Genomic DNA, 72,089 nt, shown 5'->3' on the forward strand with positions numbered 1-72,089 from the left:
GTTTCCAAACTGCAGTTACCAGGGTGACGGTGATTTCTAAAAGGACAGAGACTCATCAGCAGGGCGACACCAACAAGAAACAGATTTCAGTGCTGCCAGTACAGGAGCAGACACAGACAAGGACGGGCGATGTGGGGATCGATGGTGCTTAAGGTGTGGGGGCGACAAGGACAGGTGCAGGGGGGTGCTGCACCACGGCCCATTAGAGACGGAGACTCCCTGCTGAGAGCAGACAGCATGATAAACCGCTTCAGCTCTGATAATAGTGCGGCTGATCAATAGCCTGTCCGCTCACTGTCCCTAAGGACCCTAAGGCTCACTGTTCCGACGCGCCGGAGCAGCAGCCACGACGGCTGACCCCCAGGTTGTGTGTGTGTGTGTGTGTGTGTGTGTGTGTGTGTGTGTGTGTGTGTGTGTGTGTGTGTGTGTGTGTGTGTGTGGTTGGGGTGTAGAGGAACACTATCACTGAATCAGATGGAGCATCACTTTGCCCTTTTGACCTTTCTGCCTAACCTTATCTTCATAGTGTAATAGAATCAACCAAGCATATCCAATTAGTATCTGCATGTCCTTCACTTAAGCTCCTAATGGTTTATTCATAGTAGTACATAGGGGACATTTTTACATCCTCCCATGTCATTCTCACTGGGAGTACCTTCTTCCAGCTGCCTCTGTCCTGCACTCCTCTTCCCGGTGGAGAATTCATCCCAGTGACTGTACGGTTGGGTGATTGTTACTGTAACCTATAACAAGGAGAGCTGAAATGATAAATCCATCAATTAATCTGCAATTATTCTGATAATTCATTAATTGTGTCACGTTTTAGGCAGATGTACCAAACAGCCTCTCAAAAGTGAGGTTTTGCTGCGTTATTGTCTTTATGATAGAGAATGCAATATTTGGGGTTTTTGGACTGTTGGTTGGATAAAACAACAAATCTGAAGATGTTTTGTTTTAGTTTTTTTCTGACATATTTTGGACAAAAGAAGATTGTAGTTGCAGCCCTAATTAAAACCGATGCATAGGACAGAAAAACATAACATGTAGAGACACTTGTACTTTACTTAATTAAAATTTTGTATAACTTTACACAATTTTATATTGTGCTTTTTTGTCCACAGCATTTATGTGACAGCTATACATTTTACTTTGCATATTCTGCATAAAAATCACATGATCTGTTCATAAAATATGATGCATTGATAGAGTTTTACCAACCCAGCAAGATAGCTAAGATTAGCTCCACCTAATATGCTGAAAGTGGACTTTCCGCTCATAATACTTCTACTACCTGTACTGCAGTATGATTTTGAATGCAGGACTTTTGTGGTATTTTTTAAAGTAAAACACCTGAACACTTCTTTCACCAGTGATTGTCTTTGAACACTATATTTTCACTCATACTGTCTTGTTAAAGTGTGTCGGGTTGTAAACTGTTGAGCAGTAGTTGTTTGAGGGTCCTTGCGGTAACTGTGAGGGAATATGAGGGATTAGTTTAACAGTGCAACAATGAGGGATTACAGAAAAATATCAGACACTGGAGCAGTGGGTCCACTGACAACCTTTGACCTATCGTGGTTGAAATACAACCACTTTAATCACTGAAATGCTGATCTGAACCAAGATATTCGGGACATTATTCACTTTCAGAAATCAAAGGAGCTATTACTGGCCTTGAAGTAGAAAATCAAATTCCTCCATCTGTTACGCAGAAACACAATTGCATAACCAATTTTATTTTATATTCATTTTGTTTGTCTGAGAACAGAAACGTTAATTTTTCTAGTTTGTCAGGACTGCGTAATACATTAATTGTCACAATGAAAAGAACCTAAACTCATTAAAAAACAGTATTTGAAAGTAGAAAGAAGAGGAAGCAATAGTGTTTCAGCAAGTGGAAAAACATGAGCTGAGGCACACACACACACACACACACACACACACACACACACACACGCACGCACACACTGTAGTCTTGTCACTCACTGAGTCAAGACCACATGTGTGCTCTGAAGTCCTTCCCTCTTAACGTGCCTGCGTTATCTCACAGCTACAGTTGTGGCTTCAATGGCGGTGAGACATCCTGACTTGGAAAGTGAGACTCCATATCTTGAGCAACCCCGCAAGCCATAAACCACAGGCAGCAGCTTCTGCAGCCCAGCTTGCTGTGACTTCAAACACTAACAAGCTGGAATAACATTTTGCTTGGGGTGGCTTCCCTTGACGGCTCCCAGCTGCTGGCAAGATGATGGAAGGAAGACAAGATTTATTACAGGCCTTGTCGCATTTGGATAAAACCTAACCACATCGTATAGAAACTGTGGGATCACAGAATGTGTCATTACTGCTTTTTTTTCCCTCTGTAGATCAGCGCGAGATCCGGGGTGGAATCAATCCCTTGGCAAATCAATTTCCATGTCTGAGCTTGCGGCCTGCTGTCAGTAATTCTTGAAAGCTGTGTGTGGAATTAAATTGACATTTGAGGTTGATGGTGAATTACTTTAAAACCTGCTTGAATGTAAATGATACCGTAAAGCCAGAATGAAATGCTTTACCATCAGCATAAAAAACGTGAAAGAGCAAAACGCAATAGAGTTGGATCTTCACACTGTGAGACAAACTTCCATCCTACGTGGTTTCCGCTCTCATGGTTTGTTAAGATCTGTTTTACACAGTCGGATGTCGTGTTATTTCATAACAGGAAATGTGAGGTTATGACGAATCGAAGATCTGACCCCAAAACACCCTCTCTGAGGGACTACAGGAGTACACATGGGATGACGAAGTGCAGATATGTGGGTGTTAGGATTTAAAAAATGTATACATATTGGCCCGAGGACATCGGTGAATTATATCCGCTGAATCACCCTCTCAGGAATGAATGTTAAATCAACAAAAAGGATACTTACCTTAACTCAACAGGTCTGAACAAATTGTGCTGTCACAGTTCAGTGTTACTTCATACTTGTAAGACAAGGAAGTGAAGACACAAGTGAGCAGTTTCACACAGAAAAAACAAGAAGTGGGTTGAATATATGAGGAGCGTTTCAGTTACAAGAGGAGCTTGAGAGCTGTCATCACTGCTGTTGAAAGGTCAAGTAGTGTGCGTGTGTGTGCGTGTATGTGTGTGTGTGTGTGTGTGTGTGTGTGTGTGTGTGTGTGTGTGTACACTGTGTCTGCATATGGTACGACATCAGTTCTGCTCGGCTGCAAACACTCCGGCAGAGTAAATCTATCACAGATGCACCAACAGACAAGCGTCTCAGGGCTGGGAGATGATGTGACGCTCTAACCCTGCCTCCACATTGCCATATTGTTTTCTACACTTAATCTGTTTTCACCCCGACTTCAATGCATAATTCAATACAGCAGTGGATCAAATTACAATATAGGCCATAGCTGCACATGTCTAGTTTAAAAGGCACGCTGGCTTGTTTCGATTTTAATGAAATTATAATTAGGCGGTTTGTTTAAAACATATCAACAGGAGTTGATTGTTGCAGGATACGTGCTGTTTATCCTCCTGAGAAATAGAGATGAGAAGATGCTAGGACCACCCACCTCGACTTGAATATGAGGCAGGCAGACTGCGGCCGCAGAGCAATGAGCCCTCTCTTACCAGATAAATCTCTGCTTTCATGAACCACATGAGAAGGATTTACATCTGCAGAACATTTCAGACGACGTTTGGACTTAGTGCAACTTACAATTTAAACATCAGAGAGCTGTGAAGAGGTGGAAATTAGGGATTTGGGTCTGTGTGATGGAAAGTTGTGTGGTTACACAAAACAGGATGAGTGAAGGACGGTTATTCATCTGAGCTGGGCGGATTAAACAGGACACCTGTCTGCCTCTGCAGCTGTCTGTCTGTCTGTCTGTCTCACTGTAAAACTATCTTAACACCTCTGGAAGTCAAATTGTGAATGATTTCAGATAGAGCTTGTCTTTGTGATGAATAACACACACAGCTATACGCAGAGTGTGCTGGGGTGACTCATCGCCTGTATGTCACTGGGACAGGCTAAATGAAGTTCAGAAATAGAAGTTGTTGTCGTTGGTGTGTTTTTTGTCTTTCCACATTATTTAGATTCATAACTGCAAGTCAGGCTGCATTGCACTAAAAATAACAAAGCAGCAGCAGCAGCGCTCACGGTTCTGTGATTGTATTGATTTTGATAGCTGGCCCGAGTGTTTGTGTGGCTTGGGGTGTATTTTATCGAGAGCAGTAAAATAACAAAGGAGATGGGCTGGAAGTTCTCTATGTATACCAATCAGAATTTATAAATTGCTCCATTACCTTTATTTCCCTTGGTTACTCTGGGAACATTAGCAATTATTCTCTCATGGGCTTGGCTCATAAAACTAATAATCTGGTGATTTAGTGCCTCATGGCACGGTGCACCCAGTCTAGCCCACTCTAATCCATTCATCTTGCCACCTATTAGTTTTATTTTGGAGGGACAAATTGCTTTCCAAGAGAAAATGGGTCAATAGGTGTCCTCTATTAGAAATTGCTAACAATGTAACTGTTTTTTTTGTGTGCATGTGTGTTTGGTGGAGTGGCGCAGGCTGATTATCATTCTATTTGCATACTGGGAGGTTGCTTCAATTATCTTTCTTGGGCTGCATGACAAATTGCAAATAGCCAAGGTTATATATGCAATACTTAATTTATTCTGTATTTGCCTCTGCGCAAGTGTGTGTGAGTGTGTGTGTGTGTATGCGTGCTTGTATGTGAACATCTACGTGTGCTGCAAAATGAAGTCAACATTGTTCTATTTCTTTTTTTTTTCTTTCTTTCATGTGTTATCATGGAGATGGATGTCAGGGGCTGAGAGCCGAGAGGACTTCTGCTGCACGGTGGCTCAATCCCACTGTTCCATTAGCGGCTCCCCGGGGAGAGAAAGACCTGGAATCTGGGGAGACGGACCCAGATTAGCTCATAAATCACCGCCCTGGGGACCGAGGCAAAGCAGTGACATCATCACTCTGAGACCTTCTGTCCTGTGATCCGGCTGACGGTGCAGTCCAGCAACAGTCGCTTACAGCTGATATGAGTTGGCGGCAGACTGTGTTAGAACACATTCCTCCCAAAACTGCCAGGGTTGCTTAACATCTGTACCATTTTACTAAATTTGTCATGTCAGTGACTTAATCTGTTTATTTTGTCTACGAAACAGCAAAGTTGACGTTTATTTTGTAGAAATGAACCAGCCCTACTTTCAGGTATGCATTAAAAAACATGACATACTAGATATGCGTGAGTGTGATTGATAGTAACGCACAAGCATACATTCTCATGCTGTCACAGTACCAATCCTGCAGTGTTTCTGCTGCTGCTTGGTGGCTGCCGCTGGCTGTGAAGTAGCTGTTTGTGAGGCCCAGTGTGTAGTCGGGTCTGTAATAAGGCCTTTGGATCCCTCCCACATACACACACTCAGAGGTCTGTGGTCACACAGCTGGCCCCGGCTGGCCAACCACTCCAACCTCACCACTTCCCCTCTCTGGGTGGTATGACAGACGCAGGGAGCAAGAGAGAGAAGAGGGAAGGGGGGTGGCCTCCCATTGGTTGCTCTCCAGATGTGGCCTGTCTGTCTGGCTGGAATGTGCTGTACATACAGTAGGCGGATAGAGAGGCATTTAGACAAACAGGGAGGGTGTGTTTAGGTATCCTAAAATGAACCTCTCACAGTCACATGGCACCTTTGTGGCCCTTGGGCCGCAGGGTGCCTGTCCCACGTCAGCTGGTCAGTTCTCCCGCTGTCACGACACACACCTCCACACCGCTGCAATACAGACGTTTATCCAAAGTGAGGCATGCTGTCCACTAATATCACTATCACTGCACACAATGTGCAGCTGACAGCGAAAACAAATGCTATGGGGTGAACGTTTGGGACTAAATGGAAGTTGACAGTTTTAATTCTGGTTCCTTTGGGGACTCACTTTAACTGGCTGAGAGGAGATGTCTCCTGCAGTACACTCCGGTCCTGCTTTGTTAGTTCATGAAGGGTGGAGGGGATGTATTTGTCGCATGAGGGGAGTCATCACGGTCCCCCACCGGCCGGCCTCTGTCCCCAACAGGCTCTGCTGATGTAATCTGCCAGACTAAAACTTACATTTACACAGGATCCGCAGATGAGATAAGAGGCCCCAAGGCTGGCTTATCTGCTGCTATCAGTGGAGAGGAGCTGAGCCATCCTTCCTTCTCCCCCTGTGTCCTACAGCCCTGTTGCTCTGTCAGACTGCAGCAGATTTGTGTAATGACATCAGAGGGAGACTGAGGCCTGGCGACAGTGGCCCAAAGGCGCCCGAATCGTAAACCTAATTGGTGGCTGTCGCAAGTTAACTACATAGCAAATTTCCACATTCTCCCTGCGTTGCTTTAGTATTTGAGCGGCTGTGAGCTGGGAATAGTGATTTTAAACAGTTTGTAAGCAGCTTCTGTATAAGGGGGGGGGGGGGGGGGGGGGGGTTGTTGTTGTATCTTGTACAGAAGTATATACGCAGATTATTTAAGCATCTCAGGACGAGAATGTTGCTATACCTTTATTTCTTCATCGGTACGATCTATAGCCTTTGCTGAGCTTGTTGCATGGTTATCTTTGCCTTGTAGAGAGGTTTGGGAAACATGAGGAAAGGTAACGAGGACATAATGAGGGAAATGATGTGCACATTTATAAAGGATCTTTGGCTTCTTTGCCTGAGGAGCCATTATAATGATGTGTAGCCTGCCTTGGTTACACAGCCATAGTCATTGCATGCAACCACAGTACCTCTGCTGGAGGCACCCACTACGCCACCACATTCAAAAATACTGTGTTGGGTCCAGCCAATCGGCTGGATCTACAGCCCAGGGTTAAGCGGCTTCCCGACCTCAAAGCAAGGGGTCAGTGTGGAGGACAAACATCACACAAGAGCCACAATTGCAGCCCTCAAACATGAAAAGTCTCTTTTTATTTTTGACAGGCTTCCCACTTTTAATGGCCGGGTCTGCGTGCTGCATAAACAAACAGTGAGGCTTGGTCTGCGCAGGCAGCCAACAGCGGTGGCTTTGGTGGTGAGCTGGATAATAGGCTATGGAGCTGTGGTTAAGATGGCACACACTGAGCTCCACTCAGACTCTGTGACAGTCAATCGAGCTCTCTCCCACTTTCTAACAGCTCAGTGTTGACTGCAACATTTCCAGATGTCAGAGCTGTGGCTTCTACAGGAGCCAATCCACACCGTAGGCTCAGTTAGGTGTAAAATATTTCCTGCATCTGTTATTCAAAATAAACTCAGTTGACTTTATTTCATTAGGCACTTGTTGGATTGTTGTGTGTATATACATATGTTTAAATCCTATACCTCATATCACAGTTTTTTTTTCTTGCAGGAGTAGATATATTGTTTATCTTGAAAAAAGCAGCGTCTGTTTTTGAACAAGTCAGCTTTGAGGAGGATTTGTATCACAGTATACAAACTTTAAATGCATAGTCAGAAGTGCTCCGTATACAATAAAGTTATATCTAATCCCCCTCCTCACATATAGCTCCTCTGTGTGTTTATGTTTGTGTGCTGCTGCTGCTGCTGCTCTGATGAATCTGCTTGTGTTTTCTCCTCTTTCCAACACTGCTAATGACAGTAAGTGTAATTAGTGCCAGCAGATCCCCCCCCCCCCCCCCCCCCCCCCCCCACTAACTGTAACTTCATTAACCGCTGTCAACAGGCCAAGCAACGTTACACATAAACACAGCTCATTATGACTCTGCCCTATCTTTTGTCTCCGCCTTGCTCCAGAATCCCACACTATTTATCTCTCTCTCTGCATATACATATATAAATCTCACACCATAATGAGGGTCCTCCAGTTGGGATGGATGAGAAACTCTAAGGTCATTTTTCACTCCTTGCACAGTCTGTGAAGCAGCAAAAAGTGTGCAAAACCCAGGCTTTTGTTTTGGTTTCCCATTAAAAGGTGGAAACAGCTCACAGCTGTGATGTGGTTTGCGTTTCGTGTGGGAAAATCCCACATTTGGCGGTTTTTATCCAAACAGTACATGAGATGGTTCATATCAAATGAGTCTTAATCACGAGGCAGTACATTGGAGTCAATCAGGCTATTGAATACCTGGTGGAAACCATGTGAAATCCATCTCATATTGATTTACTCTCTGACCCATAAATCTAAAACATCACTTTTAACTTTACAGCTCACATCAAAATGCATTGATTGGCCCCTGCACAATCTTTGCAACAAGATTGATTTTCCCTAATAAGGATCTGTGAGGTTCAGTGTAGGTTTACGCATTCCTAACCGTGGTTCTGGCAATGTGTTAGTAACATTGTGCCAGTAAATCCAACCTTAGCCCACTGGGGAGGGATTTATAGACTGCAGAGGGTAAGCTTTCATGACTACATTTTTCTGGAGAGCTGTGTATATGACATGTAAATATGTTCATTTGTCTGGTCAATTATCCTCCATCCTTACTCTATTTGGCTGGCATTGTGCTGTTTGGCTGCGGATAGAGAGATAACCCCAAGCCTTGTTAGATTCCTGACAGGCGCGGCTTGTCAGTCTGCGGTTCTGAAACCTCCCTAATCAAAAAATCTCTTGGAGCGAGCCAGTGGATTCTGCAGGGGTGAGCGTCATCAAAGCCTTTCATGTTCCCTGGCTAAAGGGAGTGAGAGGGGGGAGGGGAGGAAGCTTTAGCAGGTACACTGTGCTCTTTGTTTACCCTTTCTCTTACCAATCTGGTGCACAGATGGCCAACAATTATTTCTCTGTGTGCACATTGCCGCTGGCGAGCCACCAGCTTTTCAGAGATTGGTGTAATCCTTTATTATTTATGATTGTCTGGGATTTTTGGATCAAGATTGAACACAATCTGTTGAATAACTGAGAGGAGCGGGAGGCAGCAGAGTGGAATGAAATGCAAACAAAGAGAGTGGAAATGTAGAAGTCAGGGCATCCATAATGAAGATGTGATGCTCACTGTTGGTCGAACTGCTCCTGAATCCAGCACACTTTAATCCCATTAACACTGACTAAATATACCATTTGTTTTAAGCTTGCCAGTGGTGGTGTTTATGTTAATAGCCTGGTCGCTCCAGGCGGTTTCAGAAGACTTTTGGAGGGCACTGGCTAATAATTAGATTTAATAAGGAAGTCAATTTCTATCCTCATTTAAAATATAAAATAAGAGGCTTAGCCTCTCATAGGACAGGCATTAATTTGTTGATTTGCTCTTGCTTTTTCTCTCAGGGCTTCTGTCTCCATAATTCTTTAACCCGTTTGTGTCCTCCTTTAGGGAACAAAAACACACTGATAGCAATATCCAGGGCACCACACACACACACACCTATACGATCAATCACTGATCATATGTGAATAATCTACTGATTCCCAAACTACTTACTGATATGAAGGCTACTGAATAGTGAACAGTGGGGAATGTAATTCAGTACATTTACATTATATCAAGGACAATACTTTCGTACAAATACTTTATACTTTGTACTCAACTACATTGATGTTTCACCCATGGCGATACTTTGCCAATTAAGATTTTACATACAAACCAAATGATCAGTTTATAAGATATAATGCTGTATAATGAGTATTTTTCAGTATGGTATAGAAACTTTTACGTAAGTACAGTCGAAGGAGTATTCAGACCTGTGGCCCTCTATACATATATATTTCTTTTTTTAAGTAATTGTACTGCACTCAACTTAAGGACAAGTATTAGTCAGAGAAATGTACTGTAAAGTATGAAAGTAACAGTGACAAAATGGCTCCTGGGACATATGTTTTTATATGACATTATATTGTCAATGCTGCTGCATCAATACATGAGCAACATTTGACTGTTCTAACTGGACACGGTGGAGTTGATTCTAACTTTATATACAGTTCGGTAGATCGGTCCAGTGGTTCCCAGCCAAGGTCACAACATAAATAAATTGTTTTTATATGTTAACTCTTAATCTGAAAAGTTACTTACTTCCGCTGTCAAAAACAATGTAGTGGAGTAGAAGTTTAATAACATATACTCAAGAAAGTAACTCCAAACTGTTTTGCCGGTGTACGTATTACTTTCCACTGCTGCTTATGTAAAGGATTTAAATACTCCCTCCTTTGCTGCTGGTGAATTGATGGTGTTGTGGTGTAGACGTGGAGGTGATATACACTTCAGTAGGTGCTACAGCTCTGACCTGTCCTGTACAGCAGAGCTCATCATCCTGGTCGACTGCTGGGCTCATGAGCCTGGGGTTCCAGCTGGAGGAGCTCTCTGATCTGCTGTCAGACGGCAGGCTCACTCTCCGCTGGCCTGATAACTTCCTCATCTCTCTGTTATTCTTCTCCACACAGTCAAGCTTCTTTTTCTCTCCCCATCCCCATCCCCTCGCTCTGTCTCTCCCTTTCAACTTGATAATGGAATGAAGCACCCCTCCAGAGCAAGCAGCCATGCTGGCTGCTGGTGGTGGAATCATTTTCGGCGAGCAGGTGTCAGTCGGCAGGTATACGGAGCACTTGTGGAGTCAATTTGGCAAGGAGGAGTGGAGCTATAATACTGTGTGCCGGGGAATATGAAATGCTCCTCAGTGAGGCAGAAGAGGTAGAATGCAGTATATGAGGAGAGAAGCCTTCTGTCTCATAAGGAGATTTCTGAGATATACTACACGGCTCACCTTGCCATTATTGAGCTAGTTAAAGAGCTCTGCTTACCTTTCATTACTGCGATGAATTCATCTCAGCATTGACCTCAACGCTGCTTCTTCACGTCTCTCCCCTTCAAGGTGTTTCTCTACCATACATTGCCTTTTGATGTACGGTAGAATAAAGTTCACCCTCACGAGACACTCAGCCAAACAATCGAGACTCTGACCTCGGTAGCAATTGCACTTTTCTTGCATGGGCTGTTACCTTGACAACATATTTTCCTTCGAGACATGTCATGTGAAGTCATTCCCATACCATGTGAATGTAATAACCATAACTGAATTTAGGCCTAAAGAATCTTTTTAATCACATTAGCCATTTAGCAAACTGGATTAGAGTAACACAATCTTTGTTGAGCAGCTCAAGGTCTTCTCGATCAACTGGTACCGCTTGATCCTCCGATCAGTTTATTGTTGAATCTTTTCATAGCATTTGTGTCCAGGGGGAGACCGCTGGCGTGGATTAAGTCGATGCACATACTAGCTGTGAGCCTGTAAATATAGCTGTAACATGCAGTTTGTGGTCAAAACAGAAATGACGCAGCTATGCATTTCCTAAGCTGAGGGTCTGTTGAACAAGCTCTCTCACTGCATCGACTCTGATTTCTCTGAGTTCTTGATTATGCAGTGTGAAGGGGTGTGAAACACAAAGTTTCTCTCACAGTCCTCTCTGAAAGAATGCTGGTGAATTTAAGTGGATAAGAATATAACTGCCGGCCCTCCAGCTCTGCTGTGTGTGGTGGACACGGAACAATGACAACACAGCAAGACAACAGCTCTGTGTACGAGCATGAGGCTGTACGAGGAGGGATCGGTGTTCATGTGTCAGCTGAGTGAGGGCTGCTGGTTCAGCACTCAGACGTGTTACAGGTTTAACACAGAGAGGCTTCTGAGGCTGTTTAAGTTAGGACTCAGTGTGCTATTTATATGACTAAACTGTAATTGAAAGATGAGGACGTCGTGGCAGCTACATGAATAGATTAACAAACACATGCAGCCAATAAAGGCTCAAGACAGATTTATTGTCATGTCCACTTTCTGGATGTTAACAATGTTCTGCACTTCACTTGTGAATGTTAGCACGCTAAAGCACTTACTGATGTATCTTTCCACAAACCAAATGATGTTTTCTTTGAACAAATTTAAATGTGAAAGATTTCACTCCAAAACTTCAAACTTGCATCATCAAGAGAGTTGGGAAATATTGACACGCATTAATCTGGGCAGATGAACTAAGAGAACATAGGATTTTTAGTAAAACATGTCAAGACCCCACGCTGTGAGTCTAATTTTAGTGTGTTTTGATCTTACTGGCAGAATGCAATTAGCCTTGAATTGTTATGGAAAGGAAAACCCTTCCAACTATAAAATATCAAGACTGTTTTATGCTATGGCAAGACATTGGTGCAAAGCTAATCCTCCAGTGAGAAGTCAAATTAAATGTTTCTGAAAGAAATTGGAAAAAGTGGATTATTTACATGAAACAGCCTATAAGTGATGGAGCTTTTTGTCTCCAGAAATGAAAACGAAAGAAAGATCAGTACTTGATCGTAAAGATAAATCACACAAATTTAGCAAATTCTACCATGCACAGTTGTGTTGTTATTAATGTCTGTATAGTGTTTACAAGTAAGGAATGCTTGATAGCAGAGAATATTCATTAAAGTGGCTTTATGTCCTCCTCAGGATTCCTGCCAAAGACCTCATCTTTTTGTTTTGAGACGCTCTTCATGTCTGCATTTTTCTCTTTTGATAAGGACTTTCATCATGTTATCATTGATTACTGTCTGATCAGTCATACTGATAATACAGTGCAGGCAATTCATCTTTCCACCACACACTGTAGGCCCTTTGTTGCATGGAATGTGTGTGTGTGTGTTTGTGAATTTCTGCCTCCTGCCTGTGAATGACGTGGCTGCAACAGCGTGTGTGTGTTTGTTTGCGAGTGTGCGGTATATGTCTCTGTGCATTTCCATGTAAACAGCATGCACCCCAAAATGTAAGTCACTGCAATACAAACCCAACCTTTGCAGGCCCTCATTTTCTGCTTCATGAACAGGAAAGTGAGCCTGCATGCGAGAGAGAAACGGCAAAGTGGTTTATTAACGGCAAGTCACATTAATGAGCCAGCACTGTGTAATCTGATGAATTCCACCATATCGTTGATCTTTGCCTTGTTCTGCGGCAGCAAAACCTTGATTTCAAACAGCACCTTGGTGGAGTAATACAAATATTTCCAAAGAAATGCAGAGTGTGACATGGCCATGCACCTTTGGACAATAAGCCCTGCAGTAATTGTTTTGTGGAAGAAGCAAAATATTTGCTCACTAGCTGTATCTGAGCTATGTGGAAAGCGAGTTGCTCCTCAGTTCAAAGTGGCAGGAGTGAGGACAATCCCCGCTCTGTCAGGAATTAGAGCCACCTCTGCAAATAGGCCAGTGTGTAATGCCTGAGGGTGGGAGCTTCACCGAGGCTGAGGTTTCCGTGTAAATAAACAGTGTGGGGGTCTCGGTGGGCTGAGGGCCCCCTCTCCCTGGGGTTTGGCCCGGCCTTTTGTTGCCTTTAATCCAAGCACTCTCTATTGAAAAGCATGAGGGGGTGCCTGGCTGAGATTAGCCCGCCAGCTCTTGTGTGTGCTTGAGTTTCTCACAGACTGCCTCCATACTCTTGGAAATAACACAGTTATCCCACATCCTCAAGGTGGCTGACAAGAATGACAAGTAAGACCACTGCTGGGCAATCTCAGACCTTAACATGACAAAATGACCTTAGCATTCCCAAAAGGCTACTGCTACACTCCGTGTGAGACGTGGATGGTTGTTTTGTAATTCAGTCACTTTTTTTTAGGCCTCATACGGACCATCATTAGATTAAATTTGCTTTATTAACACAACCATAATTAGGTTCTGTTTTGTATAAGATTACATGTAATAAATGTGTAAAGACTCCATATTTTGCTAATTTGACAGCTTTGAATGTGTGTTATATATTAAAAGACTGGAGATAACATAATTAGGCTTACTATTTTTATGCATATGGATTTTGTTTTCCCTCATTTCACAGGCTTGTTATCACAGCCGAGAAATAACACACAACTGATTTAAGTAGCTTCTTTAAAAACAAAAAGACAAGTGTCTTATTTGTGGTGTTTGATTGTGGAAGCACGACATCCGACCATGCATGCAGCATAACATTAATATCACACTTAATGTTTGATGTTAGAACAGGTTCGATTGGCCTTTTTGACAAAAGGTAAACAAGAACCTTTTGTGTGCTCGTTACATAGGCCCATATGTAAAGGAAAACTACAGGTTGTAATGTTACAACTGTTTGCATGCTTCCTTTCTTCCTTTGTTTAATGTAGGCTCTCATTACCACGTGGTGGTAACAGATTGTTTGAACTGGAGAGAAAAGCCATTCGAAGCTAATTAAGCAGCCATTCCAGGCTCTATTCACAGGCAGAGGACCGAGGAGCACAGGCATTTGTCAGCGCTTGACCCCGCGTGGTATTGATTGACAACGCTGCTCGGTGAATGACAGGCTCAACGCTTCTGGGCCAATGGGAAGCCGGCGAGTAAGTGCGCCGCGCCGCCATTGGACGAGAGGCCTTAAAGCCGCAGAGGAATCCCACGTGGGGGCAGAGTTGAACCTTCAAAACAAGGCGTCGAGGCTGCGCTCAGACATGGCTGATGTTCATATCAGACAAAGGCAATCACTTCTTCTCTTCCCCGCAGTGTGGCTGTTACACAAATGCTGATAGGTTGGCGCGCGGATGTTATTGTGCACGAATCACGAGATATTTAACACTAAAATGTCGAGTCGGCCCCGTGCCTTTAATTGTGTGGATCTCGTCGATCGATTGGTCATTATTGTGCCCTTCCCTGTGTGTGTGTGTGTGTTGGGGGGAGTTTAACCCACGCGTTTCTGATTTGGGCCGTCACTCTCGATGTTTCACAGTTACATCGCTTTGCATTTTATAACTATGTATTACAACCGAGCTCCCATGTCCCCCCTTTTCCTTGTATGGTGATAACAATTCAAGAACGGTTGTTGCATCGCACCTCCCTCCCCCGTCCCGCTGGTGGTGGTCTCACCCAAAAATTCATCAACTTTATTTGGACCGTAAAAATAAAAAATAAAAACACCCTCATGAATTGCGGATGTGGAATTTGTGTTGTCTCTGTCAAATTTGGATATCCTCGTCGGCACATCACTGCCTGCTGTTGTTGTCGTACACGGTGGGACGGACGGATGATGCCTTGTGGATCCGCGGGATGATGTCATGTACCGTTGCACCCCACGTGGGGCCCGTCGCTCTCCGATAGGCAGATGTGGTCTTATTCCTTCCGAGTAATCCGATTGGACAGATAGACGCTTTCACGGCAGTTCAGCCCTGCTGCCTGTGTGTGGCAACCGGGGTAAGCTTGGACAACTAGGGGGAAAAACGAGATTGTGGAGAGTACCATGTTACGCTTTTAAAGAATCTCCAACCTCTTCGAGTCGGAAGACTAGATTTTGGAAGCATATATTTTTCTTCTTCTTCATTTTGGGATTAACCAGCCACAAAAGGCGCGCATTCCTCGGAGGTTTCGCGGCGGAGAATAAAGTAGTTTAATCGAGCCAGACCGCACCAAATTTTCTCCCAACTGCTCCCCCAGTCTGGCTGGGTGCGCTCCGGAGAGAGAGGAGGATGCTTGTCGAGATCCGCGTCCACCACGCTTACATTAGGAGGGATTAAGCGCATGAATTATAGCCGACTCGGTGTTTTTTTCTTCAGGAAAAAAAGTCGGACTGACGGTTAAGGACGCACGCACGGGTATGTATTAAAGCAGAGCTGTTGATTTGTTTTTTTCGGGTTTCTTTTTGGGGCGTATTTACGCTCAACAGCGCACCGTTTCCATCGCTGTCCGCGGAGTCGAACAGTAGGTGGAAGCCGGCCTGGAGACGTCCTAGAGCGGGGGCTGGCTGTTTGACGAACATCAGTCAAGATTAGAGTCTCAAACAAACGATTTTTCATGCAAGCATTTCAATCTGACGGATAATTCGAGCGCGTTTTCTTTGGTCTGTGTTGTGTTTGTAACAGTTTTAAATTGTAAATCGATGTGTGTGTGTATATATATATATATATATATATATATATATATATATATATATATATATATTTTTTTTTTTTTTTTAATAGTAGGCTATATCGCTTGACCACTGACCGAATAAGGTCACCAAGAAGACAGAAGCGCAGGACTGTGGTGCTGCTTTGTGACACACGGCTCTGACTGCATGTAACTGGAACTAGTTTGGTGTTCTGACTACTTATTAGCGAACAACGTGCGCTGTATTGTGTTGTTGTTATTTTTCGTCTAAAGATTAAACCGCGTCATTTTTCAACACAGGGATTTTCACGACCTCCCCTGCCCCCCCCCCCCCGCCCCCACCCCCCCCCCCACCCCTGCCTGCTGAGACCGGTGTGGCTGTGAGCACATTTCAACCATTTTGCCAAAGGACCTGCACCCTGGAGAGATAAACAAAGGATACATTTCAAGATGTATCCACAAGGCCGACATCCGGTAAGAAGCGCTTCCTCTATGTACTACACAGCTTCCATATTTATCTGACAACACTTGATGTTGACATGTTTCCTGACTGTGCTGATTCCCTCTGAAATCTGCCGTGCAAAGCGTTTCCCACCCTTAATGCAGCTCATCAACTCTATATGCTTATATCACAATGCATTTATGCTACACCAGAACATGCACTTAGTGGTAAATGGATGCAGATGGTTTGCATGCCTGGAGATATTTACTCAGCCATACACTAACATATGATATGACTCTGCTGCAGAGGACAGGTGGTGGTTTGAATTCATTTTCAGATTGGATTTCATTTTCAGTGCGAAAGCCTATTCATGTTGTGTTATTAGCTTCTGGAGGTGTGAAGTAGATCACCTCTCTGGTGTGGTAATGTCTTGCTTACTGCAGAGGAGGTATTATCTTCAAAGTAGTCTAATGTGAGAACTAGTCTTCTCCCTTCAGCAGAACAGTGCAGAAAATGAAAAATACAACTTTCTTGTGTGACTGGACTGATGTGATTCTATATATATATATATATATTTTATTTTTTTTTACAACCTTTCTTTCAGGCTCCACATCAGCCCGGTCAGCCTGGCTTCAAATTCACCGTAGCCGAGTCTTGTGACAGGATTAAAGATGAATTTCAGTTCCTGCAAGCCCAGTATCACAGGTAATGATTACAGAGAGTATACCGCCAAAGTTTCAGTTCAGTAATTAAGGTTACGGCTAATATTTGGTTGTTGAATGAAAAAAGACAGCCGTTTTTTCTTTTTTAACCTCTGATGTCAAGTGGTTAAGTGCGAGTGAGTTACTGAAGTTATAGCGATGCCTGAAATTGACACCTTGTCTTCTATTTTAGTCTTAAGGTGGAGTATGACAAACTGGCCAATGAGAAGACAGAGATGCAGCGCCACTATGTCATGGTAAGATTATGTTACAATAGGGAGCAATTATGGCTCCAAATTGCAAGGCTTGTTGGAGATCTAGTTGGGGTGGAGCGAGACAGGCTATTGTGATCACCTGTGTGGTGGTTAGGGCGGGTTGAATGTCAGGTACAGGCCTGTGAAAGGCCCCGGGGGGGGGGTTTGCTGTAGCTGGTTGATACGGAGGCGCTCTTCCTGACAGGCAGGCGGCAGTGGGCTGAGGCTCCATTATTGTGCGCCCCTGATCTCCAAGGGTCGACTGCGGCGTTGCCCTCTGTGTGTGCTGATCTGATTATTCTCCTAGGAGACTCCACGCTCAGACATATGCATGGCCATAAATTAGGTGTGAGCTGATGGTGAGGGCCAGAGCAGTGTGTGGGAAACATGCACCGCGGCAAACAAAATGGAGGACGTGGAACCTGCTGCCGTTTCTTTTCGCTCCAAGTCGACCGTAGTTTCTGTGTGAACCTAAATTATTAGCTTTTATTTTAACCATCCTTTTTTAGGAAAACATGGGCGTGCTTATGAGGCAGGAATTTAGCTCAGACGTGACGCAATCAGGAGGCTCTTCTGCGGCGGTGCACTCTGTTGTCCCAGGTAAACACACCGGGGATGACTTAAACCAATACATGCAGGCTTAAGTTAGACATTCTTTTCACAGGAAAACAACATGTCAGCCTGACAGGGAGGAGGTTAGGTAAACATGTAGGGAAGTATCCCACAGCCAGCACTGGGTGTCGGGTTACTCTACGGCTGCGGGCCTCTGATCTCAGACAGAATGGCTCTCTTGTTTGAGAGTAATTTTCGAAGAAGCTAATGGACTGAATAATGCATTGGCCTCATCAAATAGACGCTGACTGGAAAGCCATTTCTGCCCCGGCTGCCACTTGTGGGCTCCACGGATTACATTTCAGCTAGACGGGCTGACCTGGCTTGAAATATCAAGAGTGTTGCGCAATCGCGTTACGCTAAGTAAATAGACATCCTGGAGATCTGAGGGTTTGCGATGGTGATCAATACATCTAACCCTATCTTCTCTGTGCCGGCACTATAAACAACAATATATTGATTTATTGACTTTTCGCTGTTCGCTGCTCAAAGAGCTCCTTTTTTTTGTCTGATCCTCGTTTATCAACTTTGCCAGCAGAAGCTACATTGTATTTAGGTTTCAATCATAATGGTTAAAACCTTCTGATGATGTAATTAGTGTTGTGATCAATTCAAATATTGATTTGTGGCTATATGCGGTATGTAAGTCGCATTGAAATGATTAAACAAAAGTTGCTTCGTTAAGAATTTTAAAGTAGTTTCATACATATATTAAATGTTGGCACGACTTGATTGTAAATGTGACTTTTCTTTTGACACCGTTAATCACAATGAAATCTTTGCTTTCGTTTCAGTATTATGAGATGTCCTACGGGCTGAACATAGAGATGCACAAACAGGTAGGTACCGTCATGCTCCTCGTCTTTTTCAGCTCAGTGGTTTTTCCACAATGTCGGGGGATGTCGGACCCAGGAGGAGCCACTCGTAGGCTGTGAGCTGAACTGAGCGTTGGTAATGGGCTGTAAACAGAAGGATGTATTGCACACAAACCAGGCAATACGATAGGAAACTTGTACCACCACTTGTACAATCGCTGTGGTCCTTTTTTTAAAAAGAAATGCCAGTGGTGTAAAGCCTGGATTTGTCTCAGCCTTTTGATAAGATTAAGGTAGACTTTGGCAGGCTCGGCCTTTGACTGAGTGATTTCAGAGAGAGGATAGCTGATGGCTCACTATTTCTTCTTAAGATGAACAGTAATTACGAGAGAGGGGCAAAAGTCCTTTAATCACGTATTGTGCCCATATCTTATCAAAAGATCCCATCACGTATTGCTCCCCGGATCAGTCACACTGATGCTTGCGGAGATAAAGATTGAATGAATGAGTAATCCGGAGATTCCCATGTATGCTGCTCTTAAACCAGTGAGGCTATCCCCTCTCCTGCGACAGCCTATAGCCTGGTTAATGACAGCGTTGGAGACATGGCGGATTGGTGTGCTAGGGTGATCCATCAGTGTCTGAGCCGTGTGTCACACTGCCACATGTCTGTCAGGGCTCGGGCCGCTCTGATGGCTTCTGTCAGGCACTTATCGCCGACCAGAGGGAAAGGAGGGGGGATGGGAGCCGGAGACGAGTTGGAGAATAGAGCCGGGGGAGGGGCAACAGCCCAGCTCTGTGTAAACAGGTTAATCGACTGATCCATTTTAGCGCCTGACTTTTATCAGGAACCTCTACAGAGCTGATGGAAGCGCTTGAATAATTCATCAGTAGGGCCCTAACCTGCTGAACGGCGTGTTTGTGAGCAAACAGTGTGGGCCCATGCAGCTCCCCCAGTTTACAGCTCAGCCAGGGGAGGACGAGACGATGGGGAGTGGTTTACAGGCAGGGTTGGGATGGATTATTGGATGCACATAGGCATTTTTTTTTTTTCTGCCAGGAGATTTATTCCATAGTGAGGAAATCCATTCCTCTAACTGTGCCTTTTTCATTACCGTGCAGGGACATAATTCAGATTTCAGAACACACACACACACACACACACACACACACACACACCGGCACAGCTCAGATGGACTGATGTGGCGGTGTTATCTGATCCCTCTCTATCAGCCATGACAGTATGTAGATGCAAAACGGCTAATTTCTGCTGCGTGTTGTCAGCCAGTAATTACCATCAGCTGGTGCTTGTTTCCAAGAGCTGCTTGGGGGTTTGGGTTTTAGGTGTTGGTGAGGCTCAATCAGATCTGGCTGTTACCTGTAATCGTAACACAGACACGAGACACATGGCTGCAGGAATCATTTGCTAAGTAGCAAACTATCTGCCATACCCTGGGCCAAAACAAACTTGGTCAGCCAGCGGACTGTCTGCAGTGTTCATACAAAAGAGGCGTGCAGTGAAAAGTGGTGGGGAAAACTGTGGCTCTCCAAGCCGTAAATGCTCCCATATCCCCAATCTGTCATGTGGGACTTGACTTGAATAATTCCAGGGTGTGAACTGTTGGGTGTCAAGTCTATTTCTATGAAACAGAAAGTTATAGTGTTTTAAGATAAGGCTCGATGGAGAAGGTTATGATTCTTAGATTACGTTTATTGGTTTAAGATCACAGCCGTCCTTTAGCCAAGACTTGGCTGACTGCTGCAGATGACAAGGTTAATCATAGTAATCTCATGCATCCATTCAGGCCGGCTGTTGGCCTTACTCGATTACTTAATCAATACAAATAACTTCAAATGCCGATTAGAAATCATTCTGGACTTGCTTCACATTAACAAAGGCTCTGAGGCTTTGTGTAACATCTCAGGAAACGTGTCATTTTCTGAGCTAACAGTCAAGTGCTAGTCTAATTCTCTTCCTGCTAGAAAAAATCAGGAGACGTGCTTTCATCTTGGAGGCCCTCCAAATCTGACTAGTCAAGTATTGTTTATAGATGGATCATGTGACCAGAGCCAACAATAGTTTTCCCTCTGTATTTGATACTCATCAGTGTCTCGAATCCATTTTCCCACTGCTGATAGCAACAGGCGAATACCTTTCTGCACACCATTGACAAGCCAGCCTGAGAGTGCACTTAAAGTGGTGCTACACAGGTCCGAGTACCTGTAATTGTGTAGCAGCAGCGCAAAGCTGGCCTCTCAAGGGCCAAGCTGTCATCTACTTAAAGTGACAACAGCCCTGTTTTTATCTGCCGGCAGAACAAAAAAAAAAAAAAAAAAAAAGAAAGTCCTCCCAGCACTGCACTGTATCTATTCTGGCAGCAGCGGTGAGCTGCGTTGATGCCTTTTCCATGTATTTGCATGTTGTGCTGTGAGAGTGTGGAGGCTGCCAGTTGTTTAGGGCACAGTGGATCAGCCACCTCCTGACCTCTCCCAGCCAGCTGTCACCATGACACTAAGCTACAGAGGAATGGACTGTGCGCTCAAGGCCTTTTCACAAATCCTGTCAAATGTTCGACTGCTATTGACATGGCTTATCTCAACAAACATGGATTATACAGGCTCTGTAGCTTTTCAACTATTTCTGAGCGCGTTCTTGAGCCTTTGCTAGAGCACTTACGACATTGCATTAATACTAATGCTGATAAAACCTTTATCTAACCCTCCCGTTGCTTTATTGGTTGTAGGTCATGTTTATTGAGTCAGAGGAGTTCAGTGTCTTTCTTGTCTGCAGACAGTAATCAAGATACAATCAGTGTTGTCTTATAGACTGTTGTACTTTCTGTAACACATGCTGCCATATATTTGTTTCACATTATTGCCTCTGATCCCAGGCTTTACTTTGTCTCATCTGATATTTCATCTTCAGCTTGTTTGTCCCGCTGGCTTGCCCGGCTAAGTGGCTATCCATGTTGCAGCTTGGGTCAGCAGGTCTCGTTCTGTTGGACATTACTCTCCAATCTCTCTGGCTCTGCTCAGAGGTAATACATCTGGCTGCCAAAACTGCCTGGCATTTCTGCCATGTGTAATAAATAAGCTGGCGGTCTGCAAAGTACATTGTGTGCGCTGCTCCAAATGAAAAATCTGAGAAAATCCCTGCGACGTGTTTGTGTTCCGCAGCGGCCTTGGGTTGAACTGCAGCTCATAAATTCCATAGATGATGTAGCTTTGGCACTGTTATTTTTCTGCTCCCAGCGCAGAGCTTGAACCTGAGAGTCTCATCTCCCATCCCTGGAAGAAGGAGGAGGAGGAGGAGGAGGAGGAGGCAGAACAAGCCGGCTGTGCAGTATTTTTTTTTTTTTACAGGGGAGGGGGTGTATCACACCCACTCTGAACACCTCCTCCCATTGCTCTTTTTATCCACCATTCATTTGCTACGTTCATGTGATCGACAGGCTGAAAATTCAATTTAATGACCTGCCTCCAAGCACATAATATGATTTTAAAGCCTGTTACGGTCAAGCAGAGGTGCCATTTGCATAATGATCCCAGCAAGATAGGGCTGCAGCCGTTGCCATGGCAGTTGGTAGACAAGCGGAAGAATGGAGGCAGGGCTCTGTGGATAGATGGGAGGTTGGGAGGTTGGGAGGTTGGTGGACTGGGCAGCTGATTGCAGTGAGAAATGGCCGAGGCTTCGGTCCTGGAAAGGCAGAGAGCTCTAGCTCACTGCACTCCTATTCTTCACAGGCTGGTAGTTGTCTTCTAAATGGTATCGATCATAGATTTGAGGCGCGTTACCCTCCAGGTCATTATGGTTTATAATCTTTACTCTAACTACAGTTATAACCCTTTTAATGTAAATTGCCTACAGTGTCACATGTAGGTAAACAATCTGGTTTGTGGGCCTCACTTCCTGGGGTGTGGTTGTGTGGTTCAACGCCGAGGTTAACTGCAGGACAGCAGAGTTGCAGATGAGGGCAGAGCCAGAGAGGATCCTCTCAACACAGCAGCACTCTGCCTGCTCATATCCGTTTAGCATGGAGTGCACTCTCAGCACAGCTGTGCTCCATCCCCTTGGGCTCTCCTAATGTTTTAAATATTTCAAATGTCAATATCACGCTGTTTAGAGGATGTTGAGTCAAGCAGTTCTGATTGCCGCAGTAATTGACTTAATCGGTGTAAACATTAAAGGCGGGGTTATGTGAAGTCACTGTCTGTTCCATACTTAACCGTCATTTTGCTCCTCTTTTGTTTTTCAGACGGAGATTGCCAAGCGGCTCAACGCAATTTTAGCGCAAATTATGCCTTTCCTGTCACAAGAGGTGAGTTTTGAATGTTGCGCTCCATCAGTTCACAGTTTAGTACTAAAGTAAAGTCGCTTATTGTTGCCTGGTTTCTAAAGATACTGCTTCAAAAAAGTAACTAAAATTCAGGTTAAGCAATTTTGAGTAATTGTGTGTGGCGTTTGCCCTCACTTTTAAAATTGCAGCAGCACTATGAAAATGAAGTGTGAAATTCACAGATAAGTGAGTGTGGGTGTGTGATAGATGTTGGCATGCCCCAATCATCTTTTGTAAATGTCTTCCCACAGCACCAGCAGCAGGTTGCTCAGGCAGTGGAGCGGGCTAAGCAGGTGACTATGACTGAGCTGAATGCTATCATCGGGGTACGTGGACTTCCCAATCTGCCTCTCACCGTGTGTACCCCCTTTTTATTCCTTTATTTGACCTGCACATATGATGATAACTAGCTATAAATATCAATGTCTTCTTCATGCACCAAGTAGACTGAACTGTGTGATACACCACCCGCGACAGTTACAGTGCTGAATCAAATGTGTTTAATATTTTCAAATTTAGTTTTATACTCTTCACCAACGTATTCAAACTATATACAACAAGCGTAGCTCTCAAGAGCTGGTCTGTTGCTCCAGCTTTGGTCTCGGCGGCATCTTCACTGCCTTATTGTGTGTTTTATAAATGCAAGCTTGAGAGCTCTTGAGATCCCCTTCGCAGCTTGTATTGCTTTAATTGGCTAAGGTTTTAACGAGGAGCCTCATCCCTCACTGCTGACCTGGATAGCTGTGGGAATTAAAGGGCTGAGGGTGAGCAGAACACAGCCAGCGCTGCGAGCTAGCTGAGGCAGCGCAGACAGCAGTCAGCCATCACAGCAGCTCTGCTGCACAGCTCTGTTTGCACACCGCAGCACTGAGCTGTAATGTATGGTGTTCATCACTGCTTCAAAACACCATCTGCTCCTCATTGATCAGCTGTACTCACCCGGCCCTCCTAAAACAGAAGTGATTGGTGTCACCCTCGATACAAAGCTCAGGCTATCTGTGGTCTTATTACTACAGTTGAATCTAGCGGAGTCTTTAGCATAAGAGGCTGGCCCAAAAGGCTGACTTGATGACTGGAAGCGCACATTGGAATTCAATTAATGCCCCCTTGGTGACCTTTTGTTCCCGGATAATTGCTCCCTAGGATTTGTCTGACGAGGTGTCTTGAGGTGAAGGAGTGCTGCTTGTTTTCATCAGTTGGACTGAAGCCGATGCTTTTGTTTTTGGGAAACTGTAATGGAGCAGCTGCAAGCTGCAGTTGTTCCTAAGAAATGCTAATTTGATTTGTGGCTCCTTCCTGTGTATTTGATTTTCACATTTGGAACAAAATAACGCTGGAATATTTCTGTGCTTTTGTGGCTTTGGTTATGATTTAAAATGAGTTTCTTTAAAAGTCTACATTTGATCAAATATTGGACGAGCCCATTCATTGTTTTAGTATATGGTCCTATTTGGCATCCGGCCTGTTTTAAGAAACAGTTGGGTGTTCACACAAGTCACGGCGATTGCTCATGTCAGAGGAGGTGGAAATGTAGCTGCTGTATGTTTTACGAATACCTTTCATTAGTTATTCATTGAGGAGAAGCTCTGTAGGCATGCCAAAATCCTCATGCATATTGTAAAGCAAGGTGGGGGGAAAGAGCGTGCCAGACAGGCAGCATCCAGGAGCCAGCTGCATACTTTATTAATGGGACTCGGGGCCATTAATAGGATGCAACTAGGGCAGCTGCTTGCGTTGAGATGAACCTGACTTGTGGCGGCTCCTATTTGATTAGAAAACACACCAAATATTGAAGTCAGCCAAGAAGTTGTTCAGATAAGTCCACCTGTCTCCGACTGGCCACCTGCATAAACTCACACAATGACTTTGTTTTAAAAGGAAATAAAAATATGTATTTATTTTGTCTGTAACACTATTCATTGCCATATGTAATAATGGAGAGAGGGCTTCTAGAGCAGCTAGGGAAGCTGCTTTGCGTTGAGATGAACGCTGACTGTTTTCTGTCCTCCTTTTCAGCAGCAGCAGGCTGCCTACCCGGCTCTCATGGTCAGTGGCATCCACACATGTCTGTATGTGCCATGTTGTTGTTAATTGACTTGGTGTGTGCACACATCTGGGCTTGAAGGGCTTGTGCATGCTGCATGGCACTTTTTCTGTCCAAGTGCTATGCGTTTCACTATAGTTGGTGTAGATGGTACACTAGAGACCACTATAATACAGTTGCTCAATTTTGCCTGCCTGCCTGTGTGTGTTTTTTTTTTTTTTTTCTGTAGCTCCGCTCAGTCTGAGAAAAAAGGGCAAAGAGTAGGTCTTTATCTTGGAATATTAAATTAGAGGAAATAGGCCAGACTCCTTTCTTTATTTATTATTGTCTTCATTTATGGCCCTCTAATGAGGGCTCTTGCTGATCAACCATGCATATTACCCATCAGTGCCTCATTAAACACAATGAGCGAGGATGGCTCTCCCCTGCCAATGAACTGGCTCCTTAATTTCCCTCATGGACACAATATTGTCTCTCTTTCTTTCACACACACACACACGGGTTTTGTAATTGGAATGACATCTGCCCTACGGAGCTAAGGACAAGGTTGCAAGTTTAAAAACCTTACCAATTTCCAATCTAGTCTTCTCCACCTTCAGGGCAGATAATATAGAAGCAATTAAAAAGACATTCCAGATAGGATTTTTAAGGACATGTTTTAGAAGTAGGTGCCCTTTGGAAGACCTACGACTGAATATCGTGTTTTAAAAAGACTGAGTTAATGTATTTTTAACTATGTGATAGGCAAGTCAACCAGATTGTGTTGTGTGTTGGACCAACTCCCCAGTCATTACTAAGTGCCTAATATTCCTGAAACGGCCATAAATGGTCACTGATTGAAGTCCGGCTTGTAAAAGAGAGGAGTTGCGTGCTGTTACAGCAGCTGAATTATTCAGCTGGCTCGTAGACTGGTAATAAATTGCTGATGTTTTTATTGGTGTCTCAGCTAAGTATTATTTAACCTTGCTTTAAACTGCTTACTTCCATGCTGAGTGCCTTTTAACTCCCATCCATTTCCCTGTGCCTTTCAAATATTGATGGTGAATATTGGAGGGTTGACTGAGTGCCAGCACGGGACCCCTGGTCCTGGCTCCCACAGCAGCCTTCCAGACGCACACACACACACACACACACACAGAAACACGCACTCAAATACTTAGAGTGAGAGGGAAAGACTGCCAGCTTCTGGCACTTAGTGTTCCCTCAGTCTCTTAAAGTATGGGTGTGCAAATGATTCATGTTCTGTTAATCCAGGAACATGAATATGAAAGGAGTAAATAGACGCTGGTTGTGTTTTTGAAGTGTTTAAAAAACAGGTAGTTGCTTAGCCCACAGGCTGACAGCTTCATGTTGCTTAAGAGGATTGCTCAACTCACTGATGGCATAGTGGTGCTGCAGTATGAAATGTGCTATCTTACCTGGTGTGAAATGATTCCTCTGCATTAAGCTTTGGTCGAATCAAACTTTGCTTTGCTGTTTGTCGTTATGTAGATTCATTTTTTTTTTTTCCTTTCAACTCATCATGCACTACTAACGCTGTGCGTGTCTCTGGCCCTGCGACTCACGCATTAGACGTGTTGAGCAGTTGATCGTTAGTAACTTCTACTCTCCTCAGCACAGATCTAGGGCTTATGCCACCCTGGCCTGGTATGGAAATAGCACTAAGGGGGGGGATTGCTGTCGGATCCTGACAGTAATAGCTGTGTGAATGCGCTAATATCATCCGGGGTTTAACTGATCAGCCTCATGTTTAGTGTGTGGTTTCTGCTTGCTTTCTCCCTCCGACCCACTCTTTGTTTGTCTACCTCCCTGTCTACTTACAGCAGCAGCAGCTCCAGGCACAGCACCTCTCCCATGCTGCTCACGGGCCTCCGATCCAGCTGCCACCTCACCCTTCAGGCCTCCAGCCGCCTGGCATCCCCCCTGTGGCAGGCGCCGGATCAGGCCTGCTGGCGCTAGGTGCCCTGGGCAGCCAAGCGCACCTCCCAGTGAAGGATGAGAAGAACCACCATGATCTCGAACACAGAGGTGAGGCGTTAAACTCGGGCATATTGCCGTCCAACTGTGAACCAGCTGCTTAGCCAGTTTATTTAGAAGGATTAAAATGTATATTTATTTTAACATTATTGCATAGATGTTAAACAGGGAAAAAGCAATTTAGTGCTTCTCACTCTCGAGAGCAGAATCGCAGGGCCCTTAGGTGAGGAGCACATCCTGTCTGTTCACATTCTGTCTGGGTAATGAGCTGGTACATTCCCAGCCCATGACTGCATAAGCTATTCAACAGCTCCAGCACACGTTGATAAGAGGGGCCTTGTGCCCTGCAGCTGATTCTCACACGTTCAGCCAGAAGCATCTATTATGATATGCTAACTGACGTGTTTTTCTCTTTGCTCCACTTGGTTTCCTCATCACCTCTGCCGCCGTTGTGATGTCTGCGATACAGAGAACGCGGTGAGTGTCCAAACCCGCAACTATTTGTTTTTGTTGCAGGGCTTGTTGGGTTTCATTATTCATCACACTTTCATCTGCACTGCGAATGTCAAGTACACATTCCTGCCAACCAGCATGCTACCGCTGATTTCATGCACCGTTGTAATCTGCTTTCAATAAAATGATTAATTGGAAATGAGGCTTGGAATATAAATCCTGTGTGTTTAATCCAGAAGGGAAATGACTGGTATCATGCTGGAGAGATTAGAAGCCTTGTAATTTCATCACAATTAAAGAAAGACTTTGACTTCCCCTTCTTAAAGGATTTATTTGATCCCTTCTACTGTCTCCCTTGTTTACCAGCTCACTCTCTTTCTTGGCATGTGATGAATATTTATGAACACAAATGGAGAGCTGTTTTGTTTTCTTTTTATCCGCCCCGTCTGGTGGACCTGCTAAAGCGTTTTATTGGAATGGCTGCAATCTCTGATGGCTTGTGATGTGCCTGTGAGATTGGGTTTCTGTAGGCTGGGCCAGCTGAATGGGTGCAGTCATGTCTGAAGAAATGGAACTCCTGGGGCGATTAGCAGGCCTGTTTTGTTTCTGTGCTCTTGTCCCAGGTCATCTGATAGCAGAGTGGTGACTTTGGTTAATGAGTCACGCTAAGCATCTCTTTAAAGGTCAGCCATTATGCGGACAGTGGCCCTTTGCCCAGACTGCTAGTCCATCGGCCATTGTTCATTTCTCCTGGCTGCCACCGATTTAGTCCATGTTGTTGCTTTGGTCTTCAGAAGAAGGGACAGAGGGATTCAGGAGAACTTGGCAGTTTTACAGGCAAATGGCAAACTCCTGTGAAAGCTGCTGGACACCTGCCTAGTTCCTCCCATTCTGTTGGCGTTTGGAGTGAGTTGTCCCAGCTTGTGTGGGCAGGCGAGCTCCATGAAGAAGCACCAGTCAGTCCCACACTGCCGTGCCCACTGGCAGGATATAGATTCTCTTTCTTTATCAGAGCTCAAAGGCTGAGCTGACATGCTGCCCAAGCGCGCTGCGGCAATCAATGGCCACAACATACAGCTTCTCTCTCTCTCTCTCTCTCACGCTTAGCCTGACTGACTCCGGAGAAAAGACCCTCTGTTCAGCCACAACACACTGCTCATGTCCCTGTGAGGCTGTTTGTTGTCCAGTTATGAGGAGGAGGGAGCCCAGCTCAGAAAACAAGACCTCCTCCTTTCAGTTCAGATAACGGCCCATTCTGTTGTTTGGCCAGGGACGGCCTTGTGTGTGAGATTGGGCTTGGCTGGTGTCAGGGTACTGCTTGGAGCTGGCCTACAGCTGCATTTTAAGAGTCTGCAGCATCCCTAGTTATGTGAATGGGGCATTTTTAGTGTTTGGGTTGGCACAGTGTGTTCTCTGTGAATTTGTAGCTGATGAATGACTCGCTGCTCTCTTTTACAATGACGAAATGGTAATAAAGTATTTTTGGTTCTCTCTTTGCAGAATAACTCCGTATCCCCCTCCGAAAGCTTACGCACAGCCAGTGAGAAGCACCGCAGCTCTTCTGATTACAGTTTGGACTCTAAGAAACGCAAAGTGGAGGAGAAGGACAGTTTGAGCAGATATGTAAGTCATTAAAGGAATTGTTGACCTTTTGGGAAATCCGCTTTCTTGCCAAGATCAAGTTAGGAAGGTTGATAAACCACCATGTCTTTCCGTTAAATATGAAGCTACAACCAAGAGTTGGTTAGCTTAGCTTAGCATAAAGACTAGAGAACGGGAGCAACAGCTACCTGACCGAAAAACAAACAAAAAAACAACCCTGTACTTTCAGTTCAACACCTTATATCTCATTTTTCAAGGTAACTAATTTGTCAATTATCTTTACAGGACAGTGACGGAGAGAAAAGTGATGACCTGGTGGTAGATGTGTCTAATGAGGTGAGCAGAGCAGCATGCAATTGTAAATTTGCATATTGACATGTACCGAGACAAAGCCGTTACATAAATGTAAATCTATTTCTGTTTCTCCAGGACCCTGCCACTCCGCGAGCAAGCCCCGCCCACTCACCTCCTGAAAATGGCATTGATAAGCCCCGCCCCCCAAAAAAGGACACACCCAACAGCCCTGCATCAGTGGCATCCTCTGGGAGCACCCCATCATCCAAGGCCAAGGAGCTCAGTCATGTAAGACACCAAGAGTTACGAGCAAACTAGGACAGAAAGGGTTTAAATGAGAATTGCAGAGAGAGCAAAGGGATATGTTCAAATAAATCTAGGACGTTTTCTGCAGTGGATTAAGAATGGCTGTCGGTGCTTTAAGTGCATGACTAAACGTCAGGGATAATATTGTCCCGCATCAGGATCAGTCAGGTCTTCTCTGTTAATAGCTCAATGTATTTAACTCCTCCAGGATTTTTTCCCCTCTGCCTCACTAAAAGATTAAAGCCAAAGCAGTAAGGGGATAAAAACGGCCCCATCTCCATTGTGACCATAATAGGTTTTAGAATAAATAGCAGTTTATGGCTCTGCAGGACTATGAGGGTTGTCAGAATTAGATTGGATTAAGTTCAGTTTGCTCTCAAATTGTCATCTGCACAGTGCTTGGCTTCTGGGGTTGTGAATGTGCTTGCTCTCTCGTTCCCTCGACAGAATGACAAATCCTCCACGCCTGGCCTCAAGTCCAACACCCCCACCCCTCGCAACGATGCCCCCACCCCTGGCACCAGCTCCACCCCTGGGCTCAGACCCATCTTGGGCAAACCACCAGGCATGGAGGCTCTAGGTTGGTACCACTCTCTTTCCTCGCAAGCAACTGAGATTATTTTATTTCCATCCTCCCCAATGTACTGTTATGTTACCAATATCCTCCTCCTGTCTTTGTCTGTAGCAGCACCAGCTTTACGTACCCCTCTGTCCATCGCTGGCTCCTACCCTACCCCCTTTGCCATGATGGGCCATCATGAAATGAATGGAGGCCTAACCAGTCCTGGTGTGTACGCCGGTCTGCACATCTCCCCTCAGATGAGCGCTGCAGCAGCTGCAGCCTATGGACGCTCTCCCATGGTAACACTCTTTGCACATGCAAACAAGCATTGCACATGTTTAAAATAGTAGTTTGACACTCTGTCTCTTGCCCAGAGTTGGATGAAAAGATCAATACCTTTCTGTATCTGTCTGTAAAAGGTTCCCTGTGGAGTTTTAGACCTTTAGTAGCAATAAGAAGCTGTTTATGTATGAGTAGGCCCCTGTTTTGTTTATCTCATGAATGCACACAAGGATTTTTTTAAACTTTTGGACAGAGCTAGCTGTTTACCTGTTTCGATTCTTTATGCTAAGCTACGCTAACAGGCTGCTGGCTGTAGCTTCATATTTAACTGACAAATATGAGAGTGGTACCAATCTTAACTCTGGGCAAGAAAGCAAATAAGCATATTTCCCAAAATGTCTAACTATCCATTTTAGAAAAAACACCATGTGGATTTGACTGCGATCACTGGTCAGTAACATATGTTAATCAAAGGTTTCCATCTTGTCATTTTTCAGGGGTTTGATCCTCACACCCACATGCGAGCTCCAGGCCTTCCAACCAGCCTCACATCAATTTCGGGTGGCAAACCGTAAGTGTCTGTCACCAAATGTGATTTTAGAAACGGCAGCGATATCGACCACTAACGCGCGTCTTTTCCATCAGGGCTTACTCCTTCCACGTCAGTGCAGACGGTCAGATGCAGCCCGTGCCCTTCCCGCCTGACGCACTGATCGGCCCGGGTATTCCACGCCACGCCCGTCAGATCAACACGCTGAGCCACGGCGAGGTGGTTTGCGCCGTTACCATTAGCAACCCCACACGTCATGTCTACACTGGTGGCAAAGGCTGTGTCAAAATCTGGGACATCAGCCAACCTGGCAGCAAGAGTCCCGTGTCCCAACTGGACTGTCTGGTGAGCACGGCTGCTGATTCACGTGATACTCATCAACAACTTTTTTTTTTTTTTACACCTAGTTCTGCTTGAGTAGTTGTTTTGAAAGGTACTGAACTGTACACAACCTCATTCCATTCACAATGATAATGAATGATAATAATTCTTTGTGATACATGAGGGTCACAACGGGCACACATCAGTTTACTGCAAATACGTTGGTACACAAAGGCAGCTGAAAGCACTTTCAGCAACAACCAAAAAACATTTTTTCTTTTTTCTTTTTTTTAAACCGCACGACATTTTCGGATAAATTATGTATGAAATATGAACATCACAAAATAAATGTGTAAATGTAACAAGCTAAAAACGCAAAATATAGCAGGCAGAGTACACTTGAGAACACCCTGAGGTTGGTTTATTATGACGGAAGGATTTTCATCCTCTTTCCCACCGACTTGTTCCTAAATCTCTCTCTAGCTCCACTGAACTGAACATGTATTGATTCGCTTTGTCCTCTGTGCAACAGAACAGGGATAACTACATCCGCTCCTGTAAGCTGCTGCCTGATGGCCGGACATTGATTGTTGGAGGCGAGGCCAGCACATTGACCATCTGGGATCTGGCCTCTCCGACACCCCGCATCAAGGCAGAGCTCACCTCCTCGGCCCCGGCATGCTACGCCTTGGCCATCAGCCCCGACGCCAAAGTCTGCTTCTCCTGCTGCAGTGATGGAAACATTGCCGTTTGGGACCTGCACAACCAGACTCTCGTTAGGTTGGAAGAAAACACTTATTAACACTGTGCGGGCTTTGGCCCCGTAACATGAGTACTGTTATGTGAGCAATTTTAAAAGAGGCTGTCAATAATTGTTTGTATGCTTTCTGACTTTGATTGCAGGCAGTTTCAGGGTCACACGGATGGTGCTAGCTGTATTGACATATCCCATGATGGCACTAAGCTTTGGACAGGCGGCCTTGACAATACTGTGCGCTCCTGGGATCTGAGGGAGGGTCGGCAGCTGCAGCAGCATGACTTCACTTCACAGGTACAACCTTGTAACATAGAAGAGCTGGATAACACACACACACATATCCACAGACTTACTGCGGAGGGCAGTTTCCTTTCAGCCCCAGAACTGTCAGTAATTACTGTTCCGTCCAACTTCCAGATCTTCTCCTTGGGCTACTGTCCAACTGGAGAGTGGCTTGCTGTGGGCATGGAGAGCAGCAACGTGGAGGTGCTCCACCACTCGAAGCCTGACAAGTATCAGCTCCACCTGCACGAGAGCTGTGTCCTCTCCCTCAAGTTCGCCTACTGTGGTATGAACACACACACACAAAAGGAGGGAGAGATCATGCTGACTGTACTAACCTGCAAAAGGGCCTTAGCCTGTCCTACTTTATGTAGTGCAGTCTGAATGCCTATTGTGTTTTGAAGGTTACCTGATAATTCTTCATTTGTAGATGTTTTTATACCACTTCTTAGTCCAAGGAGGCCTGATTGCACTGTTGTTTCCCTTTGCAGGTAAATGGTTCGTAAGCACTGGGAAGGATAATCTGTTGAATGCTTGGAGGACTCCTTATGGCGCCAGCATATTCCAGGTATGCAAATCAATACACTCTGTCTGCAGCCAGTCCAAAAGTATACACAGCTGTCTCTCAGAGGAAGGGCAAAGCGTCCGCTGTCTGACAGGACACTCCTATCAGTGAAAACTGAACCTGAATTATTGACCTGACAAAGAAGTCTTTTTGAGGGGCATCAGGCCAGAACTTGATGTCATTGCAATCTAATCTTGCCCCGTAGTCGGCTAATCTTCTCCACTTAACTTCAAATGTAGATGAGAATGTCAACTGCCTCCGAGACTAACATGTATTTTATCTTCTCCAGTCCAAGGAATCCTCATCTGTCCTGAGCTGTGACATCTCGACAGACGACAAGTATATTGTGACAGGCTCTGGTGACAAGAAGGCCACTGTATATGAAGTGATCTACTAGAACAGACTGCTTTGGCTCGGAGCATGCTCGTGCTCAGGAACAGTAGACTCTTCCTCCATCTACCTTCCCTCAAACAGACCGCATGGATGTTGCCTGCAGCCCCGGAGTGGATGGGCAGGAAGTTTGGCAGTGCCAGACTGAAGTGGACGTTGGTGCTGTTGTGGCCGTGGACGCTGTGACCTTCGGCTCTGCCCTTCCTCTCTCATACAACTAACACTTGTACAGCAAGTGCAGTTCCCCAAGGCACTCAGAAGAAAATAATGTCTTGCTGTTTTATTGTTTGTTGGATATTTCTTTTTTTTTTTATTCATCCTTTTTAATGTGGAGATAAAGTTCCATGACACAACTAGAAGCGGCGCTTCGCTCTGGAGCTTTTCCTTGGAGGTCCTGTGAAAAGTGTACATAATGGAGTAATAAAAGGCCTTTTATAGATTTATATTTTGGTGTCCAGTTACGCTTGTGATGGTTCTTTCTTGTGCTCTCCGTGATTTTCTGTCCCTTCTAGGGATGGAAATTAGATTAGGACTTTGTAAGAGGATACTCTATTTCAGTTTTTTTTCCCTCCTCTGCTTTTTTTCATGTTCTTTGTCCAGAATGACCTTTTTGGAAATCTAATTTGGATTTTTTTTCTCCCTGACAACGGTATTTTTCTCTGCTATTTGCTGTAATACAGACGTTTGTCCCATGGATTTTAGCAGTGACGGATTCTGCAAAGGCCCTTTTTTTCCGACTGGAAGAGGAGAAAATCATGGTTTCCAGTTACGTCTATACCCTTTGGCCCTGGTCAGCAGAAAATCAACTTTATAAAGGAGACCCATCACTGAACACTGGCTGCTTTCAGTGACATTCAATGGATAACAAGAAGCAGCTGTGACTTGAGTTCAGTCTGTTGACTCGACTAGTGTATGAATCTTAATTTATCCACTCAGCATAGTTTCGTCATCAGTCTAAGAGTTAATTATTGCCTCTCTCGTTTGACTCTCTCTGTGACTGATGTGCAGGATTTACATGGTTACTCGTGAAGGTGGCAGGCAAAGCCATTACCACATTTGACATTTTGGGTATGCTCTGTTTGCTTTCTTCAGTATTTCATAATGTTCGACTACAATCTTCTCATAGACAAGAATGGTCTCTGCATAAACACACAGACTGTGTAGCATACACGTGTCATCATCCCTAAGGATTGTACAGTTGACAGTTGTTGATAAATCAATAAACTGTTTTTATATAAAGAAAATCATCTTGGCTGAATTTCTATAGTGCTGGTGCCTTGCTTCTGTTGCACCTTTTTTAAAGGAATAATTTAATTTTTTGGCGAGGAAACAAGCTTAGTTGCTTTCTTGCCGAGAGTTAGATGAGAAGATTGACACTACTCCCATGGCTCGTGTTAAGTACATTTGAAGAAGACAAAGATTGAAAGCAGGAAAAAACAGCTGGACCTATAGGTAACAAAATCTGCTACTCTAGACTCTAAGGCTTAGTAGTTTACTTGAATCTCCAATGGCACAGTGATGACATCATAAAACCATGTGTTTTTACATTCAGATGTTTTAATTAAACAATGTATAAATTGTTAATTAGTGAGCTTTAAAGGTGTTTGTAGCCATACTTTGGACAAAGCCAGGCTAGCTGTTTCCCCCTATTCTTCTCTTAATGCTAAGCTAAGCTAACTGGCTGTTGGCTGTTGCTTCATGTTGACCATACATGAGCCTCGGGAGTAGTATCAATCTTCTCATCTAACTCTCGGCATGAAGACAACGGAGCTCATTTCTCAAAGTGTCAAACTATTTCTTTAAGTAAGGCGGTTTTCGATTAATATTTGCTGCAGTGGGACAGGGAGTGTAAACCAGCTGAAGGGGTGATTGACTGCACCAGGAACTAAGGGGAAATACACCACATGAACTGACATGCTGAATGTCTCCTGGGTTAACCGTAAACCAGAAATGTGTCCTCAAAGTGTACATTGTCTTGTGTGCTGCTACTGAGGGCTCTCCTTGACGGTAAACGTCTGTAAATGCATCCAGATAGGACGTGACAACTGTCTCAGGAGAACCGCAGACATGAGAGGAAGACAGTCTGGGTGCTGTCTGAGAGGCTGCTAGGGGAACTCTGGCAATGGCTTTAACTCAAAAAAAGTACTGACTTGTTGCAGCTTTGAAAGTCACAGCGTACTGTAACTGTGGTCACTGTCAGCCACCATCTTTTTCAGGGTTGCATCTATGTATGGCGACAGCACTGAAACCGCACAGCCGTCTCAGAGTGATACAATGAGGCAGAGCTTTTTTTTTTGCAGTGCCACTTCAGAAATATGACGCAGACACTGCTCTGAAGTTCTCTTGAGTAGTCTTTTGGTACTTGAGTTCTTTTGGACTGAATGAGGTGAATGGCCTGGTCCTTCCACTCCAGAACCAAGGCTCTTCTAGGACTCTGTGCGTGGAGCTGTGAGCCCTTCGTATGGCTGCCTCTTCAGAGATGTTGTTGTTAGATTATAAAAGCGGGGCCGGATGCTTTCAGGATGGAGCCAGCCGCCGTGCTCCGCTCTCACGGGCTCATTTGTTAAAAGCTATAGTCTTTCTTTTCCCACATTGCTGAAGGGTGTACTTCCTGTGTGCAGTTGTAGCTTAAGCTCCTTGCTCAAGTAGAATTGTATTCCTCACTTAATCAAACAGTGGAATATCTGCAGATGAAAGGTTGTACCTCTGAGTAGCTATTGCTGGACACTGAGGGGGTCATTGTCTCGCCTTCCGCTGATCTACCTCTCAATGGAGGGCTTTCAGCAGGTTCTCATGCGAAAGCCCATGCTGCCCTGTTCTATTTAGAGGAGGGCTACACTGCCGACTAAGAAACTAGAGTGGCCTATAAGTGGCTTACAGCAGCTCTAAACACAAGAACATACTCAAATTCTCTACTTCTTACTTCCAAGACTTAAAGACCATACAGAAAAGCGAGAGGGGTCTGGTAGGCCAATATGTGGGCTTGCACATGCAAAGCACTGTGAATGCTTCTTTTTTTGTGGTTGCCAGGCATTGATCACAGTCCACCAGAATCCTGGCTGGTTCTTTTGGCTGGCTTCCTGTTTCCTGCCCTCCCCGATCCATCACACAGAAAATCAGGTTGGGTTTTTCTTTGTTTCTTTTTTCCCCCCCAACAGCTAGGGACTGGCAACGTGCTGAAATGCAGAATAATAATCCCCTAATCACCTGAGGATTGCCAGTCCTAGGTTTTATCTGCAGTGGATGTCAAAGCCCCCAGTGCCTAGTGATTACAGCATTTGATCTGGGTAATAATGTCTTCACTGTTGCCCTGCCTAGGGCCTGAAGGCAGTGCAGCTCTAATCCACAGTGCATTCTAGTGGAATCGCATTACACAAAGACCACCAGGGTTTCTCCTCTAGAGAAGAGGGGTGGGGGGGGGGTTAAAGGAGGAGGTTGCCATGGAAACAAGCTGCTCTCCCTGTGCATCTCCCTCTCCCTCACACACACACACACACGCTCTCTCTCTCTCCTGGGATAGATAAGCAAAGGACGGGTTCTATGTTTACTTTCCATGGGCCCTCCAATCCCTGAGCAGGCTGAGCCCTGATAACACGAGGCCTGTACAGCCACCGACCACTGACAGCAGATAAGCACCCCAGCAGAGCAGAGCAGAGCAGTCATCACCCTCCACCCAGGATGAACAAACCTGCGAGACCCGGATTCATTTGGATTAGGCTGGATTGCTGCTGCTTTTGCTGCCGCTGCTGTGTTCAGACTACTGATGTTCACAGGACTTTTCTACACGAGAACTTGATGTTGCACTTCACCCGGTGGAGTCTCAGAGCTTAGTCAGAGGACATGGGCACAGTAATGGACTGGATGCTATTTTAGATATTGAGGTCAAGGGACTGTCTGCACTGGGCAGGTTTGTGTCACTGCAGCTGGAGGGCCACGAAGATGGGAAAATTTAATTCCTCCTGATGTGTCCTGCGGAGCAGATGACCACACATTATCAGTATGTTATTTCACCATCTTCTCATTCCTGCCCTTTTTGCAATGGCCATTTTCCACTGGAAGGCCAGTCGGGACATCCCTTTGTATTTGTTCCAAGTGTCCACTAAAACTCAGTAATTCAATACCCAGAGTAATTAGATGTGTATGATACTAATGCCCTGAGAAGGAACCAACATGCTCTTTGATGTTGAGATCAAGACAACTACAAGTACTTCTTTATTATGTGCATTATGCTAACATGGTAATTATATTTCCACACACATTCTTTGAGTCAGGCACAGCTGGAGGTGTATAACAACATGACTAATTACAGAGGAAATAGTGGTATTGAGCTAAAGTGGTGGGAGCTGGATTTCCCTTTGGCCCAGTCTTCTGCCTGTGTTTACTTGTAAGATTTTTAATTTAATTTTATTAATCTGATTAACAGCTTGAGCACATACTCTGAATTAAAAGAGCGGGATTGTCCACTTAATATCAAATGCTTGTAGGCCTATTTCCAATAGATTTATCTCAGTTAGTGTCAATAATTATTGTCTCTGTTGATTCAACACCATGTAATAAATACAGTCTATATATTACAAATACATTACTTACTGCACATTTCCTAAACTGCATCAGGCCTCCTGTCTGTTGTTCTCTCTGGGACGGTTGAATAAGATGGGATAGCCATTGTTCAGTGAATTTAATGCACTACAGTGATAGTTAACACTGTACTTTTGTTAAACTAATGCAAGAGATACAAGACATATTTATGGAATATTATGTAGTGGTTCCTTTAACTTTATGGATGAATTAATAAGAAAAACATGCAACAATCAGTGTCTACAGTACATATTGGTAGGGCTGGGCAATAATTCAATATGCTAATTTCTCATCTTTCAATGATAAAATGAAAAGATACTGTGTCACACAATTATGTCTTTTTAATTGATAATAACGAACACATTTCTCAGAAAATCTGATTATTTTGCACTAGAGTTCTTAATTAAATGAGAAAGTAGTGCTATTATTTGTCAAGTATTTAATTCACAAGAGTCTGCGAAACCTTGTTATTCTATATAGACTATTTAATTAATTACTAGAAAACATGCAACATCTGATATATATATCGTTATCGAGATATAAAATGACCGATATTGTGATAGAAAATCACCCCTTAGTCTATAGTTGCACATCATCAGCTCCACATTATAAATCGTCGACACACACTATTTCCTGATAACATTTTTAAAAGTGTAAATTATGAAAAATAAAAAAGGAACAATTCCGCCCATCTAATTGCAGTTCAATCATGTGCACCTGTGTTCTCTGTCCTGCTGGTTTAATCAGAGCAACTAGATGTTCTGCTATCTTAAAACAAACCATTACATTTACCTTTAACATTACTGCCACCACACTGTGAGATGTAAGCATCCTACACAATAATGACATTTACCTAGACTAGAGCAAATGGTCCAGCTGTGGATTACCGAGTCCTGTTCGAGTCGCGCTAACCGGAAGTCTTGAATCAAGCACGGAAGTGAGGAATTTAGCCATGTGGTCTGATCAGCAGGGAAGTGGACTGTGCTGCAGGGGGTGATTTAATATTGTTTTTACAGACGTGTTGATGCCGTGAAGAGTTGTCACTATCGGGATCCATTGCAGCTGCCATTCATTGAAGATAAACTCAGGTGCTCCGGAGGAAACCTCGCGACAGCCACCCGTGAAGCCTTCAGTGGGTGAGTGGCTGGAATCAGCTGATGTGACAGCAGCTCCAGATACATTTTACACTAACTTGTGTTCTTTTGTGTTAAAAAAAACAATAATGTGGTTCAACATTTTTACAGATTTTCACAGAAAAAAAATATCAAATTTTTATTCTCTTAAATTATAATGATGTCATCACAATCCCATACACATGTGTGCTTTTTCAAACTAAAATAATAGTTAATAATAACAATAATGATAATAATTCAATAGTTTGAATTGAAGAATCGTTGGTTGGTATATGTCTACTTCAGAGCACACATCCTAATTATAATTTCACAGGAGCTGCTGAGTTTAGAGTTGGCTAGTGTGAGGGAACGTTCATATTCCTGCCCATTATCGGAGAAATGTGACTGTCTCATATATATGTAACATTTCACGCTCTGTTCGGCAACACATGGAGCTGTTGCTCTGCCAGCAGAAAATGCTCTCATCTCAGTATTGCCTGTAGTGCACTGTCGTCCTCACTGGAGAGGTGCAGAGAGCAGCCTACACTCTAAAGGCGTATACGTTGATCACAAGATTGTCTGTCTCTTGGCTTTTTTGGAAAGCTCTTACACATATAAGTAGTGAAGTGGCTGCATGATCTCTGTGCTGGAGAGCTCCGCCCTGTTCAAATACTACTTGAGGCTCAAGTGTTATTCTCTGCCACAAAGTGATACACCTACGGGGCCTCAGGATAAAAACATTTTGTTGAGAAAAAGTTTCTATCTTGACCGCCATTATATAAAATCCAGTAGTCCTTATAGCATTGTTGATTTGTATTAGTGGATACATTGTTTGAAAATGGTCAGAAAATAGGGAAAAATGCCCGTTATAATTTTCCACAGCCCAAGGAGATTTATTCAAATGTTCTGTTTTATTCCAGTACATAACAGTACATAACCCAACGGGATTCAGGTTACTGTCACGTATAATAAAGAAAAGCCTTTGAGGCGCTGGGATTTGGTTTAAAAATGTTGGCAGTTATGTTCTTGTCAATAAATACATATTAATCAATTTATCAACTATAGACTTATTGTTGCAGCTCTAATGTTTTGCTGAAATGTACTGTCTTTGTCTTTATGGGGACAGTTGTGAGTAAAACCATAGATATGATTTTACGATCAAGACTGCTCTGCAGGGTATTTACTTTTAGGTAAACCCAGGAAAATGCTGACACCAGACTAATGAGATTCATTTGAGGAAATTGTTAGTGAAACTAGATTTCTTGCCCGTGCTTCCGGTCTCTGGTGAATTCATTTTTTTTCCTGGTAAACACTTTATTTCTATTCCTGTTTGGTTCATTGAAGCATCTGTCATTCCCAGTGCTCCCACTGCGCCTGACAAAAGCAGAGCCATGTTAGATTGAAAAGACAGAGGGGCAATCTTTCAAATGGATCTCTATTCGAAAATATATTATGACATAATCATGTTTTCTCCCTAAAAGCCCAGGGGAGGCCTGTCTGTCAGATCGCAGTCCTCTCTTGGCTGCCTGGCCTGAACAGAAACAGCAGTTGTGTGTTAATAGAACCCAGAGGCACTCTGAAACCTTACCCATTCTGCTTTACGCTCTCAGCCAGGAGATTAAAGTCAGGGAAACATTACAGGAGGCTGGATAATTGCCCCTGTGTCTCCACCAGACAAAAGGCAACGCTCCGGCAATTCCCTCGGTAAATTGTCAAGAGAGGCTCAAGGATCCTTCAAGGCTGCAGCAAATTGTACAGTGCTGTCTAACAAACTACCAATCTCTGGATATTATGAGGCTTCCATATATCCTTGGCCATAATGACAGCTTGCACTGCTATAATGGAGTGCAGGCACAGGATGGCTTTTGTGAACACACTTCCAATAGAAAAATTACTACCTCAGTTCCCAGTCTGCACTTTGCTTTTTTTCCTTTTGTTCCCATTTGTATTTTGATTTATTCTGCTATCATTTTTTATTTTTTCGCTTTTATTCAGATGCGAGTGTTGGCTGCTGCCACCAACAGATGATTGCAACCTCTACTCCTGAGGGCCACTTGATCCTCTGACAGGAAAAAAAATAAAAAATCTGCAAGCAGTTAATGAGTTGCCATCCATGCCTAGTGTTAAAGGCGTCTACAAATTAACAGAGGCTTTTGTCAGGGCTCTTCCCTGCTCTTGCCACCACTTTCTCCCCCCCCCCCCACCCCCCCATCTCATGCTCCCTCCTGCTCTTCAATTCTCCCCCTCTACCTACCTGCCTGCTTCACGCTCCGGTGGCTACGTGGCGGGAGCAGCGCTGTCTGGCTTTGGCTCTGAACAGCGCTCATTGTCAGTTCGGTTCATGTTTAGAATTAGCCATTTAATGAGAACAAAAGAAATTAATTGGTGGTTTAAGCCTAATGAGACGTCTGTGAAATTAACGGGCCTCATCAATAGAAACAAATAAAATCCTTCAGCTTGTTGTTGTGGAGCATTATTCTGACAAAGCTTTTGACACAATGATGAATAGCAGGTCAGGAGAGACCATCTGTGCTTTTTTAAACCCCTGCAGGAGGGGGATGGAATGTGGGCTGGCTCGAAGAGATGGTGATAAAAGAGGGAGAGGGATGGGAGAAAAGAGGAGAGAGGGGGGGAGCTGAGAAAAAACAAATTCACCGGCTTTATTCATCGCCCCTTTAGCATGATACCGCTGTCTAACCATGGTTACAAAGGAAATCAAAAACAGGGGCATTAGCATGTGAAAGGCACTGGGTCTCTGACTATGCGTCCAGAAAGCCAAAGAGCTCTGATTTCGAGGGATATTTAACCTCCATTCAGACGGCAACAAAGGCCTGGCTGTCGCGCTGAGAGCAGTGGTTCAGCCTGATTGGGGCTCGGGGGGGGAGACAGGGGGGGAGAGGAGGGGACAGCAGGATCACAGACCTCATTTGTTCCCCCTCTTTACTTTAGCCTGTCTCTATTCCCACTAAAGAGCAGCATTTCCTCTCTATAACACCCCCCCTCCTCCTCCTCCTTCTCCTCCTCCTCTCAAAGTTGTAAATGTATGACCTGAGGAATAAATTGGATGGGAAGGAGCGGAGGAGGCGGCAGAGAGAGAGAGAGAGAGAGAGAGAGAGAGAGAAGTAATACATCTCTATCATGTTCGGTGACCTTTATTTACCGCGCAGTGAGTTACATTGTTGTTCATGTTACGTGTCTGCCTCGCTTCCTTTTGCTTTTAATGCCCCAGCATGGAGGTTGTGGACGTGATGGAGGCGGTTATCTGCCTGTCTTCAGCCCTGCCAGCGACTCAGCCCTGCCCCCCTTTTGCTCTCTGGCCACCCAGCAGGGCCGGCCCAGCCCAGCCTGTTTGTGTATCATGGAGAAACTGTTTGCTTTCCTGCGCTGATCAAATAAACAGGCCGTGTCTTTGGGGGCGGAAGGTTGGAGGAGTAGTGTCTGTGTGTTGTTTAGCTCTCTGGGTGTAGATAAGGAATTGTTTGATGGGGTAGAGAGAAACGAGAGCGATTTAGGTCAGCTAATCTGATTTACACAGAGATGGTCTGGCCATTGCAGGGAGCAGTAATTACATAGAGGGATTAGAAGCCCCCCCCCCCCCCCCCCCCCCCCAAAGCTCCCAACCTACAGAGAGGAGAGAGGGGTGGAGGCTTAAAGGCCGGAGAACTGCTCGAGTGTGTTGCAGCAACAACAGCTTGAGCAACTCTTGGTGCAGATTAAAAATGGCCGAGATGGCCGCTAAAAACAAAAGGGGAGCATTTGGCTAAAGTAGTATTACTGAGCTTGTTTACACGCATTTACATCAGCTGCTTTGATCCCACAATTATCAGAATTTGTTTTCTGTGGCCAAATATCACAGTCGTGTCTGCCAGGGAATCCGGCGGTACCAGCTGATGTCATCAGTTTAGTCATTTGTCACATTGTTTTTTTTCCCCCCTGGGAATTTGTTAGCAAAGTACACAGTATGAAATGAAATCACATGTCGTGTTTCCCTCTCTGTTGCAGCTGCAGCTGTTTTTGAGTGCGCTCATTTTTGCAGATTGATCACTTTCAGCCTCGACATTCTGTCCACGATTAGCTATTATTCAATGGTTCTGCTAGGTACACTGAGCAAATGTTCAACACTTCTCCCGATGCCATTTGTGTGGGTATTTAAAATGCACAGCTGAATAATTGCACTGCCAGAGCCATTACTTCATCCACAGGAATGACTTGCACGCTTGGCTGCTGTTTCTAGAGTGTGCTTGGCTAATCCACTCATTGCTTTGTGCATTCAGTGCTGTGAACCATAGGGCACCCGCTTGGATGCCCGTGCATAAATTACTGTCATGGAACATAAAGTGCTGGGAGGATTTTCCTTAACGATCGCCAACGCTTTAAACGCTTCTGCTTCAACAGTCGATACTGCTCAGCCCATTCAATTATTCAGCGGCCCGTCCCTCATTAACAAAATCCTGACCTTGACATGTCTGCCCTATTTCTCTCCCCTGACAGACTCGGCTCTCCAAACGACTCTGTTTGCTCTGATATTGGCTTGGAAATCCATGCATATTGATAAGTTGTTTGCAGTGTAATTGAAAATGTCAGTTATGAGGCCCGAGCAGGCAAAGGTCGGCCCCAAGAACAAAAGCTGACAGGCTGCGATGTATGGAGCATATATAGTATAGGGACGAAGGAGAGTAGACTGAATTATCTTGTATACATTTAATACACCTTTATGTTCACTACGTGCTAACAGCACTAGTGAAAACAAAGCGAGAGGAAGATCTTTTAAGCCTCAGGTAATTCCACGACTCTCCATTTTCATTAAGTTTTATGGATTGGTTCGTGGTCACTTGATTGAAATTCTAATCCGTCTCCAAAGGTCAAATGGTTCATCATTCATATCTCATGGTCTGGGTAAATATCCACAGCTCAAACATTCGATAGGACTTATGAATATGCTCAACCGATTGGTAACGCACCGTCTCTGGAGGAGTCCCAGGTGTCTCTGTGGGCGCAGTCTCATCCCGGGGACGGGTTGTACCTTGTGCATCGGTGATGTGATGTGTGTCAATCAAAAGCCGCCAAACGCACTGCATCTCTGAGCACTACCCGCTCAACAATCTGACCGTCTTAATCCGCTCCACGAGGGGGGTGGAATCCACGGTTTAAAGTGCGCGCCACTATTTCTACATAAACAAAGATTTTGAACCTCAATCCCCGGGAGCCTCAGCTGGCCGCCGCACCCGGTGCTGCCTGCAGGCAGAGCGGTGACTGCCTGCTGGTTCTTTAATCGATTGCTAATGGGTTCAATTCCATCGTCGAGGAGCTGCTTGGAACCTGGCCCTGAGACTGAATGAAGTGGAAATACCATTTGCGGCTTTATGAGCCGTTATACTGCAGCGAGAGACCTCTATTCGGCATGCTTCATAGCACTGCCGAGAGTTTTGCACCACCGCTTGATGGTTTTTCTTATGCCGGCTCCTACTGCTTTCGTCTCAGTGCTCTCCATTTACACTGTGCCCTAAAGCATTTACATCCATTCAATCTACAACAAAATTGCTTTGCTTTGCTGCATTTTTCACAAGGCGTGATGTGTAGGGTAATAAGCATAGTATATCTCCCTTGTACACATGAGGGCCCAACAGATTCATTCAATCTTTAAGCTGAGATATTATTCATCAGTTTGCATCAGTAGCGTGTAGCTACGGCCCTGTGTAACTCGAAAGGCTTCTGGGATCACTGTGTCGTATTACCCACAGCAATGAGCACGCAGCTCAGTCGGGATGAAATATGCGAGCAGCGGATAACTTATGAAACTGCAGTTGCCGTTTTTATTTTATTTTATTGCAGTAGCATGTTTCCACCTTCTGTAGCTGTTTGCAGTGAGCAAAAGTTGTGCCTCACACTTTACTCTCACCGGCTTACAGATCTGCCCAGATTTCTGCAGCGCTCTTATGTGAGCTTGCTCTGGCTGAAATGCAAAGCTAAGCAGCCAAGCACTGCTCTACATTTCACATCCAGTCCCAGCAGACATGTGCTCTTTGAAGCATTTCTGGGCCAGGGATACAAGTCTTGTTTGTTCAGTACTTCTGGAGAAGAAGAAAAAAATAAAAAATGCAAGCTATTTTTTTCTTTCACTATGGCAGAGAGTAACATTATTTGACGTCTCAACAGAAAGCCTTGTGTTACAGCGCTTGCTGCCAGATGCCTTGATAGAATCACCCGTGTCAAACAGGAAGATAAATAAACGCTTCATTGAACTAGGGCTTAGCTTCGTAATGGTGGGAGGGAGGAATGGTGAGAAAGAGAACGGGAGGGGTGAACAGGCTGCCATGTGGGTGTCTGTGGGTGTCAGTACACTAGCGCAGGGTTATTCACAACCCTCGGTATAAGCACTTTCTTGGATGTGGTGTGAGTAATTAGTGCGCCTGGCCTAGATAGTCTCGTCTATGAACATCTAATCTTCTCAAAAATAGGAAAAAATAAAGCTGTAATCAAGGAAACCAACGATTTCTGGTAGCGGACCTGGTGCCAGCAGTTGCAGCTGGGTACAAAGCGCATGTTTGTGTTTGTTCTTTCAGGCTCATCTTCCGGCGCCAAGTAGAGTATGACAGGATTTACATGCAGGTTTCTAATCTCTGTAAGCGAACCTGTTTCGGGATGTAATTCACATGGTATGTCTTTTGATTCGGATTAGTCTGGGCAATCCTCTTACCCGTGGCTCAGTATAACTTATCACTGACAGGGCCGTCTCGTGGAGCAGTGCAAATCCTCATATCCACCCCTCCCAGACTTCCAACTCTTAATTCTAATCTGTCCAAATCTGATCGGAGACTTTAACTTCCAAATACCTCTTGAAAGCCAGAGCTCAAGCTGAAGTTCATGCAAGGGCTTTGGATTACATAAATTGAGGTTCGGGATTTCCAATATGGCCTTATGTTTGAGAATAGAGCAGGATTTGGATGTAGGTTGTCGTGGCAAATCTCCTGCATATTATTTTTTTTAATCATTTTTCTCTTTAATGTTGAATCTTACATAAAGGGATCATCACTCATGTTCTAGCCCAACATCCTTTGCTAATTGATATTGCACCTTTTTGTATACATTTTCATCAAAAAAAAACATATTCTATACCCTGCAACATTCCTTATATAGTCCTTATTTTGTTAATTTACATTTTGAACATTTAATTTATGGATAGAGAAAGTTTTTTTTCCCACCACATGCTTTACTCAGTGGCGTACTTTGACGTAAAAATACCATAAAATATTAAAACGTGTGAGTCACATTCCTGATCCTTTAAGGTTCTTTATAATTCAATAAACAGGATTTAAAGTAGAGCAGGCATGCTCCACTTTTTCTGCCTCAGCCGGAAGGCCACAAACGGGCTCTTATTAAACGTTGTAAGATTATGCTTTAATCTCACTGAACACATGTTGGGTGGAATAAAAGCAATTTTATTTCTGAAACAGTGCTCCACACAGCTCTCCCGCTCTATAATCTTATCCCAGCTTCTGCTACGGAATGAAAAGTCTTGTTGGCGTGCCAAAGCTGCTGCGTGTTTGGGGGGAGGCTGAGGGATCAAGGTCCTAATTGAGAGTTATAACCCATTAATGTACCTGTGCCCGACTTGGACTGCACCTGCCGCCCAAAGACAAACTTGGTTCTCAGTCGGAGAGGATTTGGGTGCCATGTTCTCTGCTCTTGGTGAGACAGTGGTGTGAAGATGACGATAAGCCAAAGCTCTAAATCCCAGACTCAGCTGTCTTATCTGGAGCCGCTGGGCCGTGTGGCATGCTTTAATGGAGGCGGCTCACTGTCTGAGCTTTAGCTACAATCGCATTAAGATTCCCCTTCACCTCAACTGGGCTTGTTTGTTGTCAGTTTTTGATTGAATCTTGTGAATTAAGGTTTCATCTCTGTTAAGTCACCCCGCGGTTTAATTCTTCCGACTACTGTGTTCACAGGTAGGAAGAGTCTAATTTAATCTCTTCTCATGTGAGAGAAAACTACAACGAAGAACACACTGTGTACAACGCTTTTGCCCTCTCACCCTCTTTGTTTGCTGCAAAGGAGAAAACCCTCAGAACAAAAAACAGTGATCACTTATTTTATGCACATGAAATGAATTCCACTTTTACTTCAAACAACTTCTTTGAGCATCTAATGACAGGGAAATGGCTCGTTAACAAAGCTCTTTGAAAACAATGCTGTGCAGTTGTTTGAGTATTTTGAAAAGAGGAATTTGCATCTTCGCTCACATCAATTATTTCCTGTCAACTGCAAGTGAGGCATTTTATTCTGAAGAAGAAATAAGCCTCTTACAAGTTAAACTAAATGTTCATACAGCCAGCATTGAATTCATTAATGTCACATATACACCATTTATTTCAAATCAGACGATTTTAGGAGTAAATGATAATGTGATCTGAATGAACGCTGAAAAGGTTGCACATGAACAATCCTAGTAAAGCTATATCCTATAAAATCATTTGAATGGTATTGTGTTAATTAAAAGAATATAGGGAATAGGGTAGAAATGATTGGTTGATAATCAACTAGTAGAATGACAAAGAATGTAGTCGACCGGTTACAGCTTCTCAAATGTGCGAATCTGCTGCTTTTCGTAAGGTTCCTGACAGTTTGTCAGACAGAACAAGATATCTGAAGACGTCACGTCGGACTGGGAAATGTCGATGGTCGTTTTTTTAACTAGCTTCAGGATATGGACGCTGTGTACAGGGTCATAGCTGCCCCTCACAGCCAGCGGGTCGTACAGAGGCAGGTTGGATTGACCTTGTTTCAAAGTGTTCGCCTGGCCTCGCAGTACCTCTGGCATTGTTGTGCTTTTGCTATTATCCTCCCTCTGTTTATCCCGCCCCCCCCTCCACCAGCACACCCACCGACACACACGTGCACATGTGCACGCAGCGCACCCGTACCCCCAGTGAGTCCCAGTCTGTTTACTCAGGTGCCTACTCGCTCGCTGCAGTGATGAACTCCTGTGCAGACTTTAACACTCCACTGCCTCTCAGGCAAATGCCAAAACAAATCTTGTCATAATTAGCAGTAATCCTGCTCATTACCGTCTGCTTAATTATCCTATTAATAGCACTTCCTGGGAGAGCTTGTTTGCTACGCAGGCAAATGTTTGTTCCTAAATTAGCAGACAAGAAGACAGCTCCATTGTTCAAACAGCAGCTTTGACAAAGCAGAACAGGCAGGATTAACAGCAGACAGAACGGGCCACAAGCTCATCTCCGCTTGGCGCTGACAGGCAGGGAGGAGGCAGCCTGGGCCAACAACAGCACTCTTATCCTGCAAGCTGCTGTATAATCTACATAGTCAAGTACACACAATCAGCACGAGCAACTTGTCATATCAGAGCGGCAGTGTGCTATGAAATAAGCATGAGTGACAGGAATAGCAGAAGCTACAGGTTTCACTTGGATTGATGGTAGTTGTGCAGTTAATAGCCAATGTTTTTAAATGCGTCTGATGCCGATAGCTTTTCATTGCTGTGAATGGAGATAAAGCCACTGTGCTTTTCTTAACAGGATCCAGTCAGATTCCTCCGACCTGAGAGCCAAGAGCATTACCGGAGCGCCCTGCAGACAACGGCCCGACTAACCTCATTACATCGCAGGTGACAAGACACTAATGTGGACTTACAAGGCTGTGCGACTTTCAAAGGGAGAGTTGTGCCTACTCCCAATCTTGTAAGGCGATAGGCTCATCATTGTAAAAATGCAGGTATTAGTGAATTGGATCTGTCTCTTTATCCATCCAGTTCCCAAACAAGGCTCCAGAGGAAAGCTTTTAAAGTAAATAAGGCAAGTGCTCGGAGGGAGGTGAAGAGCAGCCACACAGAGCTATCCTAAGCAGACCCAACACCTCACGCTCCAGCAGGCCTATATATTATAAATGACCCTCTCTCTTCCCCCCCATGCACCAACCCCCCTATACTGTATACACAGCGCACCGTAGCCGGAATAAGCAGAGCCCGTTCTGTGGAGCTCGCAGCACTGTCAGTCCATTGATGTACAACACTCTGCCCTTTGTTCCTTGTACACAAACACACTTTCCACATGAATATTTCACAGGAAATGTACTCCGTGCTTGTGATTTAAAGCCTTTTCTTGTTAACAATGCTGTTTTCTCTATTCTGTTGCACTGAATTATGAAGGCAACTTGTCAGAAAGAAGACATGCTCATTGCATTATAATACTACTGAAGATAAATGATTACTGGCAAGGCACATGTGACTTAATCCACTGTGCCACGCTGTGTTCTAGTTCAAACATTTCCCCTAAGGTTGCACTTGCAGCTATTAGTTAAAAGCCCAGCGATGCGTTTAACGTGGTGTGCGTACAGTATGTGTGAGTGAGCATTTGGAATGTGTGTACACATTATGCGCATATATGCATATTATACATTGCTTTATTGTTCATGCATTTTTTTCTCAGATCTGTTTGTCGGAGTGTGAGAAAATGTACAGCCAGTGATGTCGCTTGTTTGTTCTTGCTGTCAGAGGAAAGGCAAGGATCAATGGATTTTCCTTGCAAGAGTGAAACATGACAGACATAACGAAAGCCTTTCATGAGAAATGAATGAATAATTCATGGCCGCTCGCTGTGCTTTGTTGTGTCTCATACAGATGGGATTACAGAAGGCTAGATCTTGGAAACATATGAAAGATTAATTTGTGATCTGGGACACTGCTTGCTTACAAAAGGACTAAATAATGATTTTACTGAGAGTGGCAGGGATCTTGGGATGGGTGTGATATGCACAGGGGGGGCTGGACACAAAGAGCCTGCAGAGAACACAGCACGCGGAATAATGTGACCTGACAGATATTCAAAAACTTTGTGTGAAAAGTGAACTCCAGCATTCAAATATTCCTCTCATTACTTTGATTGGTTTGTTGTGCAATTCAATAAAAAAAAAAAACTGAATTTAGCGTTGGAAAAGCATTGTTAATCATTTTTTGTATTGATCCCTAAAGAGCAAAGTCAATTAGCTTCCGAGCTGCGGCGATTTGCTGTCTTGCTCAAGGACACTTCAGCTGGCCGGATGCTTTTTGAATCCAGGCCCCTCAGCTGAATAACGAGTTCATATTAGCAGCCTGCCCAAGATTTCACAACAGTCGACTGGGTGTTCCTGGCTTAATAGCTGCTGAATGGAGCATTAAAGGGTTGCCTGAAAATAACTCGTATCTTTTCAAAAGAGCCCTCCAATAATTCACCAGGGAGCACGAGAAGCTGTTGTCTGGTGTCTCCCAGATGGCAGAGACTCGAGGGTGGCACTGCTTGTTGTTTTTGATGAGCTGTGCATATACAAAAGTGAAACATCTGGAGCCGCCATGTGGCCTCTCCATTTGGCCAACCCCATACCTCCCCGAGCCAGATGCACCCAAACAACTGTGAGCTAAACAGCATGAATGATTCATAGACAAGTGAGAGGCGCAGCTCACACCAGAGACCTGCCAGCCACTTTGATTGGAAATTTGAAAAAAAAGCAATGAATATGCACGAGACATTAAGACAGCTCGGGGGGGATGATTTGTCAAGTGATCTGTATTTGACCAATATGGAGAAAGCTCCTGTGGTTTTCCTGATTAGAAAATAAGAAATGTAATGTCCAATTGCCAGAAACATTAAATTATTAAGACGTGTCAAAGGATAGCAAGGTGCTATGTAAATGTGATGTGTCGCGGTGCTGGATTGCTTCCCGTGTCAAAGATGAGCAGTGTGACAGTGTGGAGGGAGAAGGATTCACACCTGCTCCATGACTCAGTGAGATCAAACTAGATTAGATTCTAAATTGGAGACACTTTGCATCTGATATCTGACTATTTACACAGAAATCTATCTGTGGAAATACAATCAGTCAGACGGTTTTGGTGAAAATACATGCAGTCATTTGATTACCAAGTGTTTCCAAGTTTTTTAGGGATTTAGGAATATATATTTTACTTGTTGTTGGAGTAAGTTATTTGATATAATTGATATTTTAGTCGTGGTGTTGCCTCGTTGTGACTTTGAAATCTAATTTGAACATGTGTTGTTAGGTACATGTTACAATGCTCAGCCCTGGGACTTGTTGTGGAGTGAGATCCACTCAGTTTTGAGCTATTCACTGTTCCAAGATAATTTCAGGCAGGCCTTCTCATGAGGAAAAAAATAGTCAAAGTTTTGAATACCTGTTCTTACATAGCTATGATGTTATGCCTGTTGTTGTTGTTGTTGTTGTGGATGTCTTTTCATGTCTTGCCACTGAGTCATTATTACTTGTAATTATTGTGCGATTCACTTTTGCTTTGCTAGAAACATTATTTGATTAATCCGTTTTTCGGCAGAAGGTGTGATTTACATAATCTGAAAGGATTTAGAATATTCCATAATTTGCCTCTAAAAATGATTCGTTACCTTATTTACATGACCTTCATTTTGTGAAATCTTTTTCAATACATAGAGTTCCTTAGTTACTTATTTTAATTTGTTTGATTTGATTTTAAAGGTTACTTAATGGCATAAATTATGGCGTTGTTGGCTATATTTTATAGTGTAACTTAAAGTACCTGATGAACCAAACTACATTTCCAGAGAGCCTTTTTTCAACCAATAAGGCTTTAAAACAGTATTCCTTCTACATCTCTTTTCTTTTATCGTTTTCTGTACCTTTGGGGTATTTTCTGTTCCTGCTCCATACGTGTTATTCATGCGTTCTGATTGTTTACTGAAAGTCGTTGGGATATGTTTGCAGTAAAGGGAGAGAAACATGAGCTAGTATCCTGCTGATTTTCAGCATAATCAGTGTTGAAGTAAGTTGATAAAAGGTTAAGGAATATATAAATATCTATTGTTGCAAATTACACATCAAGTCATTCTGCAAGTTTACAGTTAAAATAGCGCTGCGCGATGTAGACACAGAGATGTAATGATGCAGCGAGAAGGTGGTCACAGTCTATAAACAAACCAATAAACACGGAGCGCTGCTGCAGCAGGTCTGTGGAGGAACGTGTCAACTCTGACATGTTGATTCCATTCACTGTCTAATGAGATGAGCTCTCACTGCTAATTAACCCATCCATAACTCCCAGTGCTCCATTCATCATCACACAAAGCTAAGTGAAAACAGACACCGATAAGGGCAACAAAATGTTCAGACGCACTTAATGTCTCTGCAGAGATTCAGAGCACATCTCAACTTAGTTACACTGAGATGAGGTTGTAGAAAAAAAACGGGTTGTTTTGTTTAAGGTTAGTCATTTAGACACATTCTTAATGCGTTGTGCTAGTTTGGCTAACTGCTAATCTGGACACTACGTCTGCAGAGGCCAAAGATTTGATACTGTACCTTTTTTAGAAAGGCAGTTTATTTTCACGGCTTCTTCTGGTCATTTGCATTTCTGAGGACAGAAAATCACCTTGTGTTTGTCTTGCTGGCTGTAGATGAGGAAGCAGTGACAGGGCAGGCTTCATGTTGACTCAGGCTAATCTGTCTAATGGCTTTGACTTTCACTCATAATCCAGTTAGTAAAACCTGACACCTTTTATGTGTCCTGTGTTTTGCCTCTCTGCAACTTTCTTCAGTTTACTGAGCCCACTCGCAGCCCTCCTATTGGCACAAAAGACAAACGCCTTCATGTTTCCTGATCCTATGCACAAATCACTCCCATTAACCGTGAATAATTAGATTAAAGTAAGAGTTTGATTGAGGCATTAAATCATTCATAGAAACCAGCCTTCACTGGCAGTCTGATATCATATCATAGGAGCTGTTGGGTAGTAAAAGAGAGGATTGGTCGCTTGTGTGGTAGTAAACGGACTAATGATAGAGATCACAGCAAAATGCCAAACATCAATATTTCTGCAAAATATAAATTCAATGACAGCGTTTTGTTTTTTCAATTAATGCCAACTTTGCTTAATACAACTCTTACTTCCGGTTACGTTTAGAGAGGACTCCGTTACAGTTACGCTGCAAAACACTTGGTCAAGAGAGGAAAAGATTCTGGTTACAGAAACTGTGAGAGGTTAGCAAACGATTTAGACTCCTTTTCTGTTAGTAGACATGATGAGGAATCTTTGTCAGTCTCTCCTTTGTTTTGCCTCTAGCACTTCTGCCAGATAAGATTGCCAGGTTTCCAGCCCGATCACTGCTTAAAAACCGCACAGTTCAATAAAAAACATCCCAAATCATAACCTTGCCAGAAACCTTTGTAAAACCGCAAAGAAATTTCTTGCGCAATACAAAACCAGTCCTATGCGTACAAAGCTTCATTTCTGCATCAAATAGACAAACATAAAATGTTAAATACGTAGGCTATCGCAAGTGCACTTAGACAACCAATTACGCATTGTTAATGATTATGACTTCAAGGTAAGTAGATCCTCAATTATCCCTAATGACCATTGACTACAACTCATGTCAATCAAATATGACGGCTTGTTTGGTTATATTGACGCCGTCAAATGTTGACAAAAGCAGCCCAAATTTAATCTAACAGCTCAAAGCTTTTTTTTCCCAGCCCAACTTAATCAAGAGTAGCCCAACTGGATGCAAAATAGCCTAATCTTACAACAATGGCCTCCAGCTAACACCGTGACGTAATCCCGACATCAGCTGTCAAAGGATCTATAGGTCACACTACTTCCTGTTGGCATTGTACTTAAACCCTGAGGTGCAGAATTGTCCAATATTACCGTAATTCTTCGGGACACTGGGCCGAATGAAAGGACTGTGGTGTTTATTTTATTTTTTAAAACTTTTTAAAAGTATTTCATTGAACCGCTCAACACAAACCCTTTTTGTCTCACCACGTTGAGTTCAGTCTAGCAACCCAGCTATGTTAATCAAATCATGGTTACTCTTACAATCACCTTAATGCGAGCATGATAACGTGGCTACGGTGTTGACCTTCCTCTCGTGCTAATTGGATGAAGGTATTATAGAGCTTGTTAACTAACTGAATGATGCAATGACTCCACTGGGACAAGCACTGTTGGCACAGTGGTTTAAATTGAAGACGCCGCATGGAACAGTGAGTGAACTCGATGAAGTGAACCCCAAACTAAGGGAAAGTGAAAATATAATGACCTGCTGCTGGATCCTTTATATGGTTTGTGTCTTTGGGGACGTACATTATTCACAACTCTCCAGAATAGTTTTCTAATGAAGAGATCCTGGATTTTTGGTTTCCTCAGCTTGTGTAACAATACATTGATACATACATCTGCAGTGGGGGACACAGATGAACAGCATTAGTGCCCTTGTATGAGAATTAGTTTGTGCCCTTCTGCTTGTATTTGATTCTGGTTTATTGCATTGATGGCAGCTTTCAATTTCCCCCAGTTCCCTTTGGTTTCAGAACTAAGCTGCGTAAAAAAGGATTAAGATTATGCTTTGAACGAGTCATCACTTTAAACTACAGATGGAGTTTACAGTTCAAAGGGGATTATAAATATTAAAGAGGGCATTTTTTTTTTTTTTGCTTTCAAATGATTGGGTTTTGCTTCAGTGCATTGCTGAATCACAGCATACACACATTCAAAGGATTAAGCAAACATAAATCTTCAAGGTCTCTCTTGTGACGAGGCATGTATTTGAATTACCTCTGAATAGTATCCAATTAAATAATTCATTGTTTCTGAGACAAACGGTCCTGTCACAGAGGCTGAGTAAAAGCACAGGAGGTAAAGTCCGCAGATAATTGTCGTTCTTTGATTTGCGGAGAGCTTCATCTGATCAAACGGCTCAGGAGCTTTTTGCTCTTTTTTTTTAGATTTGAAGGACATGCTGTGGAACAAAAGCCTCATTTCAAGTGACATTATCTAACAGTAGAGTGCCCAGTTCAATATGTTTCTTTTTGTAAACATTGTAAAACTTTGCACATTCGTCGAAACTCTGAATGAGGGACTTTTAATTTGACAAAGCCATTTTCTGCAAATTACACCTTTTCCATCACAGACATTTTGTAACTGGAAACGTACAATTAATCAATACTTCCACTTGCATAACCATTAGCTTCGTAGTTGTAGCAGTGTATATTTTTTTGCATTGGACAGAGCCAGGCTAGCCGTTCCCCCTGTTTCTAGTCTTTATGCTAAGCTACGGTAATCACCTGCTGGCTGTGGTGAGATTTTATCAACAACGGGTAAATACTTCAATAAAATCAACAGATGCCCTGCCATGCCTGCATGATTCGGTGTCGGCTCATGCCCTCAGACGTATTTAGATTGTATTGAATCACTGAAGCCTCAGCTCCAGGTGAGTTTAACAGAGATACGTGCCATCATGGAATAGAAACCTCATATCTCAAATCTGTGTGGGAGCAAATTACTGGCCGGGTCGATGACCAGTAAGCACATGAATGGATCAATATCTTCACTCTGAGGGAACAATCTTCACTTATAATGACAATGTATTGACTTTTTAATAACCGCTCATGTTTCAGCACTGCTAATCATTTTGCTTCCCCTGAAAATGGATCCTTAACTCTGTGTGTGTGTGTGTGTGTGTGTGTATTTCATGCATGCATAACTGGCTGCATGTAGCATTTGTGTGTTGTGTCTGTCCCATCTGTCTGAGGCTGAATGGATAAGTACAAGTGTGTACATGTGTGTCAACATGTGTCTGGGTCCCATTTATGGAATGAGTCGAATGTGAGACGACTAATTGCCCCAGTGTAGCTGTCAAATGTATCACCAGCTGCTTAAATTAAACAGCTTTTGTTTGCGGCTGTAAAACGAGATGCCTCTGGTAATTGAGAGCCACCTGACAGGTCACTTTGGCTGTCCAGGTATTATGATCCTTGAACCGGCTGTTCGCTCGTCCAGAGCTGCAGGTTTGGAGGTACAGTGGCCAACATGAGCCATCCTGTTCTGACAGACTGCCCCCTATGAATAAATGATGGACTGTGTGCGCAACGGTCAATGACTGAAATAGCAGCACTGCTGACGTGCTGCCGCTTTCATCTCTCGGCCTTGTTTCAACAGCTGGGAAGAGCCGGCTGCTCACGCAATTTCACTTATCTTTTGTTAGAAGTTCACATAGCGATCAATACAGCAGTGTGTGTGTGTTAGTTGGAGAAGGTATGACGTATGTTATCAAGTAAAATTGTAAGGTTCTTTTTTTCAGCTTTGTCGTACCATATGTGTGTGTTTTATATGTTAATGAAATATATCTATTTTAAAGCATGGCATGTTTTTCTCGCAGAAATTCCTCCGTAAGTCATTTTCAGCCATGCTAGCAGTGACGAGATGTACCGTCAGTCAGCTGGTCAGTTGGTCCACCACTTTGGCTCAAACTAAATAATCCCAACAACAAGTTCAGACTGGTCTCATCCAGCATTCGTAGCAATACTTACGAAAAGTAATGCGCCGCATTTCGTAGATATCCCACAAAATGTTTTTGTCTGTTATCCACGTAATCTTGAACGAGGTATGAAGACCGCTAAAGCACACATTAAGCGGGCGGGAAGGGAGGTGGATGGGTCCAACAAACAGCAATGTTTCAGCCATACCGCTGTTCCTTCCCCATGTGAAACCAGAAGTAAATGTTGATGTTTTTTCACGTAACCTGCGTAATGTAGTTACCGCACCTCCGTGGTTATTTTAAGCCAAACAACGATTTTTCCTAACCAAGTAGATTTGTACTGCATACATTCCTCACACACTGTGTTCCTCATCATTATTGGGAGGATAGTTTGTGTCCTGAGGCAGGGGTGGTGTTTTTTGCATAAAAACATATTTCAATTTTGAATGAGGTACATTGATAAATAATGCTGCTTTGTTATCTTGCTTTAAGAGCTGTTCATCTGCCCACTTACATCACGTTGTCTGAGCCTTGGCACTATAATAGAAGAGCAGAATTCATATGAATTAGGACAGTGATTTGAAGCCTTCAGATTTGAATGTGACAACAACTAAGCAGGCATTTTTCTGAGAAGCTCTGAAATTTCTAAATGTATAAACTAAATGTTGGAATAAATTCCTGCATAGGATTGAAAGTAATTGCCTAATCTCACTTGCAAATCTGGAGAAGTCGTTCCTCCTGAAATCTAAAAACATTCCCTCTGTGTATTCATACAGAAAGCATACAACCTTTTGTAATTTAAAAAGGTGTTATACCACTCTCCATATTATCTTCTAAGTGTGATGGATTTGTACATATAGGTAAAAAGCAAATACAACCCAAAGTGCAATTTTCCTTCCCACTTGTGTCTACCTCATTGAGGTATTCAGAGAGAGGAGAGCAGCGAGAGGCTCCGTGTTAAGTGTCTTATTAGTGGGAAATGACTGCAGTGTCAGACGAACCCAAGCTGTCACAGTGCAGCCGTCATTAGAATAAGCATGAGAAGCTCTTGTCGTGGATGGAATCGCATTTTAATCCCCACCACATTATTACTGTGGTGAGGAAGGTCAGCACTCAGGCACATTTAAGCTGGAATAAAGCCCCTTGAGAGCTTATGATAATGTCTTCCCTCAATGGGAAATATTGGTCATATTTTAGTTTCAAGCTTTTTGTAGAATGCGGCACGGCTAATGAAGAGCCTAATGTAATGCAGCTGTGCGGGCCGCCATGGTAACCATGAATAATTCAGCCTACTTGTTCTTTGGTTTCCTGGTCTCGGGAGGGTTCTGCCTATATTGTCCATTATGACAGGCCATTATCCAGCCTTCAGCCTGCTAGCTCTCAGATGGTGCGCAGAGCCCATTTGTTACCCCTCTTGCCCCTGGTAACCTTCAACCAGCTGGAGAGAATGATTGAGACTATACTGTTATATAAACATGAGAGCAAGAGGTGCAAGAGGCAAGCAAACCAAGAGACCCCTCCACACCAGGGAATTCAAGGAGGCCATTCCATTTCATTACAAGTGCATATTACATCTGCCTCCAAAGCCATCAGTTACTCTTTGAATACAAATTGCACCAACAGGCCACTGTGATACATTAATGTTCATTCTGCATTTCCTGTTTAGAGCAGTGGTGGAATACATATTCAGACGCTTTACATAAGTAAAAGTACCAATACTACGCTGTGAAAATACTCAAACAAGTGAAGGTCCTGTATTTAAACTTTGACTTAAGTGGGTGCATATTGTCAGCAAACTGTACTTAAAGTGTCAGAAGTAAAAAATAATTATGGTGAAGAATAACTTCTGTCAGGGTTTGTATATATAATTGATTTGTTACAAGCACATTTTACACATCAAAGTCTGTTTACAGTCCTACTGCATATTTGTCTTTTGTGGCTCCATAAGGCTGCTCCTCATCTCTGCTTGATGCTAGCGGCTTGAAGCTACATTAGCCACTACTAGCGTAACACACCCAAATCTTTGACCGAACTGGCAGTGGTTGAGATGTATTGTGGGTAATATTGGTGGCAGGTTTTGACAAGGAAGGAGAATGCATAGAGAAAAACCAAGATATTTAAGTAAATAACAAGGTAAATACTACAAGGATATACAACAACGAAATAAGTGCAAGTACTTCAAAATTGTGCCAAAGTACATTACTTCTTATGCCACTGGTTTTGAGCTTTTCTTGTTGCAGTATCACTGTCATGTCATTCATGGAGAATATCAATGATCGAATCACTTCCTATGGATTAAAGTGAAGAAGGAGCCACGAATATTTTCAGTAGTCTAAAAGGGAATTGGATGTGTGATTGTATTTGGTCTGGATTGGTGTCAGTATTGGACGGGCCGTTGAGGAGGTGTGATGCATTTGATCTAGTCATTAAGACGGGCAGGGGGCTCTGCGCTCCGGTACCTCAGCCATTTCAAATCAATGCCTGTGGCGGGTCCTAAATCAATGAGCGTGTTGCATCTCAGAGACTCATCAGTGGGCAGTCCCCAGAGAGGTTGGATAGCAAGGAGGAAGGAGAGGGAGATAGACAGGGAGGGAGGGAGGGGGTACACTCTTAGCTACTGACCTCCGTAATTACCCCGCGCTACTGCCTGAATCCAAATGTGACCCGATTGAGATAATTGCCTTGTGAAAACACCATTGAACCTTACTCCAGTCACAGCTCTCGCTGATCTCTGACTGGACAATCCTGAACCTATGTCATGCTGTGGCCGAGCCGCCGCTGTGCTAAGGCCCGATATTTAGCAGAGGAGTAAATTGAGACTGATGTTTGTGTTCTCGTGATTCCGGCCCAGCCATTGTCCCAAGGGCAGGGCAGTGTAATCAGGGCCGTGATAGCATCTCTTGGGGGGGAAGGAGGAGGAAGCAGGGCCTGTGGGCTGATCCAGAGGGCAGATATATTTATCTAGGTAATGAGAGCCCAAACACTGTGGCTCTGTGGGGAGGACCGGGGACATGGCCTAGTGCGCTGAGAGACCCGCCAATGCCATGGCGGCGTGGTCCCCGTGCTGCTCATTAAACTTCCATCAGCGTGTGGTCACCATGTTCCTGCCAGGCCTCCAAAGTGCCCGTTATTAATTCATGAAAGCACACTGCACATGTGATTGAGTCTGGCGAGCAGTGAAGCATTGAGGCATGAGAGATGGGGGAAATATTGTCTGTGTCTGAACACCCAACCCTCCACCAAACCCCTCCCACACTTTCCCTCTGGCAGTGTGCCCTTGGAAAAAAAAAAAAAAAAAACTCAGACAGAGACACAAATACACTATGTTGTGAAACATTAATAGCCACTGCTGCAGTTTGCCTACAGCTGGAAAGAGAGCAATGCAGGTCGTGTGGGTGTGGGTGTGGGTGTGTGAGCGCGCATTTGTGAATATATGCGTCGGGGTGTGCATGCATGCATGTTTTGAGCCCATTTGCTTTAGTGTTTTATAAATGTGGAGGAGGTGGTTGTGTGTTGTCAAGACATTCTGTGTGAATATATTATCAAGAGACGCAGTATTGTTTTGGGATGGGATGCTTGTATATATGGTGAGCCAGCCGCTTTTATCTTTTCTCCACAGACGTGCTCTCCAAAGCTTGCGTTGGGAGGGCCGCCTTTTAGAAAGGAGACAGTAAATTGGCCTGGATATGGATTGTTGCAATTGAATTTAAAACATTAGCTCCAGGATAATAAGGGTTGCTATAGAGGAAAATATAGGAAATGCATTTGGTCGTTAGAGCATGGAGGGATGGGACTAATGGCGCACGGGGGTGGGCTGGGGGTGGAGGCAAAAAAAACCCAGATGAAAACCATTTTTAGGATGAATGGGTTATTTCAGGGAGTGAGCGAGAAAGACGGGGAGGGAGAGGAAGGGAAATAGAATAGGGGAGACGAGGGAGACGGCAAGAGAGAGGGGTGCTACATGATTTCAAATGAACCATTATTGTAGGCTGTGACATGTATTATGTCTCCTGAGGCTCCGGATCTTGAGCTCATTTTCACGGAGAAGAGGGGAATAAGAGTCCACTGTCACAGTTTGAACGTGTACAGCTGGCTTGAGCTCCTCATCTTAATGCCAATTATAACTCCTCTTCTTCCAAATCCTTACCCCAGCTCTCCAAGGCAAATCTCACCATGCATAGCTTATTGTTAGCCTCACTCGATGTCCAATTAACAGAATGTTCCTCTCACTTCCTCCCGTCCCCCTGCAGTGGAAAGAAAGGCACAGCAAAGCCGTGTTAAGCTGCAGCACTCTTTATCAATATAATGATAGGATAATAGCAGTGGGAATATTTAGATGTTGTTATGTCTAAGCAAGGAGGAAAATATTCGAATCATTTCCAGATATAGATATTTTGTTCCCATCACAAGTGGGACGTTATTAGCACTGTTCTTGTTCTGTTTGCATCATAATTAAAATTACGGTGTAGAGACTCTAATATTATATCTATACCTTTCGTCAACTCGGGCAGTACGTGAATGAAAATAGTATATTAATCACTCTTGTATGACTTCTCATAAATCAACAGTTCATATTTGCTTTTAGTGACAGTAATTGAGCCGTTCTCTGTAGTATGAGCCTCAAGTTATGCATCTACGTCAGCTCATCTCATAATGAAAAGGAAATTGACCTTGTCCAAAAAAATACCTCTGCGTCAGCTTACCTTTTGGAGAAAAGACAAAATGGCAACTGTCCAGAGAGAGACCAAGTCTCGCTGCATTATATGAGCCTGTGTTTGCTATCTTGAAAAGTGAAAGGCAGTGGTAATAATGTGCTGCTGTCCAGCCCGGGAGCATCTCATTCATCAGAGTGCAATTAATAAGAGAGGCTGAAGATGCTCTTCTCGTATTAATAGCTGCCTTAAACTCCAGTGTGATATCATTAGACCAGTATGTGGTGTCATTACCAGATGGGTGGAAAATGTAGCACTACAAAAATACATAGAGATGTAAGTCCAGTGTGAAACAAACTATACTTACTACATGTATTTCATTACAGATCTAATAAGTTGTTCTTAGTTGTTTATCTGTGATATTAATTCAATTTGGATGTTGTTTGATGGTTTATGCAAGTACATCAGCACCAAGGACCGTTGCCCACTTCTTATCCACTCCGGTTAGCCAGTTGTAGATAGAAGAATACAGCATTGAAGCCAAAACAGTGTGCCGTGTTTAGACGTCCATATCTCTTATTTTACGGCTCAGAAATGACAGGGCAAATACTTATAGCAGAACAAGGGTCACGGTTTTGTGACTTGATAACGTGGATTTCTAATGGTGATCATAAGCTTTTACAATCGTAGGTCAAAATGACAGATGTTGTCCATTTAACTACAGATATTGTTTATTGCATTTTGCAGTATAGTTGACAATCATGAGAAGAAGAAGACATTGTGACGCAGTACTTTAAGAGCGTGAAAGTCCTTCTGACCTTATCTTGGTAATCTGCCCCCCCCCCCCAATTTGAGTTGGTAAATCAATGCCAGCATTTCCCAAAGTAAATGTTAGATTTCTTGGTTAATGTGAGTGTAAAATGCTTGTTCCAGTAACCCGATATCTCCAAGTCCCTACAGTATACTGAGAAAACGTCTTGCTACTGCCAAACATTTTTAACTCATTAACTTTGAAATTTACACATTTACGAACATACTCACATGTTGCGAGTAGATAAGGCTTCATAATAATGGGTCCTTTTGAGGTTAAAGCTCATTACTAAGTGAGAAATAGATTTTATATGTTGCAGTGCTGCACGTATAACATTTTGATGACGGCAAAGCATTGTGTTGTTATTTGAAGCTCTCAAATCGCTCCTCCAAACAGTCTGCTAGGTTTCTAGGATGCAGGACTTCCTGTAGCAGAAGGACGTCTGTGTTATATGTGTCAGAAATGTGTTGGTAATGTAGTTGTCGCAAGAGGCGCTGTGGAGGAACAAGTCCCACTGGGAGACAGATGGCCGTGGCCACAGAAGTACGAGGCGTGTGCTGGCTCTGCACATTCACTGTAGGGCCAGATCTCAACACCTCACCCCTTTCGATTAATCAAGTCTGTCTTGGTTATTTAAGGCTCCCGATTAATCATGCGGGATAACCGAGGTGATAGATTAGGGGTAAAGGAAAGTTTTGGGGGATTTGAAGATAAAAGGATTTATTCAGGGTTAGTCTGGCACTGCAGCCGGCAATCATCTGAGCGAGAGGCTGCAATTAGGGTATCAAGACCTTTTCGTGTGGTGAGTTGATGTATCCATCACTGAGACAGATTCTCTTCAGTCATCATAAGTAATATGATAATTTGACTCTGTGAACTGTGTCAGTGATGTCTGTCCACACGAGCACAGTCACAGACCACAGAATTCACTTAACTTACCTCTCTTTCTTGGTCAAATGGGAACGATACTGCCGGTGCAGAGGTCTTAATACAGGGGGAGTGCCCTTTTTTAATTCATTATGAACAAATTACGTAAACCTTCCTTAAATTATTATTATTGTTATTATTAAATCAGAGGTGACATCAGTGTTAATTCCTTCTGATGGGGAGGTGAAGCAGCAAGGCTTGAGAGCACAGCTCTTCAGGCCTCTTCACTGGTAATGTAACTGCAGTATGTGAGAGGATATGCATACATCAACACTCAACACCTCAACACTTGTGATTGGCGGGGACTTGGGGGTATGTGTGTCTTTCTGCGGCTCAGCAGAACATTGGCATTGAATCTGCACAAGGAGCCCTCAGAATAGCATTTCAGTCCCTTACTGCGTTAATGACAGCTGATGTTGAGAATTGAGAAATCGAGATTGAAATGACTTGAAAATGTGTTTCATGCCTCCTTTTAAGCAGCAGGCCTGTCGGTGTAATCGCAGCATTAGGTCGTAGGGAATAATGTCTTCACGGGCAGGCATTCCCTCTGCACTGCAATAACAAGTCCTTGGTTTGCTAATGAGCGTCTGCAGTCTGGTGTGCTGTTAAATGGCAGGGAGAGCTGCGAGGATCTTATTCTAACACCTAAAGCTGACTTGATCTTCTGTCTTTACTCCTGCCAGCTGCTCTTTGCTCTGACAGACACGAGCACATTCCTTGGAAAGAAGATTCTGGTTGAGCCATTTACCTGCCAATCAAAACCTGGAGGGGTCAACCCCGCCGGGGGATAGCATGCTCTCACAGCCTCAGCCCGTCATGCACCGTGGGTCTCCAGATGAACCCTGCCGCATGTGTTGATGTAGGATCATTTGAGCATGTCAGCCTGTCGGCCAGCACACAGCGACTACACCACGTCTATAAGGGGCCACAGTTAAGTTTACACTAATTAATGGGGCTGAACATTTCAAGGCAATACATAGCTTTCCAAGCAGCAGGACCGCAATTCTATATTTAAGTCTTACATGCAGCAAGGTTATTTACAGCTGGGAACATTATCCAACACCTCACTTTGCTGAATCCAAATGAAAACTGCCACCTGAGTGCACAGATTTTATAGGACACTTGAGGCACGCTGGTTCACAGCAGAATACACTTTAAAATGTATGTATTTTTACTAGTATGTATATTATTATTAATGTATTAACAGGTTTTCAACCTTACAGTTGGTCGACATGGTATTGTAACTGCTTTATATACTTATGGGTGGTTAAATATCTAACAGCACTTTATATTTTTAACCTGACCTTGTGTTTTTATGGAAAGGTTTCATCTGGAATTCTTTTGTAAAACTCGACCGTCTGGTTGATATCAGCTGATATTAGCTTATCGCACATTTATTGATACTAGCACATGGCCGTCAAGTGACAAAAAAAATGGCAAACAACTGATGTTGTTTTAAGTCATTTATGTTTTGTCTAGGATGAAATATTTTGTGTGATTGTATTTCATTTATGGTTTTGTATGTTGTTTGTCTGTAACTCATTGTTATTGCTACCTATCTTGGGGCAGGACATGTTATATTCATGTCAGTGAGGCTTTTCCTGGTTAATGAAAGTTTATATTTTTTAAAGTACAGTGCTTGAGTAAATGTACTTAGATATATATATATATATATATATATATATATATATATATATATATATATATATATATATATATATATATATACATATAAACAATGTAGCACCTGATTGTTGGCGCTTATCCCAAATTGAAACACTACTGCTGGGAAGAGAAACGGGGAGAGGCCTGCTGAGAGGGGTGGAGTGCACAGGGATGTAGGGGTGCTAAAATTTGTGCTCTCATAAGACTCTCTCCTTCTCAGCGGGGCCCTGTTGCCACCTCCCCCTCAGCCTGTGCCCCCCCACCCCCCCACCCCCTGCACATGACAGAGGAGCCGCCGGAGCAGCTGGGGGTTAGGGATACTTGTCAGCAGGGCGATAGTGTGTCCTCTGAGTCTGTCCCCTGTATGTCCCATAGCCACGTCGACTGACAGCCAGCATCAGCTGATTATCGCCACTGTGGCAGTAAAAGAAACCCACTTTGGCAGTGACAGGCTTATGACCTGCAAGACATGCTCATATTGAGTAACCAACACTTCATCCAGAGGCCCAGGCTGTGTTACCTTAGCCTTGAGAACACAGATAGTCTGACACATTAGCAATATGTTTAAAGTTAAAGGATCAAATCATAGCCACGGTCATAAATTGCATCTGTTACCCATACAAGATGTTCATGTGTTTGTATGCTGTAATTTAACTTTATTGCTTCTTTGATACACAGAGTAGAGCAATTGCAGCGGGCTAAATGTGATTCTTATCATAACTACGATGTCTTTGTCTAGTTAATGATCAAACCAAAAGGTTTACTCGTCATTAAACTGATGCGCTTCTATGTTTGAATAAGTTATATTGCTGACCGAAGGCAATTGTGGAAACAACAGTATATGAGCATGGCATTCAGAAAAGTTATTTTAATCCCTCCTGGCCAGTCGTGCTTGGTGTTTGTGTATTTTGAGAATCTCTGAGAGGTTAACACCCCATGTGCTCAGAGGCTCAGACAGACTACTGGTGTCTGGTATCAAGCTGAATTAAAGCTATGTCAACACATTCAGTCAGCCAGGCTTACATGACAGAGGCCCCCATTCGTCTCTTATCTGAGGCACAGACATACAGTCAGCTACATTGAACACACACACACACACACACACACACACCGTGTTTATTCCCCAAATATATTTTGGTGTTAAAATTTAAATGAGTTTGGAAATCTTTCTTATGTCTACCGTGAGGACATGATTGCCTTGTTTACAATGCACAAAGATTGGAAAGCACAGAGAGATATTATTTATTGATGGAATCAAATTAAAAGTCTCATTCTTATACCCAATGGCATCAGCATTATTGAGAATATGTTTTGGGGTTTGTGTGCGTGGCTGGAGTATTGTTCTGGATCAGCAGGCATTGTAACTTCCTTTCCTGACTCGGTGTGTTATTGTGTCACCGGCCTCTGGCTCCCGTGCTGCAGAGTAACAGTAACTGACTAGCTCCGGCTTATGCTGTTATGTAAAGTACCCCGGTCCGATGGGAGACTGCCGCCTGCCCGCCCGGTAAAGGCAGCGTGAATGAGGCGACGTTGATGTTGTCCTCAGACTCCTGCTGTTCTGTTGATTGCCTGTGTGTGTGTGTGTGGCTTGTTAGGCTACTGAAAGCATTGTGTTTAGCCCCAGAGATGGTGGCTTGAAGGTGACATCTGTCTGGGAGGTGGAGGGTAGAGGAGAGGGGAGTGCTGCGCCATGCTGCTATAAATACGCAGCGGCCGTGACAGCTCACAGAGGAAGCAGCTGAGAAGAGGAGCTTTGCTATGCTGCATACCTCCCAGTGACCCTGTCACTTCCACAGAGGTCTTAATTATTCTGCATTGGCAGCTCCCCTCTGCTCACTGCTGAAGCTGTGACACGCAGGGGCCTGTCAGAGGAAAGGGCCACACTGTTCACTCCAACATACTGCACCCACAGAACATGTAAACATCAGTGTATCAACACAGCACTCACATATGCAAATCTGTCATTCGGGTTTTAAATTAGCATGCCCTTCTATACTCCAGCACACTTTTTTTTGCAGCCTGACGCCATTCATCCTGCCATTATTTTGTTCTTACTTTCGAGATTGCACACAGAGTTTGTCATCTTTTGGCTCACAGTTACCCGAGTGACTCTGTAACTAAAATTTGTCTCTGATATTGCCATTTCATATTCTTGGTTCCCTTTCTATTTATTTGTATATATCCATTATGATTACACCTGTTTTATTTACTCGAATAAGCTCTTTCTTCTTGCTGTGTTGGTCCCTACAGAAATGATTGGGTTAGATGTGCAGTTTCTAATCTTGTACTCAGGGTTGCGGTCCATAAAACAAGTCATATTTTAGCATAGTGCGAGTGACCTCCGTTACCCTGTGAATGACGCTAGTGGCTTTAACGGCTGTGACTGGAATGGAGGTACATCTTTATCAGCTTTGCAAGCTTAATGGCAACTTATAAATGGGGCTAGTGTTTCCACACTCAGGTTTCAGTGTGGCCAAGGTCACAAAGTTCCTGTTACACATGCAAAAACACTGGGACACATACAGTATACACATGCGCATTTCAAGTTTGTGTATTTTTTTTATGTTGTCAGGGAGTATAGGCTTCTCATAATTAGACAGTTCACATCTTTGTACATCCCATGATACCAGAGAGTATTTTTGCTGCATTTTGCTCCACATTGCTGGCGAGAGATAAGTGCCCACTACTCACTATGAAATACTTCCTTGTGTTGTTCCTGCTGTGCCATAACCAGCACTCTGCCCTGACAATGGCTGACACTGTCAAGTTGTCTTTATCTGGGCCCAATTGTAGGCTTATGCATGAGTGTGTCTGTGTGTGTGTGTGTGTGTGTGTGTGTGTGTGTGTTAGTGTTACTAACTGGCACTAGTGGATAGATTACCTAATACAGTCCAAGCACGTTATTAGACCCCAGGGTGCTGGCTAAGTCACTCTGAGTTCTGTTTCTGGCCTTTTAATTATTCATCAAGGTATTGCCTGGGATGTAACCTCAATTACTGTGGGCTGTGGGGCCAGGTCACGTGTTGTTAACACTGCGCTGTGATCAGAGCCACCACAGGGAAGGCTGCCAACGGGAAGAAGTGCTCTGTGGCTTGGCACTCCACCCACCACCACTGATTGGCTCACATTTAGCAGGATGCTGGCTGCACTGAGGGCAGAGTAGGGGGGGGGGGGGGGAGGGGGCAGTTCTCAGATTCCCCGTAGCCACAATGGGGACGGGAGGATGGTGTAAATACTGTAAATCAAAGCTTGATTGGTGTGATCAGCGTGGTGTGAGCAGCCGTGTGAGGCTGGAGGAGGGAGGAGGGGCAGGAGGGAGAGGAACAGCTGAAGGTTTTAATGAGCAAAGAGGAGGGTGAGATGTGAGCTCTCGCTCTCTCTCTCTCGGGCCCACCTGTAGTGGGCAGACAGGCTGTGCACCTGCAGGTCCTGGAGCCCTCAGCAAGCGGAGCAGAGGGGGGAGAGAGGAACTGGCAACCCAGCAGCACTTGACAGAAGGACACGGGGATGAGAGGCTCGTCTGATTTGAGTGGCTGGAAGGTGCCACAGACATTGTCCATCACATGCTCCCTGTTTTAAGTGTTATGTTGAAATTGCATTATAATCTCACCTGATTCCTTCGTGAGTAAAAGGGAAACAGGAAAATATACTCAACTGAGTGCTTTTGCCTTTTTAATTTGCAGCTTAATAAGGCATCTGCGTTTCCATTTGCACCGTCCATAAAGTCGAGCAGCCAGAGCTGAATTTCTGTACTTCTATCAGCTTTTGGCGAGAGTGATCCGACGTCCCATTTCTCGTCTGATTTGCGGCGATGATGTGTGGCCGTCCCCTGTGCCTGCGTCGCTCTGACAACCATGCCATGCATATTCAGGTAGTGATAATGAGAGCTGCTGTCATGGCGATCTATGACTAACAGCAGTTTCACGCTGTGTTAAATCAGGGCTGCTGCCTTGTTACAGTCTGCTCCCTCAGGCCACACCTACCTTTACCATCTGATAACGAGGCCTCCAAATCCCACGGATTAGTATATAAAAAGATGGTTATCATGAGGTGACAAATGTACAGATATTTTTACTGAGGGTGTTATACAGACACACACACTCACCCACACACACACACTCACAATAGCACAAATAATCCACCGTCTCCTGATGTTTCACTGCAGTGATCCAGCATGACAGCTGCTAATTCTGCTGCTGTGAACCCTGTGCACTGGTGCACTAAACATTAGTGTAAGGGTCCATTCATTGATTAGTCAATCATCGGAAAATGTATCTGCAACAATTTTAATGATTTGATTAATTTATTGAGAAAATTCCAAACATTCTCTGTTCTCAGCTTTTTAAATGTGACCATCTCACGATGGACGTTTCTCACTACATCACGACATTTTATAGATCAACCGATTGATCGAGGAAATAATTGAAGATTAATCAATCGGTTCAATGTCAATCAATTAATCAAGTTTGACAGTTTGAGTTGACGAGCAGTGATTGACAGCTGCGTTAGAGATTTCTTGGCTCTGATTGGTTGTTTTTCTTTGGGCGCAGTGGAATCATGCACATGCCATTAGGAGCTCTAGAAGAGGCAGAGGAATTAGATTTTTCTGTCTCATGCACTACTGTAAGGATATAGTGACAGTTGGAGCAAATGTGACAAAAAAAAGTTATTTTTATTAAAGTTACCAACCGTAGCTTTAATTGACTAATTGTTCTAGCTCTAGATTTAATGATCAGCGATGAAATAATCGATAGTTGCCGAACTTAATATCATATCAACATGTCTGGGGACAAACTGTTTTGTCTGAGCTGAAGCGCCGCTGCTGTGGGCGACTGTATTGCATTACACCCAGAGGAGAAGAGCAGATGTCCCGGAGAAGTGCTACCAGAGCTCCAGGCAGCCCGTCCTCTGGAGGGGGAGGGGGGAGGGGGGGGGGGGGGCCAGCAGACAGGAAGCGGCTCCAGATGGGACATCCTGTGTCATAAATATTGCGTAAATTGTACTGGCTATAATGGCACATGCCTACTTCTGCCATGCTTCTGTGTAACCTTGTAGGCGGATTTACAAGTACGGACATAAATTGTGATGAATGATTTAGAGGCAGCGAGAGTGTTCAGTGAAACACGTGCACCATGTTTGGAGTTAGGCAGGTCAATGACATATTACTTTTAATTTTTAAAGTTGTCCTTCATAACTGTGTATAGTATATAGTAGAAGTGGATGCAAGTTATTTCTCATTATATTACAGAGTAAATGTGATTTTTGTGTCAACGCGAAAGAAAAATGCACATATTAATTTACTACCCTGAAGCTTTTCATGTTGTATCTGGAGGTTTAATTATGTCTTCTCTCTAAAGGTCTTGTTTAGATAATGTAGTAGATGCTAATTAACCAGCTTGCTCTCCCACTTGTAGCTAAGGTCACGATATTGCTTTGTTCATGTTGATCCAGCAGCTAAGCCATAGCTCTCTGCTTTCCATTATGCTTAAAACCAGGGAACGCTGAAGTAAACCTACAAAATGAATTCTGGGGCAAGAAATGCAAACGCTATGCGAGCCGTGTGAGCTGAGTGGATTATCTATAGCTGCAGTCCTGCTGCTTCTCTGGGATTGAGCCTTTTATTATGGAGTGTTTTATTGCTGCCAAGAGTAAAGCTGACAAGGAAGAGGCAGCTATAAAATGAAGCCTCCCATTCTTGGTCATCTGCCACCTCCTGTGAAAGCCCTGCAGGCTGTATGCATGCGTGTTCATGTGTACTGTATGTGCATGCAGAGGGATTGATGTGCATTGTGAGCTTTTTTTGTTTGTTCAGGTGGTATAAGATGTGTCTACAATAAATAAGGCGTCGGCGATACTCTTGTCTCACTGTAATCTATGTGCCTCTGAAACCTAATCTGTCCTGTCCTGTACTCCACTGCATACCAAATGTGAAGAACAGCATCAGTAGGAAGTTTGAGAAAAGATTAATTTTAGTGCGCTGCCACATCTGTTTTTGGGCTGACAGAGTTTTGGCTAAAATGAAGTGTCCCAAACATTTTTTCCAGAAACCCGCAATGAGCTAATGGCCCCATGCTTAAAACAACATTTGAGCAATGCTGTATATCAGTGAAGTGTGTTTGCTTTTCACCGCGTATCTCAATTAGTCCAAAACATCAGGATGATTAGTTACAGCTTCCCTGGTGGACAGTGGGACACACCCAGGGACAATTTTCCAAGCTGTGTGCAAGTGTGCGTGACAGCGTGCGGATGACCATGTTCACATGCTTTGCAGTGGGGAGCAGCAGGGATCAGTGGTAGCACAGCGCTGACAGGTTGACCCGTACCAAAGCCCTCTGTCATTACAGGGATCAAACTGTTCAAGGCCACAGACTTTCACTTTTACTCCTCCCACTGAAAAAATGCTGCTCCTGCCCTCCTCATTCATACGAGTACAGTTACATGACGATGCAGTTCGAGGGCCACATTGGTGTGTAATTTTGGCCTCTCGACATTACTGTAAATGGTCCCTTTCTTCAGCAAATTGAGTGTGCATAAGTGTACACGATGCATGCTTTAGTAGATCTCAGCCTGACTGCCATCCATGTGGAAAAAGCTCTGGCTTCAAAGTTGCCCAGCATTCATAATTTCCAAACATCCAAATCCGTGAAAAATGATGCGGATGCTTATTTTTGATGAAATTACTGTATTACTCTGCAACAACAGGTTGAAGTTTTGCACATAGATATTAAATCTCTTCTACTTTCAGGCTTCCAAGAATTGAATAATCTTTTTTTTGGCCAAAACGCCTCTGGCCTGCTCCCATTGAGCGTTCTATGCAGGAAAAATACAGACAGATGGTAAGTCCTCCAAATGTCTTCCAACACGGCAAAGACTTGATATCAGTTTCCTGCCCTGTGTCACATAAATTACATTTATATATTACAGATTTGTTTTGTGAAATATGTTTAGGAGGAAACATAATTGCTGGCTGGTTTACAGACGCAGATGTTTTTTTTCCAATAAAGGAAGTGCAACTTTTTTGTACCGCACAGAAGTCGTAGGGAGGTGGTTGCTTAACAAAGGACATGGGGGTTTACATCCTCTTTTACGTTTAGACCAGTGGTAACATGAAGTAGACCACAGACCCCCATTTGATAAGATTTTGTCCCAAGGTCCCCATCTAATAGTATTTATGCACCAAAATACTCATACTTTCTGTCATTGTGTAACTTATGGATGGAAATATAATGAAAGTAAATTATTCCCCTTTTTGCTCCCAGGACCACACTTTGAAAACCACTGGGTTCGACCACGGAAACTGTTTGTTTAAGGACAGTGAAAGATTGTGGTTTTAGTTGAATACTGTAAAATGTGACATTTGAAGTCAACGTTGGTTTTTTTTCTTCTATATTTAACCACAGACCACAAGCTTTAACATCAACAAGACTCGGAGTCTGCAGACATGCTAGCGGCTGTGTGAAGCTGTACTTGGGGCTCAGAGGTACTTTGGCTCAATGCTAACGTCTGCATGCTAACAGTGACCATGCTTTTTTAGCAGGTAATGTTCACCAGTTTTTCAGGTATTAGTCATAAACAAAAACATTGGAGAAAGTGAAATTTTGTCCTGACGGTAGAGCGAGATGAAGTCAGTCAGATCCATCCTCTGGGGAACCTGCATGTGTGTACAACATTTCATGTCAATCCTTCCAGTAGTTGTT

General features: G+C 43.7%; 1 protein-coding gene across 1 annotated transcript; it reads left to right on the forward strand.

The window, feature by feature from the left end:
* The first annotated feature begins 14,843 nt into the window (after positions 1-14,843).
* On the forward strand, positions 14,844-34,587 carry tle3a (TLE family member 3, transcriptional corepressor a). The gene is made up of 22 exons (XM_076089185.1): positions 14,844-15,523; positions 16,098-16,271; positions 16,844-16,944; positions 17,134-17,197; positions 18,601-18,645; positions 22,878-22,940; positions 23,210-23,314; positions 24,975-25,004; positions 26,826-27,030; positions 27,449-27,456; positions 28,933-29,055; positions 29,320-29,370; positions 29,464-29,616; positions 30,082-30,214; positions 30,320-30,495; positions 30,976-31,049; positions 31,124-31,373; positions 31,882-32,129; positions 32,253-32,400; positions 32,524-32,674; positions 32,880-32,956; positions 33,243-34,587. The coding sequence occupies exons 2-22, from the start codon at positions 16,248-16,250 to the stop codon at positions 33,348-33,350; spliced, it is 2,337 nt and encodes a 778-aa protein (XP_075945300.1). The 5' UTR covers positions 14,844-15,523; positions 16,098-16,247; the 3' UTR covers positions 33,351-34,587.
* Positions 34,588-72,089: the final 37,502 nt, after the last annotated feature.

The sequence above is a fragment of the Anarhichas minor genome, unplaced genomic scaffold, assembly GCF_050575085.1.
Source record: "Anarhichas minor isolate MPS153535 unplaced genomic scaffold, ASM5057508v1 ptg000011l, whole genome shotgun sequence".
NCBI classification, from domain to species: Eukaryota; Metazoa; Chordata; class Actinopteri; order Perciformes; family Anarhichadidae; genus Anarhichas; species Anarhichas minor.

Bases quoted from the DNA above. Each gene is read 5' to 3' on its own strand.
- tle3a (XM_076089185.1), top strand. From the start codon at position 16,248: ATGTATCCACAAGGCCGACATCCG. The intron at 17,198-18,600 runs GTAAGATTATGT...CTTTCGTTTCAG, and splicing joins TGCAGCGCCACTATGTCATG to TATTATGAGATGTCCTACGG. The intron at 22,941-23,209 runs GTGAGTTTTGAA...GTCTTCCCACAG, and splicing joins TGCCTTTCCTGTCACAAGAG to CACCAGCAGCAGGTTGCTCA.